Source organism: Engystomops pustulosus, chromosome 5, assembly GCF_040894005.1.
Source record: "Engystomops pustulosus chromosome 5, aEngPut4.maternal, whole genome shotgun sequence".
In the NCBI taxonomy this organism is placed as follows: domain Eukaryota; kingdom Metazoa; phylum Chordata; class Amphibia; order Anura; family Leptodactylidae; genus Engystomops; species Engystomops pustulosus.
In genome coordinates this window covers 26,072,682-26,130,184 of record NC_092415.1, presented here as the reverse complement: position 1 = coordinate 26,130,184, position 57,503 = coordinate 26,072,682, and the positions used below count along the sequence as shown (strand labels likewise).

The window sequence follows — 57,503 nt, the reverse complement described above, 5'->3', positions numbered from 1 at the left end:
ACCATAGACAGGGGGCATCCTCTACACCTAGAGGAGAGGAGGTTCTACCATCACCATAGACAGGGGGCATCCTCTACACCTAGAGGAGAGGAGGTTCTATCATCACCATAGACAGGGACATCCTCTACACCTAGAGGAGAGGTGGTTCTACCATCTCCATAGACAGGGGGCATCCTCTACACCTAGAGGAGAGGAGGTTCTACCATCACCATAGACAGGGGCATCCTCTACACCTAGAGGAGAGGTGGTTCTACCATCTCCATAGACAGGGGGCATCCTCTACACCTAGAGGAGAGGAGGCTCTACCATCACCATAGAGAGGGGGCATCCTCTACACCTAGAGGAGAGGAGGCTCTACCATCACCATAGACAGGGGGCCTCCTCTACACCTAGAGGAGAAGAGGTTCTACTATCACCATAGACAGGGGGCATCCACTAAACCTAGAGGAGAGGAGGTTCTACCATCACCATAGACAGGGGACATCCTCTATACCTAGAGGAGAGGAGGCTCTACCATCACCATAGACAGGGGGCATCCTCTACACCTAGAGGAGAGGAGGTTCTACCATCACCATAGACAGGGGGCATCCTCTACACCTAGAGGAGAGGAGGCTCTACCATCACCATAGACAGGGGGCATCCTCTACACCTAGAGGAGAGACAGCTCTACCATTACCATAGACAGGGGGCATCCTCTACACCTAGAGGAGAGGAAGTTCTACCATCACCATAGACAGGGGGCATCCTCTACACCTACAGGAGAGGCAGTTCTACCATCACCATAGACAGGGGGCATCCTCTACACCTAGAGGAGAGGAGGTTCTACCATCACCATAGACAGGGGGCATCCTCTACACCTAGAGGAGAGACCGCTCTACCATTACCATAGACAGGGGGCATCCTCTACACCTAGAGGAGAGGAGGTTCTACCATCACCATAGACAGGGGGCATCCTCTACACCTAGAGGAGATTCTATCATCACCATAGACAGGGGGCATCCTCTACACCTGGAGGAGAGACAGCTCTACCATTACCATAGACAGGGGGCATCCTCTACACCTAGAGGAGAGGAGGTTCTACCATCACCATAGACAGGGGGCATCCTCTACACCTAGAGGAGAGACCGCTCTACCATTACCATAGACAGGGGGCATCCTCTACACCTAGAGGAGAGGAGGTTCTACCATCACCATAGACAGGGGGCATCCTCTACACCTAGAGGAGATTCTATCATCACCATAGACAGGGGGCATCCTCTACACCTGGAGGAGAGACAGCTCTACCATTACCATAGACAGGGGGCATCCTCTACACCTAGAGGAGAGGAGGTTCTACCATCACCACAGACAGGGGGCATCCTCTACACCTAGAGGAGAGGAGGTTCTACCATCACCATAGATAGGGGGCATCCTCTACACCTAGAGGAGGGGAGGTTCTACAATCACCATAGACAGGGAGGGGGCATCCTCTACACCTAGAGGAGAGGAGGCTCTACCATCACCATAGACAGGGGGCATCCTCTACACCTAGAGGAGAGGAGGTTCTACAATCACCATAGACAGGGGGCATCCTCCACACCTAGAGGAGAGGAGGTTCTACCATCACCATAGACAGGGGACATCCTCCACACCTAGAGGAGAGGTGGTTCTACCATCACCATAGACAGGGGACATCCTCCACACCTAGAGGAGAGGTGGTTCTACCATCACCATAGACAGGGGGCATCCTCCACACCTAGAGGAGAGGAGGTTCTACCATCACCATAGACAGGGGACATCCTCTACACCTAGAGGAGAGGAGGTTCTACCATCAGCATAGACAGGGGCATCCTCTACACCTAGAGGAGAGGAGGTTCTACCATCACCATAGACAGGGGGCATCCTCTACACGTAGAGGAGAGGAGGTTCTACCATCACCATAGACAGGGGGCACCCTCTACACCTAGAGGAGAGGAGGTTCTACCATCACCATAGACAGGGGGCATCCTCTACACCTAGAGGAGAGAAGGTTCTACCATCACCATAGACAGGGGGCATCCTCTACACCTAGAGGAGAGGAGGATCTACCATCACCATAGACAGGGGCATCCTCTACACCTAGAGGAGAGGAGGATCTACCATCACCATAGACAGGGGCATCCTCTACACCTAGAGGAGAGGAGGATCGACCATCACCATAGACAGGGGCATCCTCTACACCTAGAGGAGAGGAAGTCAGTTTCTCCTTTCATTAGTACAAGAATCACTTCCTGCGCACATGTGGTGTGGTGAATGCAGGCCATAAAGCTGAGGAGCACTAAAGTACAGCCCATACAAACCTATATAATAGTTTACAGAGCAAACATGGCACCCGCCATAGGTTTAGGATACATGTTAGTATGTTGAAGCTCTACACAGTAGAATCCAAAATCCAGGTACTTAGGAGAGAGGGCACAACTACTCCAATGGGGGCTTTTGCAATGTTAAACTAAACAGTGCTCAACACGGCTGGAATATAGCCCCAGTTCACATCAATAATTTACATCAGGTTTTTTTTAGCCAAAACCAGGAGGGAGGTCAGACACATACCTCTCAATCATCCCGGGTTCCAGCAGGACAGTCCTGGCTTTTGGGCTACGTCCCGGCTGGCAGAGGACACGTACCAGGACATCAACTATCGGCACCATTCAGACAATATGGAGATAATGTAGAGAGCCGACAGCTCTCCACATGGTCACTGCCTCTGCTATAGTGGCGGGACCGGGAAGAGGAAGGTATCCAGCTACAAGGAGCAGCTGTGGATGTAATATGAGGGGGAGCTGTTGGGGGAATAATATGGGGGAGCTAGCATAAGCAAATTTAAGGCAAGATGTAGTGGGAACACTTACCCATTATATATGACCTCTGTAGGGACCATTACTGTGTATACAACCAAACCAGATTTAATCTCAAAATAACAAGATCCAACAGGAATGTGAACTGGGCACCTAGAGTGTAGTTTACCACCTGTAGACCCAATACGAGGGTTATAACTTATGGAATGGGTCACCTGAAGAGTGATGCGGCAGGAAGGGATATAATGGACTTTCATCTCATACTGGACCTGGTCAGAAGGTCAGGCCTGGAATCTGTCCTTGTGTTGGCCGCATCTACTGGTGACAGACCTGCAGAGTTCAGTTAAAGGAACACTCCAGTCACAGATAATTCAGTGAATTCTACCCTGTGCAGGACCTGAAGGGAGGATCATGCCTCTAGGCTCTAGCAATACAATGCATTATTGTACTATTGTGAATTTGCATTGACTTATGTTCCTTTAAAACTCACGTAGGCTGCCAGATCCGGCCACCACAAGGCTTGAGTCTATTTTCGGTCTTATGAATTTTAATAGGCTCCTACACATGGCTTTTTGTTTTTCATGGCTCCACGTGTGAGCGACCTGCCTGAGCCACATAATCCTGTCAGTGTTTGTGGCTCAGAAGTCCTTCTCTGCTTACACAAGGGCCACAAATAGACCGCCGTGGTCCTATAGTGCACATAACCATGCACAAATGGCCCAAGGCATGTATTCCCTAACACATGCAGTGCACATGCCAAAACCTTACTTCCCAAATCCAGAAATAACACAAAGACTTACTATAAATTCTTTTGTTTCTTTTGTTTGTCTTTTTTTTTTTACTAAAAGCTTCCATTGAAAGTAAAAACAGAGATCGGCTTTGATTCGTATTTTCCCATTTGCTTAGGAATAGACAGAGCATAAAGTGAAGGATGACTTTAAAAATTAAAAAAAAAGTTGAGTTTGAGCGAATATAAACATAAAATGACAGATGTATTTATACATGCAAATGATCAGAACCCAAATGGATAACAAATCGTTCCAGTCTATGGGGAATCGCCTTGGTCAGACCAAGATCTAGGGGAGGGGATCAAGTGACACTTCAAAAACAAAATAGTGCAACGTAAAGCTTGATATTTCATATCTGGATATCACTTTTACAAGTTTAATATACATCATGTACATCACAGTAGCCAAACTACAAATTAAATAGCATGGGAGAGAAAAAAAAAAAAAAAAAATGTACCCAAACATTCCCACACATTAAAAAAAAAAAGTTTAAGAGTAGGGGGACAGAGAATTTCTCTTTTTACATTGTGATCATCAATTCCTTCCAAGAGACAACTGTGAAAACATTCTCCACGAAGGCAGTAGGTGAATAGTCGTAACATAATAACCTGGTCTTCTCATTATTCGGCATATTTCGGTTGTCCGATTTCCTGGGGGGGGGGGGGAATGGGCACATCCTTGCTAAACCGTAATAAACAACGCGCTGGGGGAGGGGGATATCAGGATGTGTCTGTACCTTCAACTTTTACTAAGGAATGTCTTGACCCATCTGGTGTGAGCGGTGCAAGTAACAAGAGCACCAAAAAAAAATAAAGTCTATGAAAGACCACCAGGGGGCGTGACGCCATTAACCTTCATATTGTGTTTTCAGATTGACCCCAACAAAAAAAAAAAAAAATTAATCTACAAAACCCCTTTTTTATACTAGGTATATTACAGAGAAGCAAAACGTTACTCTACACAAATCCAAAGTTCTTGGTTTTAATGGCGAGTAGTAACTTCTGTTTGAGGATCTGTTTGGAGGAGTAGAGGGGGACGTAGAGGCGGGAAATGCACGTGTTGGCTGTCGGGAGGTGTTGGTCGTCCGGTGGGCGGATGGTGATGGATGGCATGGGTTGGAATCCTTCCTCGCTGGCGGGTAATGATGGGCTTGATGTCCAGAAATAAACCTACAGAGAAGTAAAAGGAAATCATTACATTTTTGGGGGGTTTTACAGGGAAAGATCAAATTTACAGAGGATTTACAAGTCACTTACTAAATCTTGCCGCTCAGTCATACTCATTTTTTCAACTATGGACCAGAACCAGCGCTTGAACTGCAGTAATTTCTCTGCGTTTTCACCTGTGAATGGTAAAGGATTCTTAATACTCGTGGCACGACAGATCATGAAACTGAAGAGTATGAGAAAGGATCCATTGCTATTCTAAAATTATGCACCTTGTAGGTCACAATGGGACATTACAAGATGGGAAGGTCCTGTGTGCAGGAACCCAATAAGCTATAGGCTAGATACACAAATGTGCATTGTGGCAGTGGGCCGAACGCTTTTACAACATCTAATTCAACAGGCTCACACATGGCAGTAGTTTGTCTAGCCCTGGACCTAAAAATATGAAGAAGGTCCCGTTCCTGCCTGTGTATGCGGCTTGAGCAATTCTCTTCTACGATCATTAGTGAAAGCAGACGTCACAAGCACGGAAGACATGCGACAATGGCTCAGTACTTTGGAGCCCGTGAAGGAAGCCTTAGGGATTATTACGCTTTTTTTAGTGTAAGCATTCAAGTCCATTTGGCATCCATAGTCCTGTTTTTTTATCAAGGTTAGAAAAGGACATCAGTAAACCAGGTCCAATCTATTATTTCTACATTATACAGTGTTGACCCAGAGGAAGGCAAAAACCCTGCAAGGCTGGGAGGTCGGAATAACTACCTGGATCATCTATTTTAATGAAAGGGGTTCTCCAGTGATAAAGATTGACCTCACTAATACCATCTCTGCCTTTTTTAAGAAACCAAAGTCGCTCCTGTGCCCTGGCAGCTCCTGCTGCACTTATAAACGACCAGTTTGCCTTCTCTGCTCTCCAGTCCGGCATCAGCAGTCGGCTCCTTGTTACCTGCTGTGGTTGCACGTTCCCTCTATGAAGAAGCTGTGCTGACCAGGGGGATTGTGGGAGATGTAATCTTTTGGCAGTATGGGGGCAGCCATCTATGAGTGATGCAGCAGTGAGATGACCGGAGAACCCCTTTAATAAAAATAATACCAGTTTCTTCACAGCAAATTTAACTATAAAGCCTGGTCAGCATAAAGCTGCAGATAATAGACATCCATGAAGGTGGAGGATGGGCAAGAAACAAAGCAGAGAGACGATGACCTCACTAAACACCCTCCAGCCAGTGTCATCTCCCAACAGAACTGGATCAGGAGAGACACTCCCGGCCTCTCTCCCCTCCCGCTCAGCAGACTTCAAAAGAAGCACATCTGGGTGTGGATTTCATGAATAAGGAAAGCTTGCAGCACAATAAAGCATGATATACAATGGACACTTAATCATAGATCTGAAACTTAGTTCTTTGTTACCCAAGGCCTCTAAAAATCAACTTCAAGTTATCCGAATGAGTCAGAATTGTTCTGATGGTCTTATAAAGCCCCTCCATGCTGTGGCTTCACAGACTTACACCAACTCCCCCTCCCTCTGCCTGATGTAAAGGGTGTATTCTGCACAGTTTAACTGCCTGTGAAGCTACAGAGGCGGCTTTTGTCCTGGTGGTAAATGCACTTTAATGCAGTTGTACTTTGTTGGTTATTCTAGTCCCATTACCTGATTCGTCATTGAAGGACGTGAAACTGATCAACATCTGCACATTAACTTCACCACAGCCATTAACAAGCAGCCTGAAGTCCTCGGCTGTGAGATCCTCTAGCGCAGACTTTGGAAGCACATCCAGCAATCCTTTTCTCATCGCCTGCAACAAACATTAAGGTTAATGAAAACTAATGTGATACAAGTTTTACAGTTAAGAAATATGGGGGAGATTTATCATACGTCAGAGCTCCGTGCACCGGCATATGAAGCCCTGCAGACACTGCGTAACATCAGCAAAAGACTATACCAGGCCTGACCTGCTGTACTTTTACGTATAAACCAGTAAACATTTAGGCTGCTGCCCTTCAAAGTTCACAATGCGTGGAGGTGGTGTATTCAAAGAATTCCTTATAATATTTTGCAGCGAAATTATTTCAGTGCTTCTAAGCCAGAAAACTGGGGTAGAAGCGCTGATAAATCTCCCCCTATGAGTTTGACAAGCTTCTGATCTGTACAGGAATAGGAACATTCATGAGATCTTTACAAAACCAACCCAATATTTTAAAGTACAGCAAAAAAGATGACCACTCACATGAAGAGGTTGTTCTGCTACCACCAGCATCCGGTGCTCCGCATACTTCCTCACATATTCATACACGTTCTGAGGGGTCACAGGGATATTTACACCATTGGGAATGAGCTCCACCTGAAGACAAACATTGTGTTAGAAAAGTGTAAGGGGAAATATATCTCCAGCATCTGTTTCTGATGCACTAAATGTGTATTCCAACTACAGGCATTTGTTGCCTATCCCATAGATTCATAGTCGTGTTGAGACATTAGCTTAACCTTTGAGACATGAGCCAACACTATTAAGTGGTGCACAACCATAGCGATTGACGCAATTCACTTCTATGAGAAGTCTGAAAATAGTTGAGCATCAGAAGTACAAATAGTATAAAAATAGAAATGTCATACCTGTCCACCACTTTCTTCTTTGCACAGGTCTATAGCAAAGGCTAGGTCCATAGATGCGAAGACTGCATCAGCGTCAGGACTCTGGGAGGCGAGGATAAGCTGCCGCAAACTTTCGTACATCACGTGATCGAAAAAGGCAAAATCGTGCCAGTTCACCTACACAGAAAGAATACCCAGTTGAGCCATGAAAGGGGAAAAAAATGTGTTGATCTAAAGTAAGGCTTTTGAACATGGCCTTAATGGAATATGTACATGTATAATGTATAATAAATAAATATAATATATTTAATATAATATATTTAATATAATATATTTAATATAATATATTTAATATAATATATTTAATATAATATATATATATATATATATATATATATATATATATATATATATATATATATATATGCTTAGCTCCTCCTGCCAGCAGATAGGATACTATGTACACTGTGCTGAGCTCCACCTGCCCTATAACATGCTGCCAGCAGATAGAAGAATAAAATACTCACTTTTCTTCCTAGAAGAACTTTGATGACCTGCCTGCTTAATGTGATGGGACACAATTCGTTCTGCAATAGGCACAGTCCAAGAATCCTGAGAGGCAAGAAACAGAGTGAGTGAGGGTCCACATTACAGATCCTCCCATAGTGCAATAAAGCTTTTCACTTCTGCAGTTACCTGCCGATATTCCGGAAACAGTTGAGTCGCGCTTCGGTGTTTTTGCCCGGTCTGGGGCTATAGAAGCCTCTTTTACCAGGCTGATAAAATAATGGTGCGTTATCATCTCCGTCATCTGTGTCAGTCAGCTCCATATCCACTACGCTGCGGCTGGAACCATGACGCTTACGGTTCTCCTGCACCTTCTCAGATGAATCTAACAAGCCAAGGTCCAGAATACTGTCTGCTCCATTCTCCCTGGGAAAAAATTTTTTAAATTCCACAAGAATATTAACCCTTTGCTTCCACCTCGGTTTTCCAGCTTAATGCCCAAGATGCTACTTTTTGCCTTCTACAAACTGAATGATGGCTTTTTTTGTACGATGAAATGTAATTTTAAATAGCAAAATTAAGGGTTAAAAGATGTCCCACTGATAAACTAAGTTTATAAATAAGCCACTAAATTACCATAATGTAGTTGTATGAGGGCTTTTGTGCATTAAGGCCAGTAGTTTATTTGTGCAACCTTTGTGTTCATGATGCGTTCTCGCTTAAAGTAATTGTGATTATTTAGAAAATTAATTTTGAATTAGAAAAAACATTGCCAAATCTACACTTCTGTAACGTTCTCCGTCACATGGCATAAATACTATTATAGTTTTCTAGCCTGGGTTAATATGGGATGTAATTGCTAATTTGTTTTTTTTTGGGGGGGAAAAGGTGTGCTAGAGCACAATATAATTTTAGATTCCTGAGATTTATTCCAGTATAGAGCTATCCTTGCACTGCTATCACATTTCAGCAGGCTGATGCAATATCCCGTACCTTCCATGTGCTATGATTAGCTCCATTGCCTCGTCCACCCTGGCTCGCAGAGAGTCCTCGCTGGCCAGCAGGAGTAGTAGTTGTGCAGGGGACAATTCTAGCAGCATACCAGTAATTTTGCTTGCAAAAGCCTACAAATAAGAAAAAAGTGCTATCAGTTTTACTCAAGTAAAATATTCCAATGTAGGGTTACAAGGTGGTTTTCAGTGGAACCGTTCTTACCGGCTGCATGGCTTGCACCCTTGGATACAGCCTCTCACCGAGGGCCTGCCTGTGAGCAGGTAAAGGGTCAGGGTCATCGCTGGGATTCCCTTCGGAAGCCGGCCTGAATGGCCTGGTATCAATAGACAGCTGTCTTCTGAAATCACTAGAATGAAAATGTGTTATCCAAAAAAAATGAAGAGAAATCTCAATGTTATAAGTATCAGAATAACAGAAGTACAAACCGGTCTCTATCCCGACGAGAGCCTGCTCGTAGACCGCTGCTTCTCCTCATGTCACGCTCCCTTTCCCGGTCTCTCTCCCCTCGATTTCTTAGTCTCTGCATCAAACCTTCCAACAAAAAAAAATTGCAAAGGTTTAGAATTCTTGAAAGAGACAACATAGATAAAGCAATTTTCTTAAGTAACATTCTAACAGAGGACCTATCAGTCTCAGTATCTTACCATAGTTATCCTCTCTGGTGTTAGAGAAGAGGTGCTGGAGCAGAGGTGGTAATTATGATCTTTTCTGAAAATGACAGAAAATGTCATAACACACACCTCTACATTGTCACAGAGGAGGTGCTAGAGCAGAGTATTATAAATGGTCAGATACTGGGGCCGAGATCTCAGCAACAGTGGGGGCTTAAAAAAAAGTGCCCTTGAATCTGTTTGGAAGCCCCTAGAGAATGGCGTGTTCATTTCTATATGATTGAGGCGGCGAAAAGTCCTCTAAGTGCTCAAAGGGATTTTCTCAAATGTCTGCTAAATGTAGGTGTAGATGTAGTTTCAACTCTGGTTACACAGCAATTAAAACAGGGATTCTTGTTCTAAAGATAGGTAAAAGTGACACAGATGTCCATGTGGATAACGAAAAATTAAAGTACCTTGAAAACCGTCCAAAAAAATAAAAAATTATGCCATCTGTAGAGACCTGTGTGTCACCATATTAACAGACTACAAACTGTAGTCGGTTTCCATCACATTTCCATCCATCAGCTAATGCTTCCAGTATATACAACTGTACATGTGTTAAGTTACATAAAGTTGGGGCTAGACTGAGAGCGGAAATAAATCCTACATAGTTTGTAGTCTGAAACACACATCTGCTCAAACACTAAACTACAAAAGCACTTTATCTGTGGACAGTCATACAGGCCACCAAAAGTGTACAGCCATCTAATGTCCTTACTTGTATGGGTCCCTTTGTTGGCATTCTGAATGCAGTCTAGACTAGGCAGCTTTTCATTCGACAGAAATGCTTGTGCGACAGCAGTATAGAAGCTTCTAGCAACTCCGCTGCCTTCTCCAGGCTCATCTTTGAAGGTAACCTTGACCCGGTGGACAGCCATCGGTGTTGTGGCACACCTCCTCCCGAAGTGATTGTTTAGCTGTCTCATGGTTTGCTGAATGAGGAGATCTCTATCTCGGTCAACCTACAATCCGTACAAAAGAGAGCAGATATTACAGATTATCCAACAAAAGGCAATGTATCAATGGATACAGAGTCATCCATACCTCCAAAGTAAGGTCTCTCGATTGTTGATTTCTAAGCTTTTCCATCTCTCTTCTGAACTTGGATTCTTTTACTTCAAACCCACCCAACTCTGTCAAGATCTGATAGGAAAAGACAAATTAAAAAAAAAAAAAAAAAAGTTAAAAATATGTGAAATGACGAGGCTGAATCGGAGCTTTTTGGGAATTAGTCAGACAGAAAATGTGGGGTATTTTTAAATTTTCCTGGTAAAGATCCAACTAGTAGGAAATTTTTAAGGTGAAAGCATATGGTGAGCATCTTCAGAGTGTGTTCTGCATAGAATTGGAGTGTATGAAATTTTAAGGCTTTATTTACAGGAACAAAGCATGGCCAGTCAGGAGTGCTGGTGAGGAGGCGTAGTGAGCACTGTTCACTCCTCTCCCTAGGGATGCACTTCTGCAGAACTGCTGTAGAACATCTTGCATTTCTTTCTAAATACATGTAAAATGTATTTCTATCATGTTTATGTTGCTAAATATTTTCACAAGAGGAACCATCAGCAGCTGCAGATTTAATAACCCACAGCCTGTCAATGTTGCTCACCGCAGAGAAAACCTACATAATCCAGATAAAAATCTGCAGTGAATTTGTATGCGCCATGTTAAGAGTCTGAAGATTTGTTACTTACAGAACCAGGCTCTGCTCCAACATCTTCCATAAACACTCTTCCAAAAAGCTCAAGGGATAATCTCCATCTCCCCAAGAGCATATCATGAGATATCACCATGCCCATAAAACTGCAATGAGGCCTGAAAAATGTACAATAAGGAAAAATGTGAAATTGAATCAGAGTTGTATCTCCTCATGGTTTATATTATTGGCTTATGGAAGATCAAGATTACCTGAACGATGTTAGAGGAGGACCCTCACTCTCCGTCAGACCTATTTCTGCCAACAAGGTGCTCTTTAACTGGGCTGCAAGATCATGTGCAGATGGTCCAGGCTTGGAGCTCTCAGCTTCCTCTGAAGGCTCATCTATTTCTATAGTTTCATTCTGCAGCTTCTGTATGCTCATGACATTTTTCAAGTTAGCAGCGTAGGACATTTTAGTCGGCAGAACCTGCGGAACACAAAGTGCAGAAAGGTCTATAAATTAGGTATAAGGAGTTTTCCCCAACAAGACAAGAAATCCTAGTAATATCTGTGTGAACCTACAGCACATGCAGCAGATGTTTGCTCAGATGAATGAATGATTTGCAGTAAGATCTGCCGGCTATTTTCTTACCTCCAGGCAGTTTCTATCTACAGTCACTTCCATTAAGCATTTTCCACTATTGGCTGAAGAGGAATAGAGACCTTGACTCGGGCGACCAAACAAGTCTTCTTTCCGAGCATTAGGCTATAATTAAAAAATGGTTCGTATTAAACCTTGTACATTATGTATAGATTTAATGTATAAGGAATTTTAAATTTATTTCTTTCACGTTTGTGTGCAATGAAGGAAATCTGCCATCCAGTTACACTGCTCTCTGATGGACACACACAGGCTGTTACACAATTCAACTGCATGTTGCAGGAAGGAAACCCAAGATCTAGGCTGTTAGGACCAGATTGGTGTCCCCTCTGATTAGACACTACAGGACTATTTATATAGTAACTGAAGCCAGTCAATTAAATGTGCATAGCATTTAGTTTTGTAGAATGTAAAACTTTATTCTCCACAATGTCAATGCTGTATGTTTGGAGTCTAACGCATTCATAGAATGTAGTCTTCAACTCCATATTGACAGAACTAAATCTTTTACTGTACACAGGGATAAAGCCGTCAATCAGCAGCAATGCCTGCAGCCCATTAACATACTGAATACCTAGTGCACAGCTCTTGTATGTGAAAAACTTTACAAATTAATCACATGCTGGTAGAAACTTTTGCAATGTTGACGTGCAGTGAAGACTAATAATGTCACTCAACTGTGACGGAACAGGTGACAGGACGCAGCCACTGCAAGATTCACAGGACATGTATGTCTGTCCTTCCTGCAGAGCAAATAAAACCCCACAAAAATACACATACCTGTAAGGCAACATTCACACCATGTTTAATGTATATGTTCTGTGTACATATGAGGAAAGCTCAGGGCTCATATGTGGAAGGTATCCATAGAATTATACTGGCAGGCGGGGGTATCTTTTTTGCCTCCGTCTGTCCAGTACACAAATGTAAAGTGTGGAAAACAGGATGCAAAGATGCAGAGGCAATAGGAGCCTATGGGGGGGTGGATGCAAAGTATTCTCCCAGTCTCCGTTGAGCATACGCCAGTGATGTCATTGCCCGTATAAGGAAACACGAGGAACATGAGCAGTCACTCCTTCCCTTTCCGCTGAAAGTGTGAGGAGGAGCGTGCAAGACGACACATCCCACTTTATGTCCATACAATGTGATATGTCCCTCTGTTGTATTCTTACAACGTACGGCTAGAGCAATGTTCGAACATACCCTAATGTGCCTAAAGACACATGCAGGGCGCTGTCAAGTTACCACCCGCCACATTTAAAGATTGTGATATTTAAGAGACATCAATGTTAATGCTACCTGCAAGAGATGCGGCTGGTCAGCTAGAGGGATCGCTTCTGCAAGAGGAACTTCAAAAGGATTTGGTGGAATGCATCCAAGGAAAGTCATTGAATCTGACCGGCGGAAAAATGGATGGTTCTGGCCGGTTTCTGCAGGCAAAGTGTCATCGTCCTTGTCATTCAAAGTCGAACCTAAGGAGGCACAAAAAGATTTATGATATGTTATTAAATACTGATATCACTAGAGAGGGTTACCACTTTTATTGCAGTTTTTTAGGTCTAGTTCACACCTGCGTTAGGACCTTAGTTATTTTCCGTCACTAACACGATAAGGGAAGTCTAACAGAACCTGTAACCTGTCCAAGTACTTCAATGGAATTTTAATGTGTCTTTTTGTACCACTTCCATTAGTGGAGATTTAATAATTAGCTCTGCAGCCTCCATCAAATTTTCTGCTGAAATAGCAGAAGCGCTTAAGGAATTGTTGTACACGGACGTGAACATGGACCATTTTAAAGAAAATCTACCACCAGGATCAAGATTTCTAAACCAATCACATTTACATACTGGTGTGCCCCCTTCTGGCAGCATCTGCTCTTATCTTCTTATAAAGGCTTCATAAATTATGCACATAAGCATTAGGGGCTCAATTAACAGATATGGAATCCGGAGCCACTAAGGCACATTTACATAATTTTGAAAGGATTTTTTTGTAAAAAAGCTAAGAGAAGAGCGGATCTTGCTAGAGGAGACACAAACCAGCATCTAGGTGTGCTCGTTTTACAATCCTTCATCCTAGTGGTAGCTTTCGTTTAACGGTCCTGCTGAACTTCATTATTCTCTTCCTTCATAAAAAGAAAATGCAGAGTGGTACAAACATGTCAACAGGGCTTTAATAGGTCAAACAAGTATGCTTCTGATTTACCTAATGGTAATACACATCTGTTTTCAAAGTTTGACCTTTTCTCTCAACATGCACCAACGGGAATAAATCTTCTGCAAAAACAGCAGGATTTATAGCACTGCAACATGTTGGTATCATGAAGTGTTTTTTCAACCACCAACAAAAACACAAAAAAGCCGGCTTCAGCAATATCTTGTGTTCCAAAGATGCTAAACAGCGATGTGTGGTTCAGCTATACTTACTCTGGTTGGTGTCGTCATCGTTTTCATGCTCCGAGTCTTCATTATCGAGACCAAGTTCCAGCAGCTCTCTCGTCCTGGGTACAATATATATATATATTTTTTTTAAAAGTCAGCGATGAAACTTACATTATGTTATTCCCTGTAGCTTTTAAAAAATGTTTCCCTAAAATATAATTATATTGACAGGGTGTGGAACAAGCCAGCCTGCTGGGGGGTTCCCTTCACTAAGAATAGGTATCCAAAAATTCCACTGGTTTTATTCCACAAAATCAATCATTTCTTTTATATCATGGGACAAAGGGCAATGTAATAAATAAAATATATATATAGCAGCTCCTAGTGCCAAAACAAATGCGACAGTGTTACTCTGCTAGCATTATCAGAAACTTCCGATAACACTAGCAGACACTGCAGCGATGTACACTAGAAATGTCTGACTGCTCTCAAAGAGGCGTATTCATGAGGGGGCGGTCAGAGGCGCTGCCTCTCCCCTGGACTGCCCTAATCCACTCCATAGGCCAGCGGTGACTGCCGCATGTCATTAATCCCGCCCCTCATGAATACGCTGGACCACTTCCAGCGCGTTCTGGCTTTTCTAGTGTACAGCAGTGTTTGCTAGCGTTATCGGAGGTTTCTGATAACGCTAGTAGTGTAACACTGCTGCGTCTGTTTTAGCACTAGAAGCTGCTTACTTTAGTAAGCAGCTAGCTCCTAGTGCAGTTTTTATAGCTGACAGATCCTCTTTAAGCTTCATACTCTAGATTTAGAATGAAAATCACTGTATTGAACCAATGTAATATTCTAGTAGCACTGTAATTACTGATGGATCATTTCCCCAAGAAGCTTCAGCTAAATTTCATATCTGTCAAGGATATGCAGCAGAGGTCAATATGCAGAGAAATAAAACACGTACCTCTTCCGTTCCAGTTGTGGAGTGTCCAGCGTCGTCTGCTGGTTCATTGCTTTAATCCAGTAAATAAGAGCTTGGAAAACATATGCCACGTGTTTCAAGGAACACACATCCAGCACAGGGAGAACATCCGAGTGCTCGTCGTTGTGCGAGCGCATGAGGGATAGAGCATAATTTAGAAAGTCTCCACGTGCGGACATTCCTTGGCGAGCGCTCAATAGGGTGGCTCTTCTAGAAAGAGGAAACATTCAACTATTAAGAAGAAACAAGGTGTGGAGGAATATTCACCCATTTATCCATCAGTTATCAGGATTTCTTGGTGATCATCACCAATCATCTTGTTAAGCCCTATCCGGTGAACAACAACTAATTGGTACAACCACTTTAAAAATGAATGGTAGCAAGAGCTATTCTATATACGTCCAGCTTCCTGAGCTTGGTGGTAGGAAGCTGACAAAAGTTTGAATACAGAACTTTTACTCCAAGAATTAAAGTGCACATTACCTTCTCCCCTCTAGGGTCCTTAAGCTAGCTTCTTCACGGGCCGTCATTCTCTCCCTGCGGGTGGAGTTCTGGGAAGCATGGAGTGGGTGGTTTGGATGACCAGGATCTCCAGCAGACGACAAGGCAGAACCATAGCGAAGCTGGGCTTCAGTAGAGTCCATTATGCTGACCATCCAGTTCCAGGTTGGAATAAGCTTTTCCTCCACATAGTTCTAAAAGGGAATGTATCCCGTTAGTAATTGTAGAGATCTCCATTAGATTCTATATGCATGAGAAGCATCCTTGTCCTGCAGATCCCACTGGCACTGGACAGAGATAGCCATGCAGGGTAGTTTAACCCCTTAACTACAGCCCATCAGCTATGGAGCTAGGCAAAGGAAAGAAGGTTCACTCTATGGACCCCCTGCAACAGACATGTACTGTGAAGGGCATAAAAAAATTCCAAATTTGCCAACCAAAATCATTAAAAAGTGACATTTCCAAATAGTGAAAAAACGTACCACAAAACAGTACCAATTAAAACATTTTATACCTAACAAAACAAAAATTCTTAATAGTGCTCTTTGGATGAATAAAAAAAAATATAATCTTGGAATGGCAACATAATTAAGTTTTCCACAAGAAATGTTCATTTACCAATGTAAACCCTGTACATTTTGTAAATGAAAAAAAAAAAAAAAAAAAAAAAAAAAAAAAAAAAGAAGGGGGGAGAAGAGCAGTTTTATTCTATTTCCACAAAGGAAATGGTTAATTTATCATTGCCATTTCTACCCTAAAAATGAAGCCATTGGAATAAACAGCTGTGACTGGAAAAAAAAACAAGCCCTTACATGCCGAAGCCTACACATTCACACGACGGCAACGCTCCGTACACGGGATAAAGATAGGACATGTCCCATCTTTCCCCGGACTTCGGTCCGTTTAGCAATGGATCGCTATGGAAAGGGGAGGGGCGGGAATCGTATTTCATAATTTCGTGTGAATGTAGCCCAAAGTCAGACAGAAAAAAAAAAAAAAAAACTTTCCTGAAGGTCCCGATAGCCTGTGACCTCCTGTCATCAGTGGGGCTTCATATTATTTGTAGACTTACCTGCAAGTTCACAGCATCTATAAAAGTCAGCTTCACTGCAGCAGGGATCTGGGAATACACCAGGTGGTTATACTTGGGGATTAACCCCATCAGGTCTGATATCTGGCGGATCACTATGCTGTACGCTCTGGCCAGGCTGCTAGCGGATGTCAGGTAGCTGCTCGAGTTGCTTGCTTCAAGGGCAGCTGCTGCAGTGGAACTCATATTCCCACTTCTACGCAGGCTGGATGGTTCAATGTAAATGAGGGCTCCGGAACTCGCTGCGGATTAAAATTAGACTTTATTATATGATCAGTAAAAAGATACTAAAGACAGGTATTAATAGTTAGAGACTGCATTTCTTTTAGTAATGAATTGTAGAATTCAAAGAAAAAAAAAAAAAAAACTACAAAAACTTAGACTATATACTTCTCTCCCTTAATGCATATTCTCCCCGACATCTAAGACTTTCTAGGACAAGACTGGCTGCACCTCCTACCCAAACATGTGTGATATGACGTTTACTTGCCTGCTGGGGTGGAGGCACTGGATGGGGCAGCATTTGGGGCCCGTTGGTTTTGTGTGTTCCTTACAGCCCACTGCATGGATCGGGGAGCCTGTGCAGCACCATTGGCATGGGTGCTATTCGTGGATCTCTCTAGAGGCTCATCAATCAAAAAAGTTTCCTGATCAAGGTCGTCACTTTGACTACTACTGCTGTCGGAGTCACTGGAGTCATTGGACTGAGAGTCGTCTTCAGAGAAGAAAGCCGGGACACTGCTGGCACCTGCATAGAAATAATGCATCATTATAGGCGTAGTCCCACGAGAAGCAAGTGCCTGTCCAGGATGGGGACAACTTGCTAATGGGCGATGGTCCTTCACAGATTACAAGGTCTGTGATCTGTTGTAATGCAAATCAAGCATGAGGATGGACATGCACACCGTTGCTTTATTCACTGTCTGATGCAAGAGGCACCGCACTAATGGCCATCTCCATTAGTGATGGAGAGCAGAATGCGCGTGCTCGACCTACTGCTTTGTTCATTTGGCTCACAACAATCCTCGATCGAAATAATAGATTGACCCCATCACTGATCAGCAAGTTATCCCCTATTCTGTGGAGATGGGATAGCTTGATGTGCTTAGACAACCCCATTACCAAAATGCTTAGGACTACCAGAGAAATTGGAGTATTAAACATACCCGCTTCTGAACCGGCAGTAGCTGCAGTCACCACACTACGACGGCCGCTGGCATTATCCTGGTTACTGTGATTACTCTCACTGTCACTTTCAGTCTCAGCAGCAGCCAATAGATCCAGCTCCATGTCGCTCCCTAAGACAAAATTCACAATTATTTAAAATATATGGATGCTTAAAGGTTTTGTCCACCATGCAAGTGAGTGAGTGATTACTGACATACATCTTAATAGTTCTGCGCCGCTTTCTTGATATGTAAAGTGAAGCCTTTTGTCTTTTACCGCATCAGCCAGATTCCCGACCATAAAATGGCCGCAGATGGAGGTGCAGATCTAACTGGCGATTGGTCATGGACATCTAGAGATCACATGACCCTCCATCTGCGGCCATTTTATGGACAGGAATGTTTGGCTGATTAGGTAAAAGACAGGAGGCGCCACTTCACATATCAAGAAAGTTGTGCACAACTATATATAGATGTATATCAGTAAATTGCCTAAAATCCTGCCTCCCCCCATACACACACACTACAAAAACCAAGTGGCCAACTTTTTATAGAGGTTTTTAACAAAATTGTGCTACATAAATTACCATCCTCGTCATGTTCATCATGTTGTCCTTCAGCCTCTGCATTCTCTTCCCCGTGTTCCTCCTGCTCATCGTGGTGGTCCTCTTCACCAGCGACCCCCTCAACTACCTCCACCTGTAAAGAAACCATAAGACTGATCACTGTAGGCAATTACACAGGCAATAATAAATCATTTATAAAGCGCACACAGAGCTTGTCAAATCATTAATTTTAGTTCTCTATAATCTACCAAATATAACACCCCAAACATTTACTTTTTAGAGATTAAAAGATCATTTCTTTCATAAAATACTGTCTGTATATTCAAAAAGGGAATTCAAATTAGTACAAGTTATAGGGTATCCTGTTCTATTACCGAGACTGAAGATTTCCCTACCTCTAACCTGCAAATCCCCAAAGAGTAGCTATGTATTCGTGCATACAATTTTAATTTTCTACAGGCCACATGCTGCTGCTCAAGTTACCTCCTCGACATCTGCAGATACAATGTCATCCTGTTCTTCATCTCGGCTTCTCACAGGTTGTGACTGACTGATTCTCCTCTGCTGTGGATTTCTGATGATGTAAGACGACTGGGACTGATTGGAGCTGCACAAGGAATAGTTAGTTAAAAATGTAAGAGGATATCTATGGGCAACAAATACAAACGCCATGTCGAGAGGTTATAAGAATATCTTCTTGTATCGTATATAACTATGATCATAGTTATACACGATACATGACATGCAGCCTCCATGAGCTCAACAAACAATTTATATCCTTACTTGCTGGACTGATCTGATGATGGTCTTGGAGGAAGTGGTTCCACTGAGAAAAGTTCCTCGCTTCCCTGCATGGCATCGATGCTTGTACTGGCCAGAGTAAAAGGGGCCGTGGGACGTGCGATTCCCATTCTCACTGGGACAATAAGTGACTCCGCAACATTACACAGCTCCTCCACCGCATAAGGAAGCAGCGCCTGGAAAACCCGCTTACATTTGCCAATAGGTTGTGGAATAAAGTTGCTGCAAAACAAAGCAGAAGCAGAAGTAATACAATGAACTAACTTTTGCTTAAAGTTAGCTATACACATACATCCCCAAAGATGCAAGTGTGAAAATGTGGAAAAAAAATAAAATAAATAAAATTTTCTGCACAATATCCTAGCTTAAAACTTACTTTTTCTTCTTGGAGGAAGCCATTTCGACACTGAGAATAACAAAGACACGTGCCACGGAGCGTAGAAACCGCATGGTGACAGCTACCGCCTCCTCTCTACGACCAGGAGTGTATTTGTTCTGAAGTTCTTTCACAAGAGTACCAAGCAATGTGTCTAAAAGCTTGAAACACATAAACCATATTAAAAAAAACAAACAAGCGATCTAGAGCCATCGTTACCTATTAAAACTAGCCGGGTGCATCAATGCTTACCAAGATGTCTGCTGTGCATTTGACAATAAGACAATGAGTGAAACAGTCCAGGCGGATGGTACCGCTCTGCTGATTTAGATACACTTGCTCTTCGGGAAGAAGATGACCGATTCGGCTGCTTGCACTAAGACTTGAGAAATTTTTTATTAATTAAAACATCAATCCAAGTAAAAAAGGCTACTAAATATATACAAACTTTCAGGACAGCATTAACACTGGCTTATCATATGTGTACAAGGCCACCATTCACTTATAAAGGTGTAAATAAATTTAGTGGTCACACTTGTGACCTGCTGCATTATTTATTCCCGGATCAAGATTAAAAGTGGTCCCAGGGGCCAACGAGCCTCAAATTACTGCCCATCCTGCACAAAGAGGATATTTTGAAGTTATCAATAACCCATTTATTTATGCCAGGGTCTGTAGAGTTCTTACTATAGAAAATAGACTCTTGATTGGGATAACAACGTTAATCTGTCAAATAAAATATTTAAAAAAAAATAACTCACGGGTCTTTGTTTTCCTGAGAGCCAAACATGATCATGGATTTAAGTGCATTCCAGTCTTGTAAGACGCGTTCCAGGGCAAGCTGTGCAAATCTTGGAGGCTCCAAATCATGGTCTGGCATGTCAGAATCTGAGACAAATACAATAAATATTAACAAGATAAAATCAACCACCTGTGCCGCACATTTACAACAGTTATACCCTGGAGGAATGAGAACATTTTTTTTTTCTGAAAATCCAACATAGTAATGAAAAACAGACACCTTCTGGATTGGCTGCTTTGCGATTTCTGTCTTCTCGGATACGGGGTGGTCTGTACTGGCAGTGCTCAACCGTTTGTCTAGCGACAGTCTGAACCAAGAAGAGAAGAAGGTGCTCCCCTCTGAAATAGTAAGGCCAATAAAAGGAAAATATTAGAAAAATTAGCTAGTCTATACAACAACCAAAATTCATTGGGACCAAGGCCGGACACCACACCACCCAAAAGCTTTGCACACCAATCCACTGGAGCCCTACTAGAAAATTCTTGAATATTTTGTCACTATCTAATGCAAAATATGGACCTAAGTAGAAATGTATTGTGGAGAAAGAATGCCCTAAGAGTAGAAATGTATAGTGGAGAAAGACAATGCCCTTGGTATTTTTATAAGATCTACCATGAATAAGGTCTAAAGGGTTTGGGGATAGAGAGTGGGGTGCTTGGTCAACTAGATAGCCTATGAATCCCAGCATGTATTGGGGGACACTAGCAAAGTCCGTTCTAGTCTTGGACATGGTGTGCTCGTTTGACCCTCTCAAAGTCAAGTGCATGTGGGCTGAGGACCGTGAGCAGGACAAAATGGTTTATTTGAGAAAAGCTTAGGTTGTGTAGTTTCCCGAAAAGCAACTTGGGTCACAAGTGTCAGAAAGGATAAGATGTTCATAAAAGTGAACAAAGGACTATACAATGTACCTGCTGTTTGGCATTGTAACTAGATTAGTGATGGTCAGTAGTCTGTACAGCAGGTCAAGGCGGGCAGACTTCTGGCCAGCAATTAGTGTTTTACACTTGCACTTCTCCCAGCAATCACAATAAGCGGTCGGTGAAGTTCTCTTTAGCCTAGAAATGGAGCAAAAAGACATTGTTTTACATTCAGATAAGTGGCTGTACAATGTTAATGTTTAGAATCAGCCCTGGAAATAAAACCTACTTGCAGTCGTGACCTTTGTGGCAGACCCTTGCGCATTCTGTACAGCAGCAGAGAGATTCCAATAGGCCGCAGGTTCGGCACTCAAAAATGTCCTGAGAACAAAACATCAGGTCACAAAATATACCAGAGTCAGACTGAAGAAAGGCTTAAGGGTTACATTTTTGTCTCCTTAAGTGCCCCCTAATATTTGGAGGCCATTACAACGGTGATTGACAGATGAAAACTGCCAAGCATTAGTTGTGGCTGCAAATGCTTGTGTAAGAGCACGCAACCATCCCTTCCACACATCCGATGTATCTCTCTACTCAAACATGGACCAACACCATTAATAAAGCAAATTTAATAAAAACAAGTGTATACCTGATTGATGTGTTCAGCTCCGGTCCACGTAAAGCTGCAGGTATCGTTACAGCAAAGCACGTACAAGGGGGAATCATCTGCATTGGTTCCAGGTGGGCATATCATTGCCTTGAAGACATCCTCTTCCTTCTCATTCGCATTTGCTTCGGCTGCAACAGGTTTAGCACAAGAGCGCACATCAGTATGTCAACGTCAAATACATCACCACATATACATCCTCCAGACGCTAAGCCACTAACCTTTAGCAATTTTCTGTGCCGTTTCCAGGATGGTTATAGCGGCTGGATAAGCCCGGCCACTAACAGCAGACATGAAAGGAGTCATACCTCTAGCATCCCTGAGAAGAAGAAAAAAAAAAATTTAAGTCAATTTAGAACTGGACTTTTATTCCAATAATTTTTGGAATAATTTTTCTTTTCCAAATTCAGTACAAACCTGTACTGTCACAAAAGTCCCTTGGTCCACTAGTGAGTTTGTTCTGACAAACTTTCTCCATGCACCTGCAGGATTTACCAGTCTAATCCAAGAATCACCACGCTGAGATCGATTCAATAATTCCAGTTTCAATCAGGCAAATGTAAGAGCATGGAATGAGTGTCGAAAATCTCACTTGTGGCCAACACGCTTAACCCTATAATGAAGTGCTCTGAAAAGGTATTTTAACAACTGGGTATTTTTACCGAATTCACAGAAGTACTGTAGCGACTTAATGGCCTTCGGGGACATTTATAAATTAATACTTTAAAGGTTTTCTGAATGCTAAAGTTACAAAAATGATCTTAAAATGAATTTTGTTTTGATATACAACAAGTAATGTGAGACAGGACAACTACGCAGATGTTTTTCAGTGTAGCAGGGGATTTTTCTTTTATAAATATCAACATGTATTTTTATATAAATGCATTGTTTTACTGAATATATCCCTCTTGGGGTCATAAAAGACCAATGGTGAGCATTGTCACAGATAGAATATATATATATATATATATATGCCCCAGTTAGAGGAGGAAAGAACCCACTCTTGGGGCAGAGGTCTAATCTTGCCCATCAGTTCTGACCGACTCTTCACTACAAGGGGATCACGTGACTGCCTGGTCTATACAGACATCAGCAATCTCGGATCCTCTATTCACTACATAGCGGCTACTGTCAAGTGATGAAATTGAGAGAGAAGTGGTAATAAACCGCTTTTACCATCTCTAGGGTCTCTAGTTGCCTCTGACAGCTGGAGACCAGGTCCTGCTACTGGAGTCTGAAGAAGCAGGAGAAACTGCACCAGCATCTGCAGACACCGGATTTAAACAGTCATGCGCGGCTGTTCACTCCATTACCCTCATGGAGCGACGAGGGGTCCAACAGGTACGTGGGACCCTATTGAACCCCTCATGTTCGTCATATGTGGGGGTCTCATCACTGATCCCCACCGATCAGCAATTTTGGAAAACCCCTTTAAGACCTGCATCACACAATGACTGGAGTCAGTTGGCAGTCAGAATAAAGATACAGAAATATTCTGCACCACTTTCTTGAGAGAGATATATATATATATATATATATATATATATATATATAGTGAAGTCTCCCGTCTTTTACCTCGTCAGACATTACTGACCATAAAATGGCCGAGACCGAGGGACATGTGATCTTATCGGTCCACGAACAATCACGCTGCCAGGACCACATGATAGCATTAGTAAACAATGTCCTGGAAGGGCAATTGCTGATAGAGAGTCATGTGATCTCTATCTGCTTCCAGAACATTAAATAGTAGATGTATATACTGCTAAATTACCCAATATCCTGCCCCCCGCCCACACTTTAAAAAAAAAAAAAATTGCAGAAAAGTGGCCAACCCCTTTAAAACTAATTCCTGCAACCGAGCAGACACTACTAATCCTACTGCAGTAAACTTTTTGCATTAAAAAAAAGGTCATTGTTAGGAGCAGACATACTTGGCAGAAAGCAGGTCCCGGAGGTAAGGCTGCAAAACCATGCTGTCGCATAGTAGTTTCAGGATAAAATGAGCATTCGCTTTTCGATCTTTAGACTCCACAACTGAAGGTTCTGAAGATGGACCTAAAAAAAAAAAAAAAAAAGAAAGGGATATAAAAAGGGTTTAAACAAGGACCACATAAAATGAGGAAAAATCATCATAAAGTCCAAAATAAACTGCAACATCTAAAATGTACACACAAGACTCTAGGTAAATGCATATATCAAAAGTAAAAGCAGTTTCACCTGGAATGGTTGATGTACTAGGCCCTTGACCAGTGCCAGTGGATGTTGTAGTAAGGGATCCTACTGCAGGGGCCAGGATAAAATCTATGTCACCATCTTTCAGACAGAAGAAGAACAGCATGAGGTTTACCAACACGCAAAAAAATATGTTCTGGTGATTTAACAGTCCTGGAAATAATCTCCATGTTTTACAGATCAATCTGAACACATGAAAAATCAACTTCTACATGCAGTAAAAAAAAAGGGCAATTCTGGCTTCTATCGTATTGCTAAATTTACAATAAGAATTGCAAAATCCATGCAATTAAAATTCTGCTTACATAACTTGCTTATATGATTCCACATCACTGCAAAATGGTAAAGCCCAATGATCACTTCTATGTATTGATGGGAACACAATGGCACTAAAATCAGTCACATCATGTGTTCCCTGGCAATCACGAAGCAACTTGGCTAAAATAAATGTGTCTGCAAGTTTTAAACTATGCATTTATTAGAAAAGAAAAAAAAAAACACAGTACACCAAGTCCAGCTACAATCCTGGAATACAGATGCAATTTCACAATCCTGCCACTAGTAATACACAAAAAGGTATGGTTACACAGATTTCCAGCGCCAATAACCAACAGTGTCTGCCACCTAAAGTGGTCAATCTTTTAGATTTGCTTCACGAAGGATCTGCTGTCATTTTTATATGTCTGCTTAGGTAAGATGCACGTTTTAAATGTAATACTTTTTTTAAACTGTTGATTCTGCAATTCGAGAAATAATTGTTGGTGTTACTAGCTGTGTATGTCTCTGCACGGTTTAAATCAGTGCCAGAGCATTAGGACAACCTTTACTCAACGAGAACGGTACCACGCAGTTGTCAATGTATCCATAATATGCTGGGAGCAACGAGGGAACATGTGCAAGTATTTTCTAAAACAGACAAAAGTTGTAAAACAAAACACACGCAGGTGACAGCATTTCCTACGAATTAGAAAACTGGTACCATATTTAGTTTAACTCACCTGGATCCATTGCTGGTGGATCTGGCACCCAACTAGGGGGAGCAATGGGTGGGGAAACTGGGTCCTGATGATCACCTGAAGCTCCTGCTTCATGTCTTCCCAATCCTGCGGCGCGTAGTGACCTCCTCATCATCTCCCGGAGTCTTAAACTGAAAATATACAGCAACATTAGAAGGAATACAGATGACGTTACAATTATGTGTAGGGCTACAACACAGAGACATACATTGTCTCAATACATACTGTTTAATATAAGCAATTCCTGGAACAGCACTAGTATTCTACATAGTCAAAATGAGTGAAACCAACCAATTTCAGGCAGTCCCCGGGTTACTTGTTGTCAAGTTGAATTTGTATGCAATTGTATATTTAGTAATTGTAGAAAATTTTGCCCCAGTGATAATAATTGGAGTTGCAAATTTTTTTGCTGTAAGGTGACCAAGCATTAGCTTCATTATAGACACCTTACAGCTGATCATTGCAGACTGGGACTATAGTTAAAGCATTCAGAGAGCTTCATCAGCGGTCACAGTGGGAGGAAAGGTCCAACTTAACTAGGGGTTGTCTGTATATCGGGTGTCCTTAAGTAGGGGACCAACTGAACTGGCAAAAGACATCAGTGTCGTTCAGTGACTGCCAAGACAATGCGGCTTGATACTGACCCTGCAGCCTCTAAACTTGATTCATCTCAAGCAAAATATGACTGCCCATTTTCAAATGACTCTGGAGATTTAATTGTTTTTAGGAAGTAAAGAAGGCAGGAATTTCACATACAAGATGGAATTCTAGCTGAATTTGGCAAAATCTGATAACATGGGAAGACAAGCAAATGTTTACCTTCGGCTGCTAGAGGATCCAGCGCGATTTCCAGGTCCATTGCTGGATACTACAGAGATGGCATTGGCGATGGCTTCCACAGCAGAAAGTCTCTCAGCGAATGTATTCCTTTCAGAGCGCTCTGCTTCTGAAACAATGAGAATAATCATTTGCATTCTTAAACATTTGACATTTACATCACAACTTGGGGATAACTTTTGAAAAGTAAAAGAAAAAAAGGTTATGACATTACCCTTACCTTCCTCCTCTTTCGTCTCCTTGTTGCTGGTAGGAAAGCAGACGGAGACACAGGCGTGCATGATGTTCCGATTTCCATCACACCGGTGGCTGAGAAATGTCTGCAGCATCTGGGTGTTCTGATCCAGTACAACGCCCTGTTCCAGGTTCATCAGATACTGTCTGCAGGCCTCGTAATCGCAACGCAGGATGTGCTGCATTAACGTTTGTTTCTAAAAGAACATAAATTATTACTTAAAAGGCATTTTTAAATAAATGTAAATATGAGATCAGCCCCTGTATATTAAGCAGTTCAACTTTGGAGCCAGACTCCTGGCCTGGTAGCAGGCCATGAATGCTTTTATAACCTCAATAGAAGTAAATGCGGTTGAGTTTTACTGTTTTGATTGCAAATCCACCTAACCAGGCTGGGTATGGGATGGCCCTTATCCAGGTAGATGTAGGATCTGCTCTTTTTAGCTTCTTATGCCCTGGTTTTTACCAAAATAAGGTTTATAAAATTATGCAAATGAGCCTAAGGGGCTCTGGGCTCCATAGGAGCCCCAGATTTGAGCTCTGAGCCCCTCAGTCTCGTTTGTATGATTTTTAAAGGTTTTTTTTTTTTCTTAAAATCAAGGACATAATCTTAAAGAAGAGATCCTGCCAGAGGGGGCACACATCAGTATGTCAGTTTTCTTTGTTTACAATCCATTGTAGCAGGGTTGATTTTTATTTATCTTCGCAATGTGATATACTGCATAAGAAATAGTTTAATTCTATTATTACTCTGCGTTTGATATATTTGTGAGGCCTATGTGTACATCCTGTGTACATGACATTACACATCCCCACAGTCTATTTTCTCTGAAGGCTCAATGACCTCTGGGAGCTTCTACAGAAAGTGACCATCTTTTTTTAGTGTTCTTTTCTCCTTGTCTGTATAAAGCGATGAACAGTTATATCTTCCCTTGTCACATTTACATCTAATCCGCCTGCTGTGTATTTAGCATCTCCATGTATAGTCAGTTACAGATCTCAGGTGTGAAAGTCCCGTCAGCTAGAAATGGGTTACAAGAACCCCCACAGCTTCCCGTATAAACCAGTTTCGATTGGAGCAGATGACTGAAGAGCTCTGCATCCAAGTTGATCCTTTGACCTAAGCAGACACGACTTTCCCTGGAGACGGAGTGGGCGGAGCCAGCTTAAGAATCTGTGGAAGGGATTCCCTGGGATCTGAACTGTTAATATCAACTGAAGTATAAGCATACATGGTTTCCAAATTTATAACTGTGTTGCATTTCATTAATGTTATATATAAAGCAGTGTCCATAAAGTAACCCACATGGTTACATTCATCTTGGTGCTAAATGTTATTTAATCATGTCCAGCTCAGACAATACAGTTTAGGAGGCACCAGCTTTTATCGTCTAAACATTTCTTACACTGAATATTCATGACACTATAAGCACTACAGATCGCTGCAACAAACTCACCCATACCTCAACAGCCATTATAATGATGGCAGCCTTCTTCTTGATGGTAGAATTTGCAGGTAGATTTGCCAGTGAGTGAACCCCCATGCCCAAACTGCTGATGGGAGGAAGATCTAACCAATCAGGGTCTCTGATGCCTCCCATGCAGTCCTTGGCCATGGGATAAATGGTGCCGTTTCCATCTCGAAGGATAATGGGAGATTCCTGCAGCAAAAAAATTGTCAAATGACATGCACAATGAGCATTTTAGGCATTTAAAGTTCACGCCTGAGTTTGGCAGGTTCTGTATTTCTTGCCAGCATGATGAGGAACACTGCATTATAGGCGCTCCCAAGGAGGGTCAGGTCCTCTGCACATGCACCAAGAAACCAACAGAAAATTAGCCAGGTATTGTTTTAGGTGGTAAAGGTGCATTACAGCCACTTATCTTCCTAGAGTCTTCTGTTATTGTGCCTAATCACCAGAACCGGGTCTATATCTTGATTTCCAAATCACAATGGATACCCTGCACTGCTCCATACAGATCTATGTGGTCACCCCTTTCTAAGGATAACAACCCACACTCTAACTGTGCTAAACTACCAAGTGCTCACCAGGAATCCTATATCCTCTGTAGTCTCTGGTGTATCAGACATTAAAAAGGGAACCCCTGACACTATTGCACGTCATAATGTAGCCAAACTTTTGATTACTTCTGGCTTAAAAGGGTCTTCCCATTTCAGCAAATTAACGTTAATGTTTTTATGGTAAGAAGTTGAACAATTTTCCAATATACTTTCTGTAGCAATTCCTCAGTTTTCTAGATCTCTGCTTGCTGTTATACTATAGAAAGCTTCTAAGTTTACTTCCAGTGGATAGAAATCCGATTATGGTCGCACAGGTGCACGAGCTGTTCGTATCACAGAGAGTAATCAGAGCTGTGTGTTATAACGAGACGTGCACCTGTGTGACCATGGTCAGATTCCTGTCAACTGGTAGTAAATATAGCCTTCTATAGAATGACAGCAAGCAGAGATCTAGAAAACAGAGGAATTGATACAGAAAGTTTATTGGAGAGTTGTATCACTTTTTATAATAGAAACAATAACATTAATTTGCTGAAATGGGAACACCCCCTTAAATACGCATCACCCCCAGTGGGCTCAAACTAAATACTGTGGTTATTCCATGGAACCATTTCTTCATCTCTTCTTTGCTTTATCCAGCTGTCAAGAAGAAAGACGTCCAAGCAATTCTTAGGACTCTAGAATGGCGCCTCATGGACTGGCACAAACAAACAATCTACGCGCAGATCCTGCCCCTCCTTTAAAGTTACCTTTTCCAACCCAATGTAAGTGAGCTGCATTTAGCTGTTTGACATGTCTAAGAGAAAGTAATTCATTTTGCTTTTCCATACTAATCCCCTAGAGAGTCCTATGACCTTAACTTGGCGCTGAAGGCCTTTAAAGTTTCAATGTTAGAGCCGCTTTATTCTGTCCTTCAGCCCCCTGTGTCGATTCTAGGGGAAATTATTTCTCCCCATTGTGATTAGCCAAGCACCTGTGGAGAAAGCCACCACTTCATACATAGCGAACGTCAGCTCCTACACCCATGGCGTCATCTTTATTCACCACCCCAGAAACCTCAATAAGCAGAAATGTCCTTTAAATAACACAATTTTTGCATTCAACTCAAATTGCACTGACCTGTCCTGCTGTGAAAATGGCCACATTTCTCTCATTCTGACCGAGGAAGGCAATGCTGCTGGTGGGGAAATTGTTCTCCTGCTCAGCTTTTCCAGTAGCGAGGTCAAAAATGCAATACCGCACCCATGTACCGGTCTTTAGCACAGCATGGACTCCTGTACACAAACAGAAAAGTAGGTAATGCCACATTATGTGCAGGCAAAGCAAATATCCATGTACCTACAAAGTTTATTCCGAGCCAGTAAATGTTTGCAGGTGACTTCTATAGATAAGCCATTGTGTGTAACCATTACATGAATTGTATCCCCCCTCTGCAGGCTAACACTCTTGTGTCAAAGCTGGAAATAAGCTACTAGGCGGTCTCTCACACAACAGGAAAATCTATTATAACTCACTATCCTATTGAGAAACATCAGCAGACACCATGCAAATAGATGAAAAATAGTTGAGCTATTGATCATTTAAAAAAGTGGGATGGCCGTTTCCAGTAGTCCCACCGATGAACAGAGCACAACCATACACGCTCCACTATTCTTACTGGAGGACACGGGAAATGGATCTCTAATTTGCTCTACTGGCCCACCGGCTAACTTCTTAAGAACTTGGCATAGTGGCAAAAATGTCCCCAAAAATATCCAAAAACCTGCAAAATAGAAGAGAAAAAAAATATCTAAAGATACAGGTCCCCCTAGGTTTCGAAAGATAGGAATCTCATCTTTCAAATCACATTAGGTTTCTGGTTCTGTGATCTACAGAACTGTAAAATACAGACTGTTAAAGACAAAGGTCGAAATGAGAGCGGCAGATGGAAATCCAGTTCTCTCCTTGGAGTGATACTCCCTCTGAAAACTCTGAAAGGGACTAATCTCAGGTAAAATAAGACTTCTTATTTTGCAAATACTTTTATTTTAAAAAAGGGAGACAGGTAAGAGTTCACATTAAAGAGAATTTTTAAAAAGTATCTCTCGTGCCATACCTTAGGGGGCAAAGGTTTAATGGGTTTAAATCTGGTGTCAGAGCTCCTGTGTTTACAAGTTCAATACATGTTACAGCCACATTAAATGCACAGCCCCCTACTCTTTATAAAACTACTATAAATGAAATTCCCTTGTTTTGAGATTACCTTTAGAATCCACATTGACAGCAAGTATTTCAGTTTTTTCAGGAATGCACAATTTTTTAGGAGTCCTTTGGAAACAATCAGGGACTTTTGGTGTTCCACCCGTCTTTACCACCTGCACATTAACAATAGAATATATTTATCAACATTTGTTTTGCATAATTCCCATGAATAGCTTTGATCCTTCACGGAAAACACATAAGGCAGATATCCACAAATCCAAGAGGTGAAAGTCCAGCATCCAGGCAAAGAAGGTATTTTAAGCAAAAATCTACTTTATTAGAAAAATACTTTTAAAACATATAATGACGTCCTATAACATAGTATTTCTGACGTGTTTCGGACCGTTCTCGGTGCTTTGCTGTAGCCTTAACAGAAGGCAGATCATTGACGATTAAAAGGAATTTTAGCGTAAGGATATTTATGACCTTAAAAAAAAATCTTGAAACCTCCACCTATCAACTGATTCTAGAAGCCTTCTGTGCCAAAAGAGAATGGAGATGTAAATCCAGCTTTGTTTTCTAAACAATGGCAGTCAGGTACTAGATTCAATATGTATTAGAGCTCCATCCACTGCAGTTAATATTCTGTGTTTAGCGGTTAGGTTCAAGATTCGCAGTAGCACCTATATACATTTAAGAGCTCATCTGCAATTGCACCAGCAAGTACTCCATCTAATCAGCCTATTGGTGGTGGTCAGTAACCAGGCCAATAGGAGAAAAGTTAAGGGGAAGGCAAGCATTTGTTTTACCTGTAGCTCATCAATCCGTAGAAGTCTGCAATCTTGGAGGAGTGACGATGGGTCAGGATCACAGCCAGGAGTGCACTGGTTGTTCGAATTATTTGATGTGCCAGGAAACTTCACAGCAACATAAGCGCCATCGACTTTAAGCACCTAAGATTACAAACCCAAAAAAAAAAAAAAAAAAAAAAAAAAGTCATCCCAAAAACAAGACACCAATAGGATTTTAGAATAGAATGTGTAGAGAAGTCAGTGCCAACCTTGCCCACAGGGACATTTTTAACATCTTCCACAAACACAACTTCTCTTAGTGACCATTGCTCTTCATTCACTTTCTCCTCCTCTTTCGGAGCTGGAGTAGATCGTCTACGTTCTTAAAAAGGGAAGAAAAAAAAAAAATTAAAAAAACACATAGGGGAATAGGGATGGATTCAGGAGGAACAGATGTAGTCATCAGTTGACTTAAAGGACATCTACAATTAGTTTAGTGATGGTAGGTGTGTCCAAGTTAGAAGTTCCTAAGGACTTTTATTAGAACTATATCCTGCCTTTCTGAAAATAGGTCTAAAAGTTATGCAAATTACCATGGGGTGCTCAGGCCAGGCCAACCAAGTGGCTGAAGGATCCTAGTATTTTAATGTATACACCCCCATCCCACTAGTAAAAAAAAATTGCCTGGCTTGTCACCCATCTACAGGATACCATTAAGTACTTACTAGATACACTTATGGTTCAAAAGTCAAATCCGGTTTTATTAAATTTACCAAAATTATTTTGAATCAATGACTTACTATACGGCATTGAAGCACTGCTGGCAATCGAAGATGCGTCACTACAGGTGGATGCAGGTGAAGGAGGAGGCCCCATCTCGGTTTTCACAGGCTCTTGTTTACTTTCAGGCCTTGCAATAAAATGACAGATTGGACAAAAACATTAATAACTCTGCTAACAGAACAGAACAAAGCTCTGTTAAATAGGTGGGACAATGTTGAATTATGAATGGAGTTGCGGGACTGGAGAGTGTGCTGGTGTCCCGCTACTACACTCAATTCAAAGATTGGGGCAAAACAAAACGACTGCACAACTACAGATTTTTTTTGTTCTTAGGGGTGTCTGGTAACCACTTACTGCCCCCTTTCAATTGAGAACATTGCCGTGCGAGAATGGGCAATCGGTATAACATCCCCCCCAACACTGATTGAGAAAGCAAGATACCATGTATGACCTATATTAAAGATATGGCTGAACATGACTAACTTAAAGGTTTTCCTTAAAATTAAAAAAAATTTAAATTATAAAATGTACCCCCCCCCCCAAAAAAAAAAAGGCAATGGCACTTACTTAGTCTCTGTGGTCTTGCTAGTTTTCTCAAGATTTTTTAGGCTTTCAGGTGAACGCAGTTGGAACCTACAGCTGTCATTCATATTCCAGACAGACTCCATTAGAACCCCGACCTTTGGAATTCCAGCACTAATAGAGAAGGCGACCGCTCCCGCGTGATAGAGAGGGTTGTTTCTTAAGCAAACCTATCAGGAGAAGCAGATATTAATACATTTTCTAATATTTTCTTCCACATGTGTTCAGCTGTAAAGATCATATTTAAGCCATAAATGATCTAGGGAACCATGGTGGGGAAAAAAATTCAAATATTCAAAGACCCAAAAGTCAAATACACCAGGGTATAGATCCTGAATAGGCACGATATTCGGGGATATATACAGTGAATGAGTATCCAATCACTTATTGTGTTAATATACATCAAAATTTTCACTGCAAATTCTTACCTGGGTACCGACTGTAATATTTGGCATTGACGATATACCAGCACTGGATTTGGGTTTTTTGTTTTTCGCTCTAGCTTTCTCAAGCATTTTTTTCCTCTGGCTAAAAGGAACAACACCCCTACAAAATAAATCAGAAAAGATGATAAAAAGTTACGCACAATTGTTTAATACTTTACACGTTATATCCTGCACACTTTCTAGAGATTTGAAACACATTTAATTTTTATGAGTGGAGAGGACAGTCATCCACTTCCCTGTCACAGATAAGTGGTGATGACAAGGGTGCTTGTCGCAAACCAATAGTTGTCTGAAATTGCAGTAGGAACAAAGGCGATGATCGTGACCTTACGGATATGCAAATCAGCTGGCAAGCACAAGAATTGGCTACAGACAGAATCAGTAAAGCCAGTGGCTAACTGGACAGCAATCCGAGATTAAAGCTTTCTGGGTAATATAGGCAGCGACAAGCATGTGGATTCCATTAGGCCAGCAGCACACGTGGAGTTTTTAAACCGTTTGTTTTTTTTAGCAGTCCGTTAAAAAAAAAAAAAATGCATGCGTTGTTGTCCATTTTTCCCCCCAATTATGATCATTATGGTTATTGTGAAAAACGGAAAAAATGCTGCTTTAAAAAAAAAAATGATGTTTTAAAAGACAAATGTGTTTTTATTAAATGACTGCTTAAAAGCAGCCTAAAAAAAAAAAAAAAAAAAAAGTTCAAAACACCACGTGTGCCGCCGGCCTTATATGTGCATTGTCTATTTAAGGCCCCTTATATGGTACTATCATTGGTTGAGAAACAAGTACACAAACAAACAATCTAGTGACCAGTAATATAAGCCTAATGTGTAAACCAATACATCCACCACCATATGGTCAGGGAAGTTGCCGGGGAAGGAATAAGGCAAAAGACAAAGCTACACTGCAAACAAATCTAGATCAGCAGGTGCTTCTGGATCCACACACACAAAACATAATACATTTACAATTACTAATATTCAGGTTTAGCTCTGCATTCACCCAGATCTACTCACCACCAGTAAAGATTATTTTCTAGCTGTGCACAAGTGTAGAGGGCACAGCAGTGTAGCGACACAATCTTCTCTCCTTGTAGCTCAGGAAACACTTGGGCCGTGTGTTCTAATTTGGAAGCAACTGAACTTAGCGTTTCATCTACCCATGTGGCCACCTAACAGGAAAGAAAAAAGGTTATACAACTCATACTGCAGAACCTACAATTAATCTCAATAAGGCAAAGCTTGTCTGGAGGTTGAAGAAAATATATGTGCCCCTCTACTGAGCATGGATAGTGTGCGGTATTACAACTACATTTCTTCAATCTTTATATAGATGAGAGATGAGGTGCAATGCCGGCACAAACCAAGGTCAGAACAGGAACAGTTTTTTTTTTTTACCTCCTGACAGCGGGTTGAAAGTACAAAATGAAAAATTTTAAACCTTATTGCTTTCTGTAGCAACCGTTGCCCGAATACTATTAGCAGACAGAAGAACAATTTTCTCATTGGTCAGGCCTAAGAAAGACGTTCTTGGATGACGAAGCAATGGATTCTAAAATGGGAAAAATAAAAAGGTATGTCAACAAAATCAAAAAGACTCAGTCTTATTCATTACACACAAAAAAACCCACAACATTGGGGAAAAAAAAGTCATCACAAACCTGAGGGTTTCTATATGGTTCAGATTCCAGCCATTTCCACTGATACAACTCTCCTTTGCTGCTCACTGCAACCAGTTCTGAATACAAAGCTCCAATGGCAATGAATTTCGTTCCATCCTGCGTACAAAAGTACAAAGAACAATCAATATCATGTGCAACCAGCTGTATGACGACTATGTACTGCAAATGGTGCAATATCCCAATAGGGCCACGAAGGACAAAGCGCCAAGTTTTACCAAACAGCCACCATGGGGAGAGGAGTCGATGGTGTCGTATATCCCCACACACATCAACTAGATTGACAAGTAGGTAGGGGAGGATTTCCAAGAAATGCACCAGAGATTAAAAGTAAGGCTGCATTCACACGACTGTTGTGGAATAGATATACATCCCCAGAGATGCCAATGGTGCACAACGAGTGATCACCGTAGCATGCCTTGCCACAAAAAAGATAAAGCATGCTCTATTTCTGCAGTAAGAACGGCGATGTGGCACGTTTTCCTATGGAGAAAGGAAGGTGACCAGTGCTCGCTATCCTCCTCTCCAGCATGCAGCCGTGTTTTAGTCTGGTCAAGCACATGTTCGTGTGAATCCACCCTAACTTTGCCCAGTCTGGATTGCTGGGTGGCATTCTCTACTCTTCCCCTTGGGATGTCCTTAGGCAGATCGAATTTTATTAATAGCCGTTAACAGAATACAAGGAGGAAAAAGAAGAAAAGATACCTTTTCTGGCCACCACTGCAGATCTTCTCCTAATGACACAGGACTCAATATCGGAGTGTTCTTCTTGTCCAAACTGGGTTCCCCTTCTTTACTTGTGGAGCCCCTTTCATTATCGAATGAGGCCCCATCAAGCCACCTCCTCTCACGCAAGCGTAAAACTGACTCACGTTCGCGCAACAGCTCAGAGTCTCTTTCTAAGGGAAGAAGGAGAACTGGTATGCAATTGGGTCACACCAGTGGGATAAAAGTAAGCCAATCTCTATTTAAGACCCTTATCTATCAGCAACTTAAAGCTTATGTACGCTCCAAAGAAATGATCTCAGTTACTACCATTTCTTGATACTTAGGGTCATAGGACTAGTTTCCCCACACACAGGTGGGTGGCGAGCCTCACATGCTTCTGTGTTGGGGAAAGAACACTAAATTTTATTTTTTCTCAAAATGTGTAGGAACAAAAAAAAAAAAAAAAAAACCCCCACAATGAAAAAATAGCTTGGACAAGAAGCATGGTTTAGCCCTAAATGGGATGTTTAATGCACGACTACTTACTATGAGGGTTTTAAAACTATAGCACAGGTTAATGGTGCAGGGTGCTTGTCAAAGACAGCACCTTAATGGACCAGCAATGCCAAAACGAAACGACAAAAAGGCTATAATCAGGGGGGAAATAGTCCACAAACTATCACTATTATTACAAATGTATAGAATATGTTGGTGCGAGGATCAATTTGTCTGTATTATATTAATAGATGATTGCGTTACTAATATCTTTGGAAAAATAAAACGTTGAGCTGTTAAGATCCTTGCCTCTTTTGGTTTAACTGGGCCACTAAGTGCTTTGAGGGTCTGCCATTGGCCCACATGTCTTAAAAATAAAAATTATAAAACCAAAATTACAAGGGAAAAAAAAAAAAAAAAAAACTGAAAACCAGGAAATAAGTCTAATTTCTAAAAAGACAAAGGCACAGAATTACCTCTAGATGAGCCTATCCTGGAAAGTGAAGAGCGCCGAAAGGATGGATAACCAAAGTAGCTAATATCTTCTGAAAACATAGCATCAGCATCAATTATGACACTTGGGTGAGCAGAATGAATGTCAGCATCCAGCAGTGACATAAGATCCTCTATAAACACAAGGATCACAAGCCGTCATTAAGCAAAATATGAAAAACAGAATGCCATGAGACATTTCACTACAGTCACTAACACCCAGAAACAAGGTCACATTTCGCAGGACAAGCAGACTGTGTCCACATTTCTGGTGGCATTTCAGCGCTTTTTAAAAATTTGTGTTTTAGGAAATAAAGGCCGACCCTAGAAGTAAGTAATCAACAGGTCAAGTTGGTCAACACTAACCTCCTGGCAAGTAGGATTCGCTGGCTGTGTCGTCTCCATCATCACCATCTTCGTCATCCCGACTCAAGAGATTGTTCACTGCCAAGTTCACGTCAAGATTTGTCCGCTGTAGTTCTCTTATAATAACACTTCTGGACTTTCCTTGAAGGACTACCTGTGCCTACAATGGATAAAAGGGAATCAAATGTCAATACAAAGCAAAAACAAGATCCCCTGGCACCCCCTACTAAGGTACAGTGGGTGGAAACAATACAATACTACACGGAGGAGCTGAAGGCTAGCAAACACAACCTTTTCCATAACACTTGGAGTCCCTGGATCACTTTTAGAACCCTCCCGGGCATGGAAACTTTGCTAATAACTAGTGATCCTACATCCAGAATCATAACTCCTGGACCCAGGGTGCATCTCTGCTCTTCCTAGCCCCATACCCACTACCCTCTCTGCCCCTTTCCCCATGATGTCTTGTCTCCTGTGTTGTTCGCATCATCACATTTGATATCATAATCACTTAATGTTGTTAATCTAAACTATCGGTACTAAGGAACACATACATGTTATGATTGTCATAACCTATTAGTTAAAGTGCATACCAAAATAAAACTACTATTGAACCATACAAATATGCTAATGAGCCTGAAAGGCTCATGGAGCTGTTACTAGAGCCCCTCCATGCTGCAGGTTCACAGACTGTTACACTGTGCAAGAGCACTTCACCTACTGCTGTATGCTGGAACTTCCTCTGCTACAGTGAGATTACATCAGACAGCAGGAACAAGGGGAAATGCTGAGGGAGGATAGGGCGAGACCAACAGCCTTAGAATCTGCAGCAATCGGGGACTCTGGTAACAGCCCCAGTAGCATTTTAGGCTCAACAGCATAATTTTAAAGTCTGATCTTAGAAAGTTGAATCCATGGATAAGAATTAAGATTACCAGTGTCACATTGCCTGGAACCATGAGTAAGTGTCCCTGGTTTATCCATGCTTGATTTTAAGGGAAGATTTCCTTTAAGAAATATAGCACTTTGCCATCACAGATCGAAGAAAGGAGGGAAGTTATGGCTTAGGCATCAATACACAGCTTCAGCGAGTAGCATAAAGCAAGATGCACAGCCAAGTCAATCTCTATAGGAGCCTAGCCCAATGCCAAGTCAACCCCTGAAAGCCCAACACTTTATGACTAGGGTGATCACTTGAATTGGATAGATGCAGTTAATGATTCCCTGTATACCTATTCACTTTATTTTCATGGGACTTTACCAAATACTTTTCAGATAAGTTGGCAGCTGCAAAAACCTGTCACATGTGAATATGCCATATGTTAGCAGCATACACCAGAGACATAAATAAGAAAGGGATGACAACAAAAACCAAACGTGTAAGAATTTGCATCGGTTTCTTAGTCCAAGACTAATAAATCAGATTGTACATAAAATGACCTGTGATATAAGTTCTTCAGGTATCACTGATGCGGGAATCACTGGTTGCGGTTGACTTCCCAATAGTCCAGAGCCTCTGTCCCTTCCAGTGCGAATGACCCGGGTCTGTCTACGAGAATCTCTTGCACCTGCAGATGACCGGCCAGACGATCCACCTCCGCTTCCTCCTACACCAGAGCTCCAGCGACTGCTAAACAATGGAAGATAAAAGCTTCAGACCACAAGGACTGATACAAACAGATGTTACATTATCCTAAGGCCTGTAACACTAAAAAAAAGCTAGGGGCTTATTTCAAAGAATAATGGGAACCCATATGTAGCCGCATACTGGTCCCAATTGACGTCTACGGCGCCTGGCAAGCACACGATGCGTCTCACTGCAGCGTGACTGCGCACAGCAAAATATAGGACATATCGTATATTTTGCAGTTTTTACGGCGCTGGCCCTGCACTGCTCTATGGAAAGGGGAGGGGTGAGCACTCCTCCAGAATGGTGATGTGTGCCGTAGGCCGGGCCGCACGTGTGCATGTACCCCAAGAGTTTGTTCAATTTGTTAGCTATATATTTATAATTCAATTGCACTACATGAATACACAACCAAAATGGTTATACGTGTGTCTTCAAAACAGATTTACATAAAATGTCTAGGAACAAAAAGCCTTTAAAAAAAAAAAAAACTTACCCAAGGGTGTTGCCTGCCAGTCTGCCAAGAGTCTCAGAACCAGACAAAAACCAGGGGGAGTCACTGGTCCTGCCTGTCCTGGATGTCCTTCCTGCCCCTGAGCCACTGTTCAACTTTGAACTGAAAACAAAAGAGGGCAAAATCAGTCAAAAGTAAGAGGGGGGGAAAAAAAAAAAAAATGTAAATGCCTGGAGCCCCAGGTACATGAATAAATGCTCAAGGACTTGGTCTGGCAAGAAACAAGCCTAAGCAACACCCTTGGGATCTTGGCAGGAGGAAGCTCAAGATTTGGCACATGCTAAAAACTACTATTCAGTGCCAGCACCAATACATGGGTGGTTTAACAGTTTGTGAATGGGTTAATCTGAAGTGGAATTACAGGTAAATTCTAATGCACATGAGTTCATTCTTTTGCCATACCCTTTATGTCCTGTTCATATATGGGGTATTCACAGCACTTTGATGCAATTCCCACACGACACATTAAAGGAAGGATATTCACACCCATCATTGATGCCCTATCACACAAGCAAATCTCTACTGCTTGCAAATTAGGTGCAGATGAAAATGAATGAACACATACAAACACAAGTCAAACACAGCAAGGGACACAGAAAGGATATAACTGAATATCAGCAGATCCAGAGAAGAAAGTTTTGTAAAGTTTTGTGACCATACACATCAGGGATATGCCCTCAAAGATAATTTGCCGATTGTTGGGAGGCTGAAGTCATTGCTCTAAAGAACTGGACACAGACTATACTGTCATATGGTGCACTGCTCCAAAAGGTTCTCCAATAAGTAAAATAATTAACATGGGTCAATATGTTGACTAGAAGAGTATATGGTATAGATTTCAGTCAAGCCTTTCTCCACTCCACTGACTTCCCACTAACGAACAAAACGCTATCACACATTAACCTTCTGCCAAGAATGTCCATTTAGAACATGGGCATATAGATAGAAATGGAGAGTAAATAGATAAAGTTTATTAAAATGGGGTGTCCACCTCAGCAAATAACCAATGTTATGCAAAAGCTATACAACTTCCCAATTTACATTCAGTTTCAATTCCTCTCGGTTTTCTAGATCTCTGCTTGCTGTCATTCTATAGCAGTGATGGAGAACCTTTTACAAACAAACTACAATTTAAAGCAGAAATCTATTGATTCCTGCTCTATCACAAGTTTCAATCGTATTATGTCCAGGGGAAACAAATACCATATAAAGATTGAGAAATTTGGATTGTAGCTTCCCTGCAGGGTCCTCTGAAGAGGACCCAGAGCAGGAGCTCCATCTGAGCCCATACCAGCTTGCTCCTCATGTAATCTGGCAGCCAAAGAGGTGTCTCTTGGACTTCAGGAGGAAACCTTGAGTCCTGTCTGGCAAATTCTGTGCTGGGGTGAAGACCTGGCTTCCCACACAAAGGGCTCTGTGTGCCACCTCTGGTTCGCCACCACTGTTCTATAGGAAGCTTCATTGTTTACTTCCTATGGCTATAATCCCATCCCTGGTCATGTGATGTCACACAGGTGCACAGCTCGTTATATCAGTAATCAACGCGGTGTAACAATACATGACCAGGGACAGATTTCTATCCACCGGAAGTAAACTATGAAACCTCTTATAGAAAGCAGAGATCTACAAAACAATGAAGAATGGACAAAGTAACAACTCCTTTAAGGTGAATACAGGATTTAGGATTATGAAAGGAAGGTTATAGGCTGTCTAAAACACAGCCCCTATTTTTTTTTTTTTTTTCTTTTTAAAAAGTTGAACCTCCTAAACGAAGTTGTTTCTAGGGTTATAGTATCAAATGCAATGCTCCTTCATAAAACTCCATATAAATTGCAAAAAAAGTGGCCTTACCCATCATTACTTTCTGGTTTACTTAATTCTAATCTGTCTGGCTGGACCAAAAAGCCAATTCTGCAGATTCTGCCGTCCTAAAAAAAAAAAAAAAAAAAAAAAAAAAAAAAGATTTTTATGTCTTTTATTGTTTTATGTATTTTTATTGAGAGGCCACTGATACAATCCAATTGTTTTACAGTTAGAAAAAGTGTTACCTCCAGAAGAAAAGCTGCATGGTTTGGTCCTACCACACACTGTTTTATGGTTGTCTGCTCTAGTACATTCAGAGGTGGGTGGCTACATGGAAAAAAATGTGAATTGATATTAGTCTGATACATTATGGTCATTTGTATTAGATCCTAAAATACAATTATCCACGGGAGTTAGCCTACCACTAGAATCAAATACCATAAACCCAGCACACTTAGTCTGGTGTGTGTCCCCTCTAACAGGATCTGCTCCTCTTAGCTACTTATGCCCTTGTTTTTAGAGGGAAAAAAAGCGTCTTTAAAATTATGCAAATTAACCTGAAGTGCTCCAGGCTCAATTAACAGCTATGAAGCCCAGAACCCCTTAGGCTAATTCGCATAATTTTTTTAAAATAAAAACAAGGGCATAAGAAGCCAAAAGAAGGGTGGATCCTGCCAGAGGTGGCACACACCAGCATGTCCCAGATTCTGGTAGTAGATTTCTTTTAATCACACACAATGCAAACCTGCTGGGGGGAAAAAAATGGCTGAAAAAAATATAAAATTAAAATCTGCCCTGCAAATAGAGGCCAAATAGGAAAAAAATATGATTGCAATTGTCATACAATTGCATACAACCAGCCACAGAGACCATGGAAGATGGTCATATACGGAAGTGAGCAGGAGCTGCGCTGCAATTCTACAATATGGCATTTCGTGGCTAGACTGCTTATATTTTTACTATTTGGTGACAAGTGAGATTGTAATTGCAAGCGACTGGAGGCATTCAGTTGGATGCATCTGTAGCTCAGTTACAGCAGAGGGAGTTACAATGGAGGACTAGGACATCGCACTGTATTGCTCATACTGTGGCGTACGTCATCCAGTCCCACCCCTCTTATGAAAAGGGGAGGAGCTGCTGCCGATGTTCAGAGGTGATGTACACGTCTATGGATACGCAGTAGAGTATGTGTATCCATAAAATTATATGCGATTGTGACTTAGTAAACACAGCCAAGAGTGTCCGCAGGTCCAGTCAAAACCAAGCCAAACTATTAACCCATACACACACTCAATACGCACGTACCTGCTTAAGTTGTATTTGTTCAATTTTTCAGAAACTTCTCTTAACCTACAAATGTAAAAGGGAAATAGAAAAAAAAATTGAATAAAAATTTCATTCTGCTGCTGGAAACATAGGATTTATACATTCCACCACATGGTGCAGCGCCAACCAAAAAAATTGTCTGGCCCCAATGAAGCTGCTCGAGACCTAAAGGCCTTGTTCATGCAATGCAGTCAATGTCTACTTCTACATATTAATTTCATTCATCACAACCAGGACTGATGCCAAATGCAGATAAGATGTGCAACCAATATTTCTCCGCTTCATAATTTCACAAGCTTCATGGTTGCACCCAGACAATTCTCAGCGCACTACCAAAAGTAGTGTAGCCATATTTCACCCATCCCAGGATATACATAGGGATGAATGCAATGATATCCATCAGACATTCCTAATGTACAAATATACATCTGGTCACTGACCCGGAGCTCATGTGTCACTCTGTCCAGACAGATGCTATCCAACAGCATGCTAGAAGGGATGACTTACTATGAAGGGCTACTATGGAAAGCCGAGAAAGGAAATGCTATGGTATCTTGGAGACCTAAAAAGACCACCTACAGCCTAAATATGGCCGGCAACCTGAACAGTCAGTTATTCCCTGTGCTGGAATCAGAAGACAGTCTTAAGGTATACTCAAATATGTAACGTGAATAGGACAGTGGATATGCACAGGGCAGGGCACCCATGTTCCAGCCGTGTGGTGCCGACTACTCGCCCCCCGTATAGAGGAGCCGTTTAGCTCTAAGTTCCAACAGGGCACGGATCCCGTAGTGGTGAGCACTTGGTGCCTTATCTGGTGGGAGGAGGCAACCGCAGCCGTGGCTCCAACAGAAGTGGCAAATGTAAACACATACTTGTGGGAATCCCATCACAAGGATCATAGACCCAATTGTACAAAGTTTGAACGTAGCTTCTCTGTCTAGTTCTGTTACACTGCCAGTAGGTCATAGTTCTTGGAAGTTACCTATTTTTCAGAGCAATGTGTCCAGGGAGAAAATAAAATGGCAAGGCTCTTCTCTAGAAAGAAAAATCTGATATTGTAATGGGCAGCAAAATATAAGACCCTATTGCCGGCTAAATTAGACACCAGAGAAGAAAGCTGCCCCAACTAACAGGTTTAAACCCAGCAGCCTGATCCAACGCTCCCTACATCAACATGAAAATATTGAAGACGCCTTTATCAACAACCAAGGGGTTACTCAACTAATAATTGTGATAAAGGAGATACTTTAGTTTTATTTTGTTAGTGCCCAAAGTGCAGTGAACTTATTTTGCATGTAATTCAGTATCATTATGTACACGGGGCATCAGCTGCAGCCCCTCCTGCTCTCCCCTTAGAATCCTTAGGCTCAGTTCACACCTTCAGCTGGGCTTCCCATTACACACTTAAAACAGAACTTGGAGAACACTCCGGTCACAGCCGATTCAGTGAATCATACCTTTGTGCAGGGCTAGAAGGGAGGAGCAGGACTCCAGGTTCTAGGAGTACAATGAAAAGGAGTCCTGCTCCTTGTACGATTCAATGAATTAGCCTTGCCTGGACTGTTCCTTTAATATAAACAAAAAACAGAAGGTCTTCTGTTCACCACAGACTAACAGTAACTTCCATTAAACATTGGTTATTAATAGCAGGAAAATAAAAATGTGCAGGCCGCTGTGCTATTTTTTCCACGATTAAATCAGAATGTGCAAATGGAACCTGCCAAATGCATGAACTTCGCCTTACAGAAAAAAATAAATCTTGCACATCTTGGGAACTTGGGCAAGCCTTTAAATTTTAAGGCTGGGGATGTGTGGAGCCGAGCCTAAAGTGGGCCTGCTATATTTAAGGAGGACACTCATGGGACACGTCCATCATGTCTACATAAGTTGCTTTATTTAAAAACAAAAAAAAAACCCTTGGTTATGAATTTGATCACTTCTGAGGTTTCAATAATAAGCCTAAGGGACTTTGTAGACCCCTTGGATTTAACATGATCTTTTGTGTATCTTTAACCTAACACTATCCAGCACCAATGATCTACTTCTTGATGGAAACCTTGGTGGACCTCACTAAGCCATGGTATATACCTCATCTAAAAAGGTATCTGACGAATGGTTCCAAGATTAGCCATCATTTCCATCTTCCTATATACAGAGAATTAAAACTTTCTATCCAAAGCTTGATAGCGGACTAGAATGGGACATTGTAAGTCCAGCAGGCAGACCGCTGGAGATGTCTCATCCTAAAAAAAAAAATAAAGGCAGCCAGCTACATAAATATCTGCCAGCACCAACCTCGCCGCTGCCAACACACAAGCTGTGACAGCCAAAACAAACCCACTGAGTGATCAGAACATCATGACAGCGGAGCGGCTGTACGAACTCCAAAACCTCACAAGACAGAACCCAAGTATCTGCTATATCCAAAGCTTTCCTTTTCAGTTGCGTAACGTACATTGGGGCAAAAGCAACCAAAAAGGGCAATGAGAAAACCTCAACATAAGAGCAAGATGTTAAGGGTCTCTAATAAACAAAGATAAATATTATACAGACGTTCCCCTATTTAAAGAACACCTGACTTACAGACTACCCCTAGTTAAAAGGTAACTAGATTTTGAACCCTTACTAGATAATGATCCCTCTGGATGTTGGTAATTTTCTGTACTTTAGCCATAGGCTACAGAAAACAGCTATAACAGTTATCACAGGTGTCTAGGATTTATTGTTCATCCTAGTTCTTATGACAATCCAACATTTTTAAAATTCAATTGTCACAAACCAAAAACATTTTTGGCTGGGGTTTCAATTATAAACGAAACCGTTCCGACTTACATGCAAATTCAACTTGAGGTTCTGCAGGTATGTTCTATCTTGTACATAACCCAGGGTCTTGCTGTACATTTTTATGAAACCAACAGGAACTTCCCCAAAACTAACATCTCATTTATGTAAAAGGTGATTGCAGAAGTCCAACGGATGGCCCCTCAATAGAGGGAAAGTACATGAGAGCCAAAGCTTACGGTTTCAATGGAGCAACAAACACATGCCAGGTTATGATTGAACATGTCAAGATTTTACTTGCACCTGAAACTTATCCATTTTACTGTCGATAGAGGGTAAGTGATCACTAGGGGTCTCACTGAGGGACTGAAAAACATAAGCCTGAACCAACCCTTTTATAACAGATACACATCTGAGCACATCTTGTCAGGAGGTTTCCCCACATATGGCCCATTACAGCCATAGTCAAAGTTGCAATTACCAACCATGGGCCTTTATTCCATAATCTACATAGAAGAGCTTTTTCCCCCCAAAAAAATAAAATATATATGTGCAGCGCCCTGACGTATGTTAAAATGGCATTTGACATCTGCCAGCCAACAGGCACTATAGGCGCATGAAACGCACTGAAAACTTTGACTGGCACCTACACCAACTGTGAGCTATGAATGTAGCCTATATTTCATGAAATACATTGTGATCTATATAGCAGAGTAGTGGAGCACATTTGTTGCTGGCATTCCTGCAGCTGTCCTATTCATCTGAATCCATGTGTTTGCTGCAGAAATTAAGGAATTCTGATCTCTGCGTGTAAGGCCTCGTTCAGATGGAGCATTTGATTTCCATTGATCCGCATAGTCTGAAGAAAATAAGACATGCAGCATCCTATGTTACAGGCCAGACATCCAGTACTCCAGCCCTGGATAAGACGGCCTGTGTAACAGAACTAAGCAATGACCATTTGGTTCCTTTTACCAGTCAAAATGCAAGTGGAGATCAAATGAAAAGGGGTCAAGTAAAACCTCATTGTAACAAAGTAAAAAAAATGTTTGTAATTACCATATGTCAAAGAAAACCATAAGCACGTGGAGCTTAAATTATATAATGAACCTATTAGCTTAAAGGGGTGTTCCCATATCAACAACCGATATTGTTTGAATAAGGAAAAGTTTATATTTTTCCAATATACTTTGTATCAATTCCTCAGTTTTCGACATCTCTGCTTGCTGTCATTCTATAGAAACTTTCATTGTTTATCTCCAGTGGACAGAAATCGTTATACCTCTGATTACTCTGATACTAACGAGCCGTGAACCTGTGTGACCAGGGTCAGATTTCTGTCCACTTCAGATAAACAACGAAAGTTTCTATAGAATGACAGCAAGCAGAGATGTCGAAAACTGAGGAATTGATACAGAAAGTATATTGGAAAATTGTATTTTTCATTAGCCAAACAATAACATTAATTTGACGAAGTGGAAATACCCCTTTAAAGAAAAAAAAAAAAGTATATAAAATAATTTCTCAGAATTCATACATTATGGGGGAGTTTTATCAGGAGTGTCAGAGCAGAACTGTTCTAGTTGCCCTTAGCAACCAGAATTCAGCTTTCAGTTTATTAAAAGCTGTGAGAAAATGAAAGCTGAGCTCTGATTAGTTGCCACTGGCAACTAGAACAGTTCTGCTCTCAGATTCGTCTGATAAATCTCCCCCATGACTTGTAATGCTTCACTTGTAAAAACGGGTTCAGAACACTTGACATGCGCTGTGTGCATTCTTGACTTGTGACTCAAAAAAAAAAACAAAAACACACAGATAGAGAATATATACACACACACACACATTATCTCCCAAGTGCATAACCACAAGGAGCAGCAGTATACACCAAGCACAAAGGGAGGAAAGAAAACCTACATTCTGCAGCTTCTTGTATGATGCAACTGCAGTTACATAGGACCCAGCAGGCGCTGCCGAGTAAACCATCCAGGCCGCACGTGACTAGTCAGCAATGTGACAATGTGCCACCAGGTCACAGCACAAGGTTTCAGCCCCAGCAGTTTACCAGCCAATGGATGATGTGTACTCTCCATTCACCGAATGTAGGCTTGAATAACTATGGAAGGTATACACACTACACTAGATCATATAGTAAAAACAGAAACGCTAGATCTTCACCTTTCTTCTGTCTGAAGTAATCCCAGAGAACAGAGATTTGGCCCCTCTGTTCTACTGAACAATAGAGGTCTCTGCAATCAGGCCTGAAAAAATTGAGACACTCATCCTGAGAATTTGGATCCTAAAAAATAGTCTCCAAGAAAAAAAACAAAGAAAAGAAAAAAAAAAAAAAAAACACTCCACTACCAGCTATAGCAGGGGTGGGCATTTAATTTTCCCCATGGGGCCACATGAGAAATTAGAAAGCTTTAGAGGGCCAGACTAATATATACCGAGGGCCTACGGAATTGCATCATTATTTAACAATGGGGAGGGGAACTCAAATTTTTCAGCAAGCTCAGATGGGCCGGTCAGAGATACAGGGCCAGATGTGGAAAGTGGGTCTGTGCTAGACCATACCTATAAAACAATCATGCCCTTCCGAAAAAGTACCATCTGTCACACAGGTCTAAATACATCAAATAATTATACAACAAGATGCCTCAACTACACCAAAGACCTGTCACCTTAGACAAAGGGTGAGACATCACATGACTAGCTCCGCATGGCATGTGACCAAGGAACGTGAGGACACGGCTTGTGAAGTGTCAACCTGATAAACAGGCTAATTAGGAATACATAACAGTCCTCCGCCCTGGCATCCAAGTCACTTCTCCAGAAAGCGGCAGAGGCTGCGACTCAAAGGCAGGAAGTTTCCAGGATCTGAAGAGAACAACAAAGAAAGCAGTGCCTCTGGTCACATCCATGGACAGGTGCCCATGAACAGATCCATCTCCTCTCACGTCACATTCATGCCCTCCGTTGTACAAACATGAAAAAGCCCCCTTCACTTCTGTTGACTGTTTACGATGTTATGGAACAACAATTCTCTAGACCTCTTCCATACTTAGTTTTGCATTCTACCTATAGATTTACTGCAACTGTTCCACAATAGATTTCTGACCTAGAGGTAGCTATTAAAGAAATGCACTGTATGTACCGCCCTATTACAATCTTATCAGGAGGTATCTGAAGCAGACATGTGGACAACATCCGTTGTCCACTCGGCGTCCTTGTAGCAGATGTAATCCAGCTAATGACTATATAGTGAGGAAAATCAGATGTGATTCAAGTAGGGCATCAGACACTCCCTGACACCAATATATAGGACCATTGTTCCCTACAAGCGCCATTTTTTTATTTTTATAATACTTGTAAAATATTTACCTTGATAACAGATGGGGGTCACAAGTACCCACTTGAGCAAGTTCCCATATGAAACATGGATTGTGGTTAATATACCTCTTTACATTCTATACTGGAAGCATATACTAAACCAAAGTAGGCCGACTAAGCCAATTTTGGAGGGAACTTCAGTGAGGACTCTCAGCTGCCAAATTCTCAACCTAAACATGACTGCACAAGATGTTCTAATGCATTTGCCGATTTGACTTTTTGCAAGAAAGAGCCAACCCACTTCACCCAAGACAAAATTATGAAGCGAGTTTTATTTAAAAAAAAAAAAAAAAACGTTTAAAATTTAGGAGCAAATACACATCAAGCGGTAACAGAAGATATGATGTGCAGAAGACATCTAAAGAAAAGCAGACACTTCAAAACACACGGTCAGTTTTTCAGATGCAGTTTTTGCAGCCAAAAGCAGGTGTGGATCATAATGGGTGAGAAGTAATTACTCCATTCCTGGTTTGGGCATCAAATACTGCATCTGAAAAACTGAACGTGTGACATCATCCTGAGGATAAGGATCACAGGTCATCGCATATAATAGGAAAATGCAGGCAGCCGCACAAACTCACACGGCCGCCATGATTCAATTGGAAAAAATAAAAAAACTTATTTTGGAAATACATTGGACGCCCCGAGTCACCAAGTATTACAGCCTTATGTGGCCCGCAGGGGCCGCCACTTAATAGAACATGACTGGTAAAACTAGATAAACCCAGAAGGGTCCTGGAGGTGTTTGTTACGGGGAAACAAATCTTTCACACATTTTGCCGATCCAGGGAATTAGCTCCAGTTTACACCTGCGTTCGGACTACTGTTATTTTACATCTCGGAAATAGAAGTCTAATGGATCTGTTAAGAAATCTCCAATCAGAATCCACCATGATAAACCAGGGCCACTTACTCATAGATCCAGGCACCGGGACTGTGGTGATCTTATTTGTTATCCATGGCCTCCTTCCTTCTAAAATCAACTTTTAGAATTAGTCTAATTAGCCAGGAGGACTCTGGGAGTGGTACCAGAGCTTCACCACTAATGCAGCTTCCAATGCTGCTACATTGTCATTTCATCTTCAGTTATCTCTGCACAGTGCAAAATCCTGTGAAGCTACAGCAGAGACTCTGGTAAAGCACCCCCAGAACCCTTTTGGATCATTAGCATAATTTTTAAAGATGAGTTTAGAAGGGAGGCAGCCATGGATACCAAATATACGAAGAAACTCATAGACCCAGGCATTGCGACTGATTAGGTGTCCCTGTATTATCATGCTGGATTTTGTTGGTAGAATACTTGGAAGCGACAAAAGATAAAATGCCAGTTGTAACTGCACCTTATCCAACCGAGGAGGAACTTTCCTTACTTCGGGCTGATTGGTATCATCCATCTTTTTTTCTGCCTTCTTCTGGATCAACACAATAAGATCTATAGTCAGATTTGATCTACCCCGAACCTCATCTACGACATTTGCTGAAGAGCAGGTTCTCTATTTTAGAATGGTGGCTCAATTACTGCAGGCGACCAGGCCATAAGAACCCCCCCCAAATACAGGACAGCGGGGTGACCTACACACAACATTGTGCCCGAGTCATAGCGTGGAAGTAACCAGGATAACCAGTCCTGATTAGTAGAAACCAACGGATGTGAAAAGGGATTGTAGCCGATATTATCCGGCGGGAAGACTCCCTACACACGACGTCTGGGGCGAGTCGTAGCAGGGAGTAGAAGTTGTCGAAATTTGCCAAATTCTGTAACATTAGAAACCAATAGATGGGACATGCGGCCAGCACATGTCACACGGCCACCGCCTGCTGTAAGGAAATACAAAGCAGAGGATTCCTGGGCACATGCCCAGACACAGGGCACACGGTGTTATGTATATTATCATAGTGTGGCCCCCACAGTGCGCTCTGGGGGCATCATGGCCGCCCATGGGGTACGTTTCCCCCCCCAATCTGGAGGCAGATGACGGCCTCAGGCCTCGGCCTATAGTACATCCCCCTCCCCCGCCGTGTGATGGAGCCATTACCGGTCATTGAGCTGGTCCTCGGTGCCGGGCAGCGGATGTACCACGAAGTGTATGGACGTCATGGCGGAGACACGGATCCGTACGGGAAATTAAAAAAAAAAAAAATTGAAAAAAAAAAAAAAAAAGAAAATGTCTGCGGAGCCGCCGTGCGAGGCGGAGCTGCGCCGTGTGCCCCTTCACCACACACAAGACAGAGCCTTCTCATGTACCGAGCGTCCTCCCTCACAGTCTTCTCTACCACAGGATACACGCGCTCACTTCACGGAGAGAGAGACAGGAGAAAAATAAAACGGCGGAGAATCGGCGGCACCTCTAACACTCCGCCGCCATCTTGCAGACTCCCAGCAGTTTGTCTCCCTCCTCTCTCCAGGGGCCTCAGATGTCAATGTAAGCTCGACGCTTATTGGCTAAGGCCAAAGACTGCCCGGCCGGCTGGGAGGGTCACGTAACGGCTTCTGCTATTGGTCAGAACTGGAAATGAGCTCCGGGTTTAGTTGTGCGCATGCGCGGGGGTTATTGCACCCCCCCCCCTTTTCTAACCCGTTAACCTCGCGGAGGAGGGTACTGGAGGTGAAAGCTTATGTGAGGCGGCGCATGCGCGGTGTATAAAGAAGCCGGGGACTGTCGTGGAGATGACTTTTGGCGCTCATGTTTTGGGTTTTTTTCGAAAACATCAATTTAGTTTTTTTTTTTACTTCTATCTCTTGATATGTATAGTATCAGGCCTTGTTTCTGACTCTTGGGGAGGTAAAAAAAAAAAAAAAAACGCCCAGTTAAAGGGGTTTGCATGTCAGTGTCCCCTTAAAGGCCTCCAACACTTGCTTTAATTTGTTAGTGACCAGTCTATTTTTGGGCCTGAGGGCGTGTTCACACGCTGCGTTTTGGTCGCGTTTTCATTGCGTTTGAAAAACGCATTACAACAGCTGATGAGACGTGATTTGCCTAATTACATGACCGTTTACGTTTGCATCATGTGAACGTTCCATAAATGACACCAAGAACAATAACTTGCATCAATGTAGCTTCTTTGTAGATTTAACCCCTTCCTGCCTCCGCTCTTTTTTCGATTTTGCATTTCCATTTTTCACTCCCCACCTTCAAAAATCTATAACTTTTTTATTTTTCCATGTAAAGAGCTGTGCGAGGGCTTGTTTTTTGTGTAACACATTGCACTTTATAGTGACGGTATTTATTATTCCATGCCGTGTACTAGGAAACAATTCCCAATGCTGTGAAATTGGTGAAAAAATGCATTTTCACCGTTTTCTTGTGGGCTTTGATTTTACGGCGTTCACTGTGCGTCCCAAATGACGTCTACTTTATTCTTTGGGTCGGTGTGATGACAGGGATACCAAATTTATATAGGTTTTATAGTGTTTTCATACATTTACAAAACTGAAAACCTCCTGTACAAAAAAAAAAATCTTCATTTTCCATCTTCTGGCGCTAATACTGTATTTTCCGGACTATAAGGCGCACATAAAAGCCTTGGATTTCCTTGGAAATCCAAAGTGCGCCTTATAGTCCGGTGCGCCCTATAGGAGGGCAGCGGACCTTACTTGCATAGGTCCCCGCTACCGGAGACAGCAGATCTCCAGCGGGAACTGCAGACCACGTGGCACGAACAACTTCTGCCGCGTCGGTCTGCAGTTCCCGCTGGAGATCTGCTGTCTCCGGTAGCGGGGACCTATGTAAGTATGCCATTCTCCACCTCCCCGCTCACCTTCCCCGCGTTCCGCGTCTCGTCCCGTCGGGTCTCCGCTCCGCCCCCGGTCCTCCGCCACGCCCCCGGACCCTGCGCCTTATAGTCCGATGCGCCTCATATATGGACTTATTACATATATAAGGCGCATCGGACTGATGCGCCTTATATTCCGGTGCGCCTAATGGCCCGGAAAATACGGTAACTATTTCATATTTTTTGGGTGCATGGACCCTTTTGTGGTGTAATTTTTTGCAACTTTTGATGATGTTTTCAATGCTACCATTTTCAGGACTGTACGGCCTTTGATCACTTTTTATTGAATTTTTTATGTTTTTCAAAATGGCAAAAAGTGGCATTATATTTTGATAGATTGGAAATTTTAGGGACACAGCGATACCAAACATGTCTACTGGGATTTTCACGCACAACCATCTCTAGGGTTTACAGAGAATGGTCCAAAAAAGAAAAAACATCCAGTGAGCGGCAGTTCTGTGGGCGGAAATGCCTTGTTGATGCCAGAGGTCAGAGGAGAATGGGCAGACTGGTTCGAGCTGATAGAAAGGCAACAGTGACTCAAATCGCCACCCGTTACAACCAAGGTAGGCAGAAGAGCATCTCTGAACGCACAGTACGTCGAACTTTGAGGCAGATGGGCTACAGCAGCAGAAGACCACACCGGGTGCCACTCCTTTCAGCTAAGAACAGGAAACTGAGGCTACAATTTGCACAAGCTCATCGAAATTGGACAGTAGAAGATTGGAAAAACGTTGCCTGGTCTGATGATTCTCGATTTCTGCTGCGACATTCGGATGGTAGGGTCAGAATTTGGCATCAACAACATGAAAGCATGGATCCATCCTGCCTAGTATCAACGGTTCAGGCTGGTGGTGCTGGTGTCATGGTGTGGGGAATATTTTCTTGGCACTCTTTGGGCCCCTTGGTACCAATTGAGCATCGTTGCAACGCCACAGCCTACCTGAGTATTGTTGCTGACCATGTCCATCCCTTTATGAGCACAATGTACCCTGTAACATCTGATGGCTACTTTCAGCAGGATAATGCGCCATGTCATAAAGCTGGAATCATCTCAGACTGGTTTCTTGAACATGACAATGAGGTCACTGTACTCAAATGGCCTCCACAGTCACCAGATCTCAATCCAATAGAGCATCTTTGGGATGTGGTGGAACGGGAGATTCGCATCATGGATGTGCAGCCGACAAATCTGCGGCAACTGTGTGATGCCATCATGTCAATATGGACCAAAATCTCTGAGGAGCTTCCAGCACCTTGTTGTATCTATGCCACGAAGAATTGAGGCAGTTCTGAAGGCAAAAGGAGTCCAACCCGTTACTAGCATGGTGTACCTAATAAAGTGGCCGGTGAGTGTATACTACAGTATGGCAGTATATGGGGACTTTCTGCATCATTTATTACAATGTGCAAATCACAAATTGTAATCGATGGATTAAAACCAGACAACCTTGGGTCTTTGTGTGACCTGATGCTGTCATGTTAACCAATCGCTGCCTCCCCGATGACTTCACAGGGCCGTGAGCCTTCTCCATACACCCACAGCCGATGTGTGACACATTAGTTTGTCACAAGTTATGGGTTTAATTGCTCTAACTTTTTTTTTTATCAGGTTAGCATCTTAAGAATATTGTTTTTTTTTTAGGTCTGAATTTTTAATTTTACACAAAATAATTTAGTAGGCTTAAAATCAGGAAACAGCATGACCCTAAAACAGACATTTTAAAAGGCTTTTCCCACAAAAAAAATTGGGACCTAACTTGATGATTGGTGGGGGTTTTATGGTTGGACTTCCCAATTCATCTCTATGGAGCTGACGAAGATTGCAGAGCGGCGTAACATGGCAATCCCCATCTGCTCCATAGAGAAGAATTGGGCAGTCCGACCATGTGCGGTCGGCTACTCTGGTCATCTCGGGGAGCGACGAAGGGTCGGACTGAGGGACCCTTGTTCTCATGATCTGTGGGGGTCAAATAACTGAGACCTGCATTGATCCCCGAGTGCGGCCCTAAACTTTGATAACTTTAGTAGTGTTTGGAACTTTGTTTCTTTTTTTTTTTTTTTTTACACATACATTTTCCACTGTGACTGAAGTTGTTTTGTTATGTTGAATCTGCAACACAGAGGGGCTCTGGTAACACCCCCAGGAAGTCTTCAGGCTCATAAGCATAATTCTAAAAGTTAATTTTATAAGGAAGGAGGCCCATGAATAACATATCTATGAAGATCGACCAATTTGACAAGCTTTGTGCAGCGCTGCGCAATCTGTGTGCGCTATATAAATAAAGAATTATTATTATTATCACCACAGTCACATTGCCTACACTATCAAAAGCATTCTATTGATGGAAGATTTCCTTTAATGTGATGCGATCACATTAGGGGCCTATATCGTATATTAAATGGCAAAGAGCTCAGGAGATTTGCAGAAAGCGGAAGGTCTCTTTTTTTAGCAGAGCCTCCAGGATACCCCAGTAGTGTTTGCAAGTATGGCTTTGTACCGCCAACATATTCCACAGCACTTTAAAACTTCATTCCTGAAACTTGAAGCCTTGGGGCTGTGAAATGCTATGTATATTGTGAAAAAACAAATTTGGTCTTGAGACCGTTATTTGTGCCAGTTACTGTAAGTATTTTCTTAACCTATTATTTGCATATATACACAAGTCTTGTGACATGCAACGTAATTTATATTTGTCTTTGAAACTGATGCAGAATAATTTTGGCTACAATTAAAGTCCACCTGTCCTGTATACCCAATTATAGAAACCATTCTGTGCCATAAAAAAAGTGCATGACTACTTGGGATAAAATAACATTATTTCTACAGTCAGTGGCCATGATTTATTAAAAGGGGGTAATTGTTAGCCATGATTTAATTGAAGGGGGTATACCAGTATTTATATACTAGGGACCATGGGCTGGCTATATACTGGAGAGAATGGGTATGTTGGCTGTGTGCTATATACTGGGGGGTATGGGCTGACTAGATATATATCAGAGGGCATGGGCTCGCTTTATACTGGGGGAATGGGACTGGCTAGCTATATACTGCTGGGCATGGGCTTGCTGGCTATATACTGGGTGGTATGGGCTGGCTAGCTATATACTGGGGGACAGGGGGCTGGTTAGCTATATACTAGAGGGCATGGGCTGGCTATATACTAGGGGGAAGGGGACCGGCTAGCTATATTTTAGAGGGCATGGACTAGCTATATACTAAAGGGCATGGGCTGGCTATATACTAGGGGGAAGGGGACTGGCTAGCTATATCTTAGAGGGCATGGACTAGATAAATACTAAAGGGCATGGGCTGACTATATACTAGGGGACTGGCTAACTATATATTATAGGGCATGGGCTGGCTATATACTAGGGGAAGGGGACTGGCTAGCTATATATTAGAGGGCACGGTTTAGCTATATACTAGGGTTAGGAGGCTGGCTATAGACTCGGGGGGGGGGGGGGTCTGTGACCAATGCATTTCACACTCTAGGCTAATACTTGAGTCAGTTTCCCAGTTTTTTGTGTTAAAATTAAGTACCTCGGCTTATACTCGGGTCAGGTACTTATAAACCTTATATATAAACTTATAGAATATTCAAATTTTTTTGTATGGGATACCTAAGATAGTTGAAGCTTATTAGATAGGTGGGGTGACACTTAGCACCCAATAATCAGCTATTTGAAGTGACCACAGCATTTGGATGAGCTCTATGGCCCTTGTATTGCTTAGCCCCACACATTGTATGCTTCGCTTGGTATTGTAGCTAAACCCCATTTACATGGGACCTTTGGGACAGTAGAATCGGTACATTGGAGAGTGATTAAATAAGGTCATTAGTGGCGCAAAAAATATACTCACCGGCCACATCACCAGGGGCGGACTGGGAATTTAAAACGGCCCTGGAAAAAACTATAAAAGTGGCCCTATTTTATGGGCGGAGTCAAAATAAGTGGGTGTGGTCAGATAATGTGGGTGGGGTTATAACGGACAAATTGTTGGTAGATGGTCTTAATGCAAAACAAGAACATCTTTTGCTAGTAAGTGAATCTAATGTGCAAAAAATGTGACCTGTCGATCAGTAAATGATGCAAACACACAACCCGGTCAGCCTTAAGTACCTTTCCCCTGTGCCATACATGTACAATTCAGAGAAAGAATATATTGATACTGCCTCCTATGTACAGTAATAATGCTACAATAACACAATTAGAATAACACATTCAATCCTGCCTTCTATATACAAAATAAAACTTCTACAATACCTTCTCCCATATACAAGCCAACTACTTTAACCCCTTAAGGACGCAGGGTTTTCCGGCTCATTTCTCGCTATCCAACTTCAAAAATCCATAACTTTTTCATTTCTACGTGTACAGACCTGTGTGAGGGCTTACTCTGTGCGTAACAAATTTTACTTTCCCGTAATGTTATTTATTTTAACATGCCGTGTACTGCGAAGCTGAAAAAAAATTCCAAATGTGGAAAAATTGAAAAAAACCCGTCACGTTCTTGTGGGCTCAGTTTTTACGACTTTCACTCTTCGCTCCAAATAACACGCCTACTTTATTCTTTGGTTCGGTGCGATCGCGGTGATACCAAATTTATCTAGGTTTTATTGTGTTTTAATACATTTTCAAAAATTAAACGAATGTGTACAAAAAAGAAAAAAATATTTTTGCCATCTTCTGACGCTAATAACTTTTTCATACTTTGGCGCACGGAGATGTGTGAGGGGTCATTTTTTGCGAAATGAGTCAACGTTTCCATTGCTACCATTTTGAGGTCTGTGCGACATTTTGATCATTTTTAATTTCATTTTTTATGTTATGTAAAAAGGTGTAAAAGTCGCATTTCGGTCAGATCAATCCTACCATATACTGCAATACTACAGTATTGCAATATATGGCATTTTTGCAGGTCATACATTACAATGAGCCACTGGCTCATTGTAACGAACGTGCATAAGCCATGTAGCCTCGTGTCAAAAGAAGACCTGAGGCTACCATGGTAACCGATCGTCACCCCCCGATGACGTTCGGGGGCGCGGCGATCGTAAAAAAGATGGCGGCGCCCGCGCGTCTTTGCCGTCGGCGTTGAGAGTGTTAATAGCCGCGGTGCAAGCACCGACCGCGGTTATTAGCGGTGGGGGTTTTCTGCAAAATGCAAAAACCCCCACCCATGTATGAAGAGGACTCAGCCCGTGAGCCCTCTTCATACATCCCTTATACCTCTGCGCCGTAGAGCTACGGCGCAGAGCGTTAAGGGGTTAAAACTGTCCCCATGTACAAGAATATAACTACTATAATACTGCCCCGTATGTACAAGAATATAAATACTATAATACTGCCCCCTATGTACAAGAATATAAATACTATAATACTGCTCCTATGTACA

At 42.1% G+C, this 57,503-nt stretch overlaps 1 protein-coding gene across 1 annotated transcript; it reads right to left on the bottom strand.

The window, feature by feature from the left end:
* Positions 1 to 3,948: 3,948 nt before the first annotated feature.
* UBR5 (ubiquitin protein ligase E3 component n-recognin 5) lies at positions 3,949 to 50,758 on the bottom strand. The gene is made up of 58 exons (XM_072151412.1): positions 50,365 to 50,758; positions 42,134 to 42,178; positions 41,074 to 41,155; positions 40,877 to 40,953; positions 39,008 to 39,127; positions 38,325 to 38,514; positions 36,885 to 37,044; positions 36,503 to 36,652; positions 35,529 to 35,740; positions 34,806 to 34,922; positions 34,586 to 34,696; positions 34,162 to 34,316; positions 33,128 to 33,245; positions 32,685 to 32,869; positions 32,135 to 32,244; positions 31,604 to 31,716; positions 31,353 to 31,496; positions 30,605 to 30,716; positions 29,482 to 29,636; positions 27,803 to 28,000; positions 26,326 to 26,536; positions 26,088 to 26,214; positions 25,251 to 25,399; positions 24,238 to 24,333; positions 23,952 to 24,075; positions 22,239 to 22,336; positions 22,000 to 22,148; positions 21,640 to 21,731; positions 21,402 to 21,548; positions 20,713 to 20,831; positions 20,453 to 20,579; positions 19,944 to 20,073; positions 19,692 to 19,852; positions 19,298 to 19,537; positions 18,998 to 19,121; positions 18,536 to 18,647; positions 17,949 to 18,080; positions 17,273 to 17,530; positions 16,765 to 17,024; positions 15,675 to 15,886; positions 15,174 to 15,401; positions 14,261 to 14,334; positions 13,134 to 13,306; positions 11,826 to 11,939; positions 11,443 to 11,660; positions 11,229 to 11,349; positions 10,582 to 10,680; positions 10,256 to 10,499; positions 9,310 to 9,415; positions 9,086 to 9,230; positions 8,864 to 8,994; positions 8,060 to 8,296; positions 7,891 to 7,975; positions 7,385 to 7,540; positions 6,999 to 7,112; positions 6,422 to 6,566; positions 4,858 to 4,943; positions 3,949 to 4,770 (listed from the first exon to the last, which is right to left on the bottom strand). Exons 1-58 carry the CDS (start codon positions 50,424 to 50,426, stop codon positions 4,558 to 4,560), a joined length of 8,373 nt encoding a protein of 2,790 aa, XP_072007513.1. The 5' UTR covers positions 50,427 to 50,758; the 3' UTR covers positions 3,949 to 4,557.
* Positions 50,759 to 57,503: the final 6,745 nt, after the last annotated feature.

Excerpts from the sequence above, each read along its gene's own strand:
- UBR5 (XM_072151412.1), bottom strand. The coding sequence starts at position 50,426 with ATGACGTCCATACACTTCGTGGTACATCCGCTGCCCGGCACCGAGGAC. Across the intron at positions 24,076-24,237 it reads TAGTACATCAACCATTCCAG|GTCCATCTTCAGAACCTTCA; the intron begins GTGAAACTGCTT and ends TTTTTTTTTTAG. Across the intron at positions 19,538-19,691 it reads GCTTCCTCCAAGAAGAAAAA|CAACTTTATTCCACAACCTA; the intron begins GTAAGTTTTAAG and ends TTTGTTTTGCAG.